The sequence below is a fragment of the Muntiacus reevesi genome, chromosome 9, assembly GCF_963930625.1.
Source record: "Muntiacus reevesi chromosome 9, mMunRee1.1, whole genome shotgun sequence".
NCBI lineage: Eukaryota > Metazoa > Chordata > Mammalia > Artiodactyla > Cervidae > Muntiacus > Muntiacus reevesi.
Genome location: NC_089257.1, coordinates 46,287,009 through 46,359,097, shown reverse-complemented (window position 1 = coordinate 46,359,097; position 72,089 = coordinate 46,287,009). Strand labels below are relative to the sequence as shown.

At 38.4% G+C, this 72,089-nt stretch overlaps 3 protein-coding genes and 1 pseudogene across 3 annotated transcripts; 1 reads left to right on the top strand and 3 right to left on the bottom strand.

Moving 5' to 3' along the window:
* Positions 1-29,033: 29,033 nt before the first annotated feature.
* On the bottom strand, positions 29,034-30,018 carry LOC136174795 (olfactory receptor 2D3-like; annotated as a pseudogene).
* A 15,932-nt stretch (positions 30,019-45,950) lies between these two features.
* Positions 45,951-46,898, top strand: LOC136175923 (olfactory receptor 2D2-like). The gene has a single exon (XM_065946110.1). The coding sequence runs from the start codon at positions 45,951-45,953 to the stop codon at positions 46,896-46,898; it is 948 nt and encodes a 315-aa protein (XP_065802182.1).
* A 1,365-nt stretch (positions 46,899-48,263) lies between these two features.
* On the bottom strand, positions 48,264-49,211 carry LOC136174740 (olfactory receptor 10A4). The gene has a single exon (XM_065944925.1). The coding sequence runs from the start codon at positions 49,209-49,211 to the stop codon at positions 48,264-48,266; it is 948 nt and encodes a 315-aa protein (XP_065800997.1).
* A 13,245-nt stretch (positions 49,212-62,456) lies between these two features.
* Positions 62,457-63,419, bottom strand: LOC136174745 (olfactory receptor 10A2-like). Its single transcript, XM_065944930.1, has one exon. It carries the CDS (start codon positions 63,408-63,410, stop codon positions 62,457-62,459), a length of 954 nt encoding a protein of 317 aa, XP_065801002.1. The 5' UTR covers positions 63,411-63,419.
* Positions 63,420-72,089: the final 8,670 nt, after the last annotated feature.

Genomic DNA, 72,089 nt, shown 5'->3' with positions numbered 1-72,089 from the left:
GGAAGTGCTGGATCCTGGACTCCAACTAATGGCTGACATTGAAACTCTGGCCTACTAGAAAACACTTTCATTCCTATTCTAAGAGTAGGAAAAGGGAAGTCTTATTGGAAAGGTACCATTCCAGCCCTTCTTATCCCTTCCTTGTGTCTTATGTCACTCACTGAAATAGCTGCTAATATTCTCACACATAACTGAAGACCCAGGCTCAAACAGACCAATCATTTTCTTATTCAATCATGACATTTTGTTCATCTATATGGTTCATGCACTACGTGTGGGATACAAAGACAAATAAGCCAGATCCCCCACAAATGAGAGGAAGAGAGGGAGTGGGGAGGTCTGAGGTTGGGGGAGAAATGAGTGGACAAGCACAGTTAGAGAGCAGTGCACTGTGGCAGGAGCATCGGCAGTGGAGTCAGTGCTCTGGGAGCACTCCCAGCCAGCTCAGTAAGGTCCCTGCAGGGGAGACGCACAGGTGCACTGGGGGTGGAAGGGGAAATATGAGATGGCGTGGGGAGACTTTCTAGAGGTCCTGAGAAAAATGAGTATGAGGTTCTCCTCCAGGAAGACATGTGCAGACATATACAGCTTGAAACAGAGAACAACGCAGCAGGCAGTACTGTTTACAAGCAAAATCATGATGAATTAAATCATGGGGTAAGATAATAATCAATGAAACAAAATGCTTTACATGAGATATGTAAGGGAAAACAGATTTTTAACATTACTCAAAATCTCTGCTTCCCTTGTAGCTCAGTCAACGAATCTGTCTGAAATGCAGAAGATCTGGGTTCAATTCCTTGCTTTGGAAGATCCTCTGGAGAAGGAAATGGCAAACCACTCCAGGATTCTTGCCTGGAGAACCCCATGGACAGAGGAGCCTGGCAGGCTACACTCCATGGGGTTGCAAATGTGAGACACGACTTAGCAACTAAACTACTACAAAAGCTCTAATATAAAATTAGAGAACAGTAAAATTTTCTTTCTCACTATAAACACACAGTATGCTTTTAAGAATTTAGCTCATGGTAGTGTTGAATCATCCACATCAGCTAATACAATTTTGAAACTTTGTTAATGTTCAAATAAATCACACAGCTAGAACAGTAAAGCAGTTAAAGCAAGTTCCTCGAGGAAGACATTCTAATGTGCCCTTGTCTCTTTTCTGAAATTCTTTCCCTATCCTGTTTCTCCCATGTTCTTTATCTGGTGCTCACCCCAGGCCACCATAAATAAACATGCACACACCACTCCCCCCGAACATTAGTCTTCCATTTGCAATAACCTTATCATCCAGGAATCACAATGTAAACACAATTGCAATTCACAATTATCTAATCATAATTATATAAATAAATATAAATCACAATTATAAATGAATGAACAAATAAATAAATAAATGCGGATTCTTTAAAATCAGCTGATCTTATAAAGAGGGGAAAAAAAAAACTAAAGTGAAACCAGTATTTCACTTCCTGCTTGCTCTTTTACCACAGAAGGAGCTGAAGTCCAGGCTGGAGATTTCAATAAACAAACTGCCAGACTCGGGGAAGGAACCTGCCCTGCTTTCTCGCTCATCTCTCTGGAGCAAACTGAAGACAGGAGCTTGGCCTCAAGACAGGTAAGTGGAGGAAAAGGAGAGAAATGGGTAGACAGAGAGATACAACCACATACTCAGAGACTAAAATACAAACAGAAATTGATGGAAATGGGAATAGAGACAGTCAGAGATCAAGGCAGATTAAGGCATGATGGGAACACAAATATGAGTCTAACATTCTCATTGTTCCAGTAAACAGCTCCAAATCTAAGGGGAAGGGAGTACATTATCAAATGAGACAAATAATTTGGTAACTTCTATAATCAAATAAAAATAAATCATCATCTACAGGACAGTGATTGTAGCACAGATCAGCTCAGGAGACCCACTGTCATTCAGAATCCCGATCAATATGAAGCCACTTCCCAGGGAGGAATTCAAGTACTCCATTCTGTGTTGTTTCTTTAGTTGCCTGGAACCAAGTAGATTCTAGGTGAAGTTTTGTTAAGATGGTTGCAATATTTTGTAACATTAAAGGCCCCATAGAATGACCAATATGAGTCCAGTATGGTGATTCCTTTCCCACCGGTAGCTAATTTTATTTCTTGATCTCTGTTTCTGAATCTTTTAAGTATCTTGAAAAGAACCATCTGAATGGAGAACAAGCATCACATTAACAGCTAAATATTCAAAGATCACTAGATGAGAATATTATTCAGGACATCAAACCTGAACATGTATCTCCCCAGAAATTCAAATCATCTTTCGCATTACAATGTATCAATATTCAGGTATCCATGCTCTTAATGATTCTTATACCTATGCTTTAGGTATAATATTTGACTGATGATTTAAGTACCCCGTCACTGTTCTGTGTACCTATTTCGAATATGAAATATTAAAACAAGAGCATCAGGGTGATATCGATAATGTGCCTCATTATTTTTTTCCATATACCGTATGTCCACATTGATTTGCAGCCCTCAAAGCTGTAGAAACAGCCTTAATAGAAGAGCTAAAGTGTTCACCTTAGTTCACTAGACCAGCCCTACAATCTCCATGTAACAAAGAGGGAAGAGAATTTAGATTGTCTGAGACTATGGAGTAGTGTCCTTGAGGTGATGTCACTTTCAGAACTTAACCTTTAAAATCAAGGCAAACATAGCTGTTTCTTTTATAACATATTATTATAAATGTGACCCTGGGATTATTCAGAAATATGAAAAACATAAGGAATTGATAAGGAAGCTCAGATTGTTTGGGAGAGAAATAGGGAAAGTTGTAGGAGAAAAAAGAGCATGTGTTGTATTTGTAATCAAGCTCATTAACCTTAGCTCCCCTCTCTTTCACCATCTTAGGTCCCCAAACTGCAGAGCCAGGGTATCCACACCGAACTGAGAAGCCACAGGGGGAGGAAAAAGAGCTTCTGTTCTGAAAGCTGCCATGGGAGTCTGGGACCCACTCCCAGAGAGAAGCTTTCTAGAACAGGGACACGAGATGGATGGAAATCAGTCTCACGCACCATGGAAACTGGGCAGATAAATCCAACTTTGAACATATCTTAAGAAGTCTGTCAGTGAAGCATATTTCTAAAACTCACTTTCCTCTATTATGGCATATATTTCGACATTTCACTTGTTTCCATTGACTTCTATAAGGTCCACAGAATTTTAATAGTAAAGAGGTACTAAAGCATGTCACAAAACTACCATCTGATCTTAAATGGTCCTTCAGAGGCATATATTATAACATAGCTACAAATATTTTTATCAGACGCCAGTAAAGCCTAAAGGTCTAAAGACAGATCCTGATGCTACCACCAGGAAGCAGATACCCTGGTCTGGGATGTAGCATAGAATCTTCCCTCAGGCCTCACTGACTCCTCCTCATATTTAGAAAACAAAGAATAGAGGAGTTTGTGATGAGGTATAGAACCCAAGCACCAGAGAACCTGGAAGACAGAGTAGCTGAAGATCTTGGGATCTGCACTGGGCTCCATTTCTCAAGTCAAGATTCCTCAAGACTGCACCCTTCCCTGAAAGTGAGACAATACTCTTACCTGAGGTGGTTAAATGCCAGCTGCCTGACCACATGGACAACCCTGGGGATTGTTTGAGGGTCAAGGAAGAGGCAGTCGAAAACGAGAAGGAAGATGGGACTTTTTAAGCTGTATCCAATAGGTTTGATTTTGCTAAGTGATGTTACAAGTCTGAGGGTTTGAACAAGGTCAGTTAGGACGACTTTCATTCCTTCAGTTCCTCTACAGGTCTGCTCTGGAAATGCAATACTTGCTGACAGAGCCAACTGAATCCTTCTGACTTGGAGAGCTTCTACGGAACAAGAGTATAGCTTTCCTGTTTTTACACCTGTGGAAAATTAAAAGAAACTGCTTCTGTCACATAGCTCCTCAAGTAAAAGTTTCATCTATCTATTGTGCATTAGTCAGACAGAGTTCATGGGTACTGATGCTCAGAATTTTATTTACTCTTGCTGGGATCTGAGAGAAAAAATGAAAGCAGTGGGAATCGGAAGAAAGTAGATATTAGAAGGGCTGCTCCAAGGAGACCCTGCAATGACTGACCTCACTGTCCCTGGGGCCATCATGGAGCCAGGGCCTGTCCTGGGGGAGGCTGCTCAGTTTCCTCATCCCACGATCCCACTCCCTGTGTTCTACCCCTGTATTTAGAGGGACTTAGCCTAGCCTCTCAGCTGAAATAGCCTTCCCTGGAAAGGCTGGTCCAGGAAACGGGATGGTAATGAATCCCTTTGGGCCTGTTTCCTGTCCTGTATGCCTGCACTCTTCTCTCACTAAATGAGCTTGGAGGCCCTGGGTTTCTATGTCACCTAAGGGAGGCACTGATGGCCCATTTCCAAATTACTGACGGAAATGAATAGGAAGAAAAGACCCTTTTGTGGTCAATCAGTCCTCTGCCCCAGTTTTAAGGTGGGTTTTGAGGCATCTGTGGGACGTTGTTTCCCACCTCCATCCCCCTGGCCTCACTTATCATCTTCTTAGCCTGGACTATTTAATTCAACACGACTGTGCTCTGTGGAGTCTCTGATTACCAAGTCGTCCCTCCATGACCTTTGGCATCTGTTTTGTCCTGTCCATACGTACGTGTATTTGGTGTTATATTGTGTGCCCCAAGTGACATTTGAAGAGAAAGTGTGCAACTTCATAAGCATTGAGCAGGGGCAATAAAAAAAATTTATCCAGACAGTACTGAATATGGAGAATATCAGTGTTAATGAAAATCTTTTAAATTCTCTCAAAGAAACAAGACAGATTTCCCACTGACAAAGACAGAAGATAGTGGAGTTTTCATTGAAGTTATAGGACAAGAGAGAAATACCTTCAAAAGTGCTGAGGGAACATAACTGTCCCCACCAAGAGTGTTTTGCATAGATAAAGCATCAGTAGAGAGTGACAGAAAATTACAAACAAAACTATAAGGCTTTACCACCAAAGATGCCTGAATGTAATAATTTCATTAAGACAGAAGGTGATGCCTAGGGATGAATATGTATTATACATATAATGTATATGATGAACACAGTAATTGGCTCAAGAAATGATCTAGCAAGTTTAATTGACAGAATAAATACAACTGTATTTCAAAACTATAACACTAAACCCTTGACAAAAAACAATATGGCAGGGGACTTTTTCTATTGGTACTTAAAGAAGGTTGTAGAAGCAGGATATTAAAAGCTTCATATCCTTTTATTTACAATTATCTTTTCTTACTTTTTTTCAGTTTTACTAAGGTACAGTTTTCATATGGTTAAATTCACCTTTTGTAGTATATAGTGCTGCAAGTTTTCATAAATGTATACTTGTTGTTCAGTCACTAAGTTCTGTCTGACTCTTTTGGGACCCAATGGACAGGACTTTCCAGGTTTCTCTGTTCAGGGGACTTCCCAAGCAAGAATACTGGACTGGGTTGCCATTTCCTTCTCCAGGGGCTTTTCCTGACCCAGGGATCAACCCACATCTCCTGCAATGGCAGATTCTTTGCCACTGAGCTACCAAGGAAGCCCATATATAGTATACAGCCACCATCAAAATCAAGATATAGAAGTTGTATCGACCTCCCAAATTCTCTGGTGTTCTTTGGTAATTATATCCTGCCTTCCACCAGTCCCCCGCCAACTCTCTGATCTCTTTACCATTGCTACTATTTTTCTTTTTTGCCTTTTCAGCATGTCACATGAATGGTATCAGACACGTTGAGTATAACTCCTTTCACTTAGCATAATATATTTGAGATTTATCCAAATTCTGGTGATTATTAGAAGCCTGTTCCCACTTATTGCTAAGTAGAGTCCATTTATATGGACGTATCATAACTTGCTTATCTATTCATCAAAGACATTTGTGTGTTCTTTCTGACTTTTGTTATTTGTGTAAAAAGCCATTGCAAACATTCAGGTGCAGATTTTCAAGTGAACATAAACTGTTAATCACTTGGGTAAGTATCTTTCAGTGAATTAGTTCAATTTTTTGGTAAATGTACTTTTAAGGAATTATCTTCCATAGTGACTGAACCATTTTCATTTCCAATTTTATTTTCATTTTGCATTCTATTAATTGCAAAATATAGGCTCTTTAAGTTGTTATTCAAAATGAGGGAATTATTGCCTCAACCCTTAAACCTCACATCTTTCCAATAAGCATTTTAGAAAATAAAAAAGGAGTTTTGGGAAATGAGCAGAATTTTTTATGCCTGTAAGAAAGAGTGCAATTCCAGACAGAGAATCATGTAGGAACGCACACATTGAGTATAAGACTAAAAGCATTAATGACAATGGAATTCTGTACAGTTAGTGGTGCTGGAAGTGCCTACAAATTGTTCTAAATTTTTCTGAGACATGTAGATTATAAATATTTGTTGTATCTTCTATGGAATTTAGTTTTTAATCTCTAAAGTCTTTTGATGGTCATTGGTTATCATGGGTAATTAAAGTTCACTTTTACCATTTTATAAAATACACAAACTATATTTTCTTTGTCGGACGATGAATCCCAAATCTGTTTAATTGACAAGCACAGCTGCAGTGCTCTGGGTGTGGAGTGGAAGGGAACCTGACTATAGTGCGTGTGTCCTGAATAGTAGAAAAGGACCTGAAGCTATACATACAGTTAGTCCTAAACCCATAGTTTCTGGTAAGATGATTTGCTCTGAGAAAAGGAGTAGTAACTGGAGGGAAGAGTATGACTTAAAGAAGAGTTCTTTAAGATGGGGGTTACTGGAGCAAGTGTGTGAACTGTAGCAATATTTCTGTAAAGAAATGCTGTGGACCAGAAGCAGGTTATTCCAATACCTGTTTCTTTGAGTAGTAAGAGAACTTGGTTCAAGAGTACTTAGTGTAGTGTTTGGTCTCTCAAGGGCACTGTTTACATTTTAACAATGAAAAATAACTCGGCCATTTAAAAAAGATTGAAATTCTGCCATTTGTATCAATATGGATTGTCGTGGAGAATATGATGGGCTCTTCCAAAGATAAAAACACTACGTGCAGCTGTGCTAGTCAAGCTGGTACTGGAAGATGACGAAGTTCTATGTAACTACTCTCCCTTTCCCTGCGATGTATGATGCAAGTCATAAGCAGAGAGTCAAGGTGTGAAATGGTATTTTTAGGGAATCACAAACAAATTCTATTGGGTGAGGCAATGGGATAATACATTCCTGGGAGTTAAGACTAAATACTGCAAAAACATAGCGTTTCCAAATCAATGCATGAGCTAAATACAATCACAACAATATACCAGTGGGGTTTTTTGGACAGTTAGCAGATGATTCAAAAATTCATCAGGAAGAATAAACCGATGATAAAACCTAAGAAAACTTTGGTGAGGAAAAATGGAAACAGAGACTCTTTATTGACCAATGAAACTAGAGAACGGGAGCAGAAACATTCTCTACTGCTAGACTTACAAGACAGCATATAGTCAAGCAATTATAAATACAGTAACAGTAATAATAAACACATACTATGGAAAGATGATTAAGAATACTAGTAAGAAAATCAGCTATTTGGGGAGAGGAGCTAGGATGGGGAGACCACTTTCTCCCCTACAAATTCATCAAAAGAACATTTGAACGCTGAGCAAACTTCACAAAACAACTTCTGATCGCTAGCAGAAGACATCAGGCGCCCAGAAAAGCAGCCCATCATCTTCAAAAGGAGGTAGGACAAAATATAAAAGATAAAAAGAGGGACAAAAGAGCTAGGGATGGAAACCCATCCTGGGAAGGGAGTCGTAATAGAGAGAGTTTCCAAACACCAGGAAACCGTCTCACTGGCGGGTCTGGGGGAAGTTTTCGAATCTCGTAGGGCAAACTAACTGGAAGGAAAAATAAATAAAAGCCACCGATTACATGCCTAAAAGAACTCCCATTAGAAAAGTACCCCAGATGCCCACATCCGCCACCAGCAAGTGGAACGGAGAGGAGCAGGCAGCATTGCTTAGAGCGGGCCTGAAGGCCCTGAGGGCAATTGGAGGGAGCTAAAGTGAGATAGCAACTTAAACTGTGGGATAGCAAGAGAGAGAGAGAAAATTAACCGGTCTGAACACACTGCGACCCCTTCACAGAACAAAGAAGAACTGAGTGATCCCAGAGAAGAGCTAACTGGCAGCGGCCCGTCCCATCCCCCGCCAGGGGGAGGGGAAAGGGGCAAACTCGGCCCCAGAAAAGGCGTCCCCTACCAAACTGCAAACAGGCTCCCAGTTTCTAACCAAAGACTTCCTGAGATTCTGGATGGTTGACATCTTCCAGGAGGGTGGCGGCTAGAGACCAGCTCCCGAGAACAGACACAAGGTGCACCCAACCAGCACGCGCGGAAACTGAGGCAGGGACCGCAGAGTGGATAAGGCGCACCGCACCCGGGGAGGGTGTGCCTGTTAAGGTCCTGGCTGCCTGAGCTGCTCGGTTGGGGAAGGCACAAAACGCAGGCGTTTTTGTGGAGTACCCAAAAACTGGAGCCGCACGCAAAAGCAGGGCCCACTCCCTACAGAGCAGCCTGAGCCTGAGCAGTGTAGACGGGGGAAGCACACATGCCCGCCGCGAGTGGGGGCAAAGCCAGTGTGGCCAGAACACTGCGAGTGCTCCCCACACATGCCAGTGACATTTGTCTGGAGTGCCCCTCCCTCCCCGCAGCTGAAGGGAACAAGTGAACCTAAACAAGAGACCACCTCTGCCCACGTGTGTCAGGGCAGAAATTAGACACTGAAGAGACCAGCAAACAGAAAACAAATAATCAAAGGGAACACTTCAGAAGTGACCCATGCAACAGATTAAAAGCCCTGTAGGTAACACTGACTATACTGGAAGGGGCCTATAGATTTTGAGAAGTGTAAGCTGGAACAAGGGGCTATCTGAAACTGAACTGAACCCACACTGACCACAACTGCGCCAGAGAAATTCCTAGATATATTTTTACTTTTTTTTTAATTAAAAAAATTTTTTTTCCTTTTCATTTTTTCTCTTTTGTTTGCTTATAAAATTCCCTGTTACTCCTCTATTACTCCTTAACTTTCATTTTCATTTTCATATATTTTTACTATTTTTTTAATTAAATTTTTTTTTCTTTTTTTCTCTTATTTTCTTTTAAAGTCCTCTATTACTCCTTAATTTTCCTTTTCACTTCACTATAACCTTCCAAAAAAAAAAAAAAAAAAAACAGGCCCTATTTTTAAACCGAACTTCATATATATTTCTTAATTTTTTGTGTTTTTGTTTTTAATATTGTATTTTTAACAGTCTAACCTCTACTATAGATTTTTAATCTTTGTTTTTCAGTATTTGATATCAATTTTGGACATTTAAGAATCCAATATTCAGTACCCATTTTTACTCAGGAGTGTGTTGATTACTCTCTCCCACTTTTGACTCTCTGTTTTCTCCCCCAGATCACCTCTATTTCCTCCCTCCCCCTTCTCTTCCCAATCCAATTCTGTGAATCTCTGTGGGTGTCTGGGCTATGGAGAACACTTAGGGAACAGAGAACTGCGTAGATCTGTCTCTCTCCTCTTGAGTCCTCCGTTTTTCTCCTCCTGCTCATCTCTATGTCCCTCCTTGCTCTCCTCTTCTTCAAGTAACTCTGTGGACCTCTCTGGGTGTCCTTCACGGTGGAGAATCTTTTCACCATTAACCTAGAAGTTTTATTATCAGTGCTGTATAGTTGGAGAAGTCTTGAGGCTACTGGAAGAATAAGACTGAAATCCAGAGGCAGGAGACTTAAGCCGAAAACCTGAGAACACCAGAAAATTCCTGACTACAGGGAATACTAAGTAATAAGAGATCATCCAAAAGCCTTCATACCTACACTGAAACCAACCACCACCCAAGAGCCAATAAGTTCCAGAGCAAGACATACCATGCAAATTCTCCAGCAACACAGGAACACAGCCCTGAGCATCACCATGCAGGCTACCCAAAGTCACACCTAACACATAGACCCATCTCAAAACTCACTACTGAACACTCCATTGCACTCCAGAGGGAAGAAATCCAGTTCCATGCACCAGAACACTGATGCCAGCTTCCCTAACCAGGAAACCTTTACAAGCCAATCGTCCAACGCCACCCACTGGGTGAAACCTCCACAATAAAAAGGAACCACAGACCACCAGAATATAGAAACCCCACTCCAGACACAGCAATCTAAACAAGATGAAAAGGCAGAGAAATACCCAGCAGGTAAAGGAACATGAAAAATGCCCACCAAGTCTCACAAAAAAGGAGGAGATAGGGAATCTACCTGAAAAAGAATTTAGAATAGAGATAATAAAAATGATCCAAAATCTTGAAAACAAAATGGAGTTACAGATAAACAGCCTGGAGACAAAGATTGAGAAGATGCAAGAAATGTTTAATAAGGACCTAGAAGAAATAATAAAGTCAAATAAAAGTGAATAATGCAACAAATGAGATCAAAAACACTCTGGAGGGACCCAAGAGTAGAATAACGGAGACAGAAGATAGGATAAGTGAGGTAGAAAATAAAATGGTGTAAATAAATGAAGCAGAGAGGAAAAAAGGATCAAAAGAAATGAGGACAACCTCAGGGAACTCTGGGACAATGTGAAATGCCCAAACATTCGAATCATAGGAGTCCCAGAAGAAGAAGACAAATAGAAAGGCCATGAGAAAACACTCGAGGAGATAATAGCTGAAAACTTCCCCCAAATGGGGAAGGAAATAGTTACACAGGTCCAAGAAACACAGAGAGTCCCAAACAGGATAAACCCAAGGCGAAACACACCAAGACACATATTAATCAAATTAACAAAGATCAAACACAAAGAACAAATACTAAAAGCAGCAAGAGAGAAACAACAAATAACACACAAAGGGATTCCCAAAAGGATAACAGTTAATATATCAATAGAAACTCTTCAGGCCAGAAGGGAATGGCAGGACATACTTCAAGTAATGAAAGAGAATAACCTATAACCTAGATTACTGTACCCAGCAAGGATCTCATTCAGATGTGAAGGAGAATTCAAAGGCTTTACAGACAAGCAAAAGCTGAGAGAATTCAGCACCAGCAAACCAGCTCTTCAACAAATGCTAAAGGATCTTCTCTAGACAGGAAACACAGAAAGGTTGTATAAACACGAACCCAAAACAACAAAGTAAATGGCAACGGGACCATACCTATCAATAATCACCTTAAGTGTAAATGGGTTGAATGCCCCAACCAAAAGACAAAGACTGGCTGAATGGATACAAAAACAAGGCCCCTAAATATGTTGTCAACAAGAGACCCACCTTAAAACAAGGGACACATACAGACTGAAAGTGAAGGGCTGGAAAAATTATTTCACACAAACGGAGACCAAAAGAAAGCAGGAGTCGCAATACTCATAGCAGATAAAATATACTTTCAAATAAATCCTGTGAAAAGAGACAAAGAAGGACACTGCATAATGATCAAAGAATCAATCCAAGAAGAAGATATAACAATTATAAATATATATGCACCCAACATAGGAGCACTGCAATATGTAAGGCAAATGCTAACAAGTATGAAAGGGGAAATTAATAGTAACACAACAATAGTGGGAGACTTTAATACTCCACTCACAACTATGGATAGATCAACTAAACAGAAAATTAACAAGGAAACACAAACTTTAAATGACACAATGGACCAGCTAGACCTAATTGATATCTATAGGACATTTCAACCCCAAACAATCAACTTCACCTTTCTCTCAAGTGCACACGGAGAATAGATCTCCAGAATAGATCACATCCTGGACCATAAATCTAGCCTTGGGAAATTCAAAAAAATTGAAATCATTCCAGTCATCTCCTCTGACCACAGTGCAATAAGATTAGATCTCAATTACAGGAAAAAAATTACTAAAAGTTCATACATATGCAGGCTAAACAACACGCTTCTGAATAACCAACAAATCATAGAAGAAATCAAAAAAGAAATCAAAATATGCATAGAAACGAATGAAAATGAAAACACAACAACCCGAAACCTATGGAACACTGTAAAAGCAGTGCTAAGGGGAAGGTTCATAGCATTATAGGCTTACCTCAAGAAATAAGAAAAAAGTCAAATAAATAACCTAACTCTACACCTAAAGCAACTAGAGAAGGAAGAAATGAAGAACCCCAGGGTTAGTAGAAGGAAAGAAATCTTAAAAATTAGGGCAGAAATAAATGCAAAAGAAACTAAAGTGACCATAGCAAAAGTCAACAAAGCTAAAAGCTCGTGTTTGAAAAAATAAACAAAACTGACAAACCGTTAGCAAGACTCATTAAGAAACAAAAGAGAAGAACCAAAATAACAAAATTAGAAATGAAAATGGAGAGATCACAACAGACAACACTGAAATACAAAGGATCATAAAAGACTACTACCAGCAGCTCTATGCCCATACAATGGACAACTTGGAAGAAATGGACAAATTCTTAGAGAAGTATAACTTCCAAAACTGAACTGGAAAGAAATAGAAGATTTTAACAGAACCATCACAAGCAAGGAAATCGAAACTATAATCAGAAATCTTCCAGCAAACAAAATCCCAGGACCAGATTCCTTCACAGCTGAATTCTACCAAAAATTTAGAGAAGAGCTAACACCTATCTTACTCAAACTCTTCCAGAAAGTTGCAGAAGAAGGTAAAGTTCCAAACTCATTCTATGAGGCCACCATCACCATAATTCCAAAACCAGACAAAGATGCCACAAAAAAATAAAACTACAGGTCAATATCACTGATGAACACAGATGTAAAAATCCTTAACAAAATTCTAGCAAACAGAATCCAACAACATATTAAAAAAAATCATATGTCATGACCATGTGGGCTTTATCCCAGGAATGCAAGGATTCTTTAATATCCAGAAATCAATCAATGTAATAAACCACATTAACAAATTGAAAGATAAAAACCATATGATTATATCAATAGATGCAGAAAAACCCTTTGATAAAATTCAACATCCATTTATGATTAAAACTCTCCAGAAAGCAGGAATAGAAGGAACATACCTCAACATAATAAAAGCTATATAGGACAAACCTACAGCAAGCATCACCCTCCATGGTGAAAAATTGAAAGCATTTCCCCTAAAATCAGAAACAAGACAAGGGTGCCCACCCTCACCACTATTACTCAACATAGTGTTGGAAGTTTTGGCCACAGCAATCAGAGCAGAAAAAGAAGTAAAAGGAATCCAGATAGCAAAAGAAGAAGTGAAACTCTCACTGTTTGCAGATGACATGATCCTCTACATAAAAACCTTAAAGACTCTACCAGAAAATTAATAGAGCTAATCAGTGAATATAGTAAAGTTGCAGGGTATAAAATTAACACACAGAAATCCCTTGCATTCCTATACACTAACAATGAGAAAACAGAAAGTGAAGTTAAGGAAATAATATCATTCACGACTGCAACAAAAAGAATAAAATACTTAGGAGTATATCTACCTAAAGAAAAAAGAGACCTATACATAGAAAACCATAAAACACTGATGAAAGAAATCAAAGAGGACACAAACAGATGGAGAAATATACCATGTTCATGGATTGAAAGAATCAATATTGTCAAGATGACTATACTACACAAAGCAATCTATAGATTCAATGCAATCCCTATCAAGCTACCAATGGTATTTTTCACAGAACTAGAACAAACAATTTCACAATTTGCATGGAAATACAAAAAACCTCGAATAGCCAAAGTAATCTTGAGAAAGAAGAATGGAACTGGAGGAATCAACCTGCCTGACTTCAGACTCTACTACAAAGCCACAGTCATCAAGATAGTATGGTATTGGCACAAAGACAGAAACATAGATCAATGGAACAGAATAGAAAGCCCAGAGATAAACCCACGAACCTGTGGACACCTTATCTCAGACAAAGGAGGCAAGGATATACAGTGGGAAAAAGACAACTCTTTAACAAGTGGTGCTGAGCAAACTGGTCAACCACTTGTAAAAGAATGAAACTAGAACACTATCTAACACCATACACAAAAATAAACTTAAAATGGATTAAAGATCTAAATGTAAGACCAGAATATATAAAACTCCTAGAGGAGAACATAGGCAAAATACTCTCCAACATAAATCACAACAGGATCCTCTATGACCCACCTCCCAGAATATTGGAAATAAAAGCAAAAATAAACAAATGGGATCTAATGAAACTGAAAAGCTTTTGCACAACAAAGGAAACTATAAGTAAGGTGAAAAGACAGCTCTCAGAATGGAAGAAAATAATAGCAAATGAAGAAACAGACAAAGGATTAATCTCAAAAATATACAAGCAACTCCTGAAGTTCAATTCCAGAAAAATAAATGACCCAATCAAAAAATGGGCCAAAGAACTAAACAGACATTTCTCCAAAGAAGACATACAGATGGCTAACAAAGATATGAAAAGATGCTCAATATCACTCATTATCAGAGAAATGCAAATCAAAACCATAATGAGGTACCATTACACGTCAGTCAGGATGGCTGCTATCCAAAAGTCAATAAGCAATAAATGCTGGAGAGGGTGTGGAGAAAAGGGAATCCTCTTATACTGTTGGTGGGAATGCAAACTAGTACAGCCACTATGGAGAACAGTGTGGAGATGTCTTAAAAAACTGGAAATAGAACTGCCATATGACCCAGCAATCCCACTTCTGGACATACACACCAAGGAAACCAGATCTGAAAGAGACACGTGCACCCCAATGTTCATCGCAGCACTGTTTATAATAGCCAGGAAATGGAAGCAACCTAGATGTCCATCAGCAGATGAATGGATAAGGAAGCTGTGGTACATATACACCATGGAATATTACTCAGCCATTAACAAGAATTCATTTGAATCAGTTCTAATGAGATGGATGAAACTGTAGCCCATTATACAGAGTGAAGTAAGCCAGAAAGATAAAGACCACTACAGTATACTAATGCATATATATGGAATTTAGAAAGATGGTAACAATAACCCTATATGCAAAACAGAAAAAGAGACACAGATGTACAGAACAGACTTTTGGACTCTATGGGAGAAGGCAAGGGTGGGATGTTTTGAAAGAACAGCATCGAAACATGTATATTATCAATGGTGAAACAGATCACCAGCCCAGGTTGGATGCATGAGACAAGTGCACGGGGCTGGTGCACTGGGAAGACCCAGAGGGATGGAGTGGGGAGGGAGGTGTGGGGGGATCGGGATGGGGAATACATGTAAATCCATGGCTGATTCATGGCAATGTATGGCAAAAACCACTACAATACTGTAAACTTATTAGCCTCCAACTAATAAAAATAAATGGAAAAAAAAATACAAGAAACTACTGAATATAACAAAACAGAAACAGACTCACAAACTAGTGGTTACCAGTGGGAAGAGGGAATAGGGGAGGGGCAAGAAAGGGGTAGAGAATTCATAGGTAAAAACTATTGTATATAAAATAAGCTACAATGATATATTATACAATAGAAGGAATATAGCCAATATTTTATAATGACTATAAATGGAGTATAATCTTATCAAATTGTGAATCACTATATTGGAAGGACTGACTCTGAAGTTGAAGCTCCAATACTTTGGCCACCTGATGTAAAAAGTGGACTCACTGGAAAAGACCCTGATGCTGGGTAAGATTGAGGGCAGGAAGAGAAGTGAGTGAGAGAGAACGAGATGGTTGGATGGTATCATCAACTCAGTGGACATAGTTTGAGCAAACTCAGGGAGACAGTAACGGTCAGGGGAGCCTGGCATGCTGCAGTCCACAGGGTTGCAAACAGTCAGACACAACTTAGGGACTAAACAATAACATATCATAAACCTCCAACTTATATAATATTGCACATAAACTATACACAAATAAAAAATTTAAAGATAATTTTTCCTTATATGGGAGAGGGTCAGCTATTCTACCTCCAATTTTTTATATTCTCACCTTCATCTTCAAGCATATCAGTCACATCCTGTACGAGGCTCACCACTTCTTTGCTATTCTTCGAATGTTGTAAATTCACCCAAGTCCTGACTTCTTCAGGGGAATTGTCAGGAACTGCTCCAGCACCAATAACTCTAGAATCTGTTTCTTTGTATGAATTTCTGGTCTCAGCCACTGAAGAGTGAGCTCCCAGAGTTGGCTCAGGGCTTCATGAGGCCCAGACACTTCCAAATACTGGAAATGCCTGAATTTCTGACGAGAGGCCTCACAGTCATCTGTCTCCATGACTGGGATGGTTTCCTGCTGCCAAGACATATTTGCTCTCAGGACCTCACTTTGTTCATGAGCCAGGTTATGAGGTTTTGATATAGTCATCAGCTTGCTCAAAGGATGCATCTTCCTCCACAGAACTCTCCCTGCAGTTCAAATTTGTCTTACCAGAAGATTCCAATAATTCTCAGGCTGGGGCTAAGCACTTGTGTACAATGTATATATGCAGTGAGAAAAGTTCCAGGAGCTTCAGACACACAGCCAATATTCAGGTAACTGAGAAACTGAAAAAAAAAAAAGACACAAATGAGATCTAGGTCAAAAAGTATATCCCCAGACTATAATAATTAAAAGCTTTCATTTGTTAGGATTTGCTATGAACCAGTCTGCAATGTGCAAAAGGGCAATATTCAAGACTTACAAGTCTACCACAAGTCATATTTGGCACAAGCAATTAAGAAGGCTACTAGACAGAAAACAAAGCTTGCTAGCAGAGGACTGAGGAACTAGAAGAATTCTTCACTGGGAGTTCTCACAGAGTATAGCTCAAGTGCAAGGCAATGTGGCCCATGTAGGTTGGGCAGAAAGCATCTTGACTGAAAGGTTCCATCCACAGGACCAATATCTAAGGACTCCACAAGTGAAGCTGTCAGAGATCTCCAAAAGAGCATGCCTGATTATAAGAGTCACTGCAGTCAGAGAAGTTCAGATCCAACTTTCCATCTGGTTTACAGTTCTCCCAGTCCAGATGCAATTTACCATTCAGGAGTCATGTTTATTTTAAGCCGCTAGGCCAGTGGTTCTCAGGTGCAATTCTGCCAACACAGAAAATCTGGCAATGCCTGGAGACAGTTCTGGTTGTCACAAGTGGGGCTGTTACAGGCATCTAGTGGCTACAGCAGGGAAGCTGATAAACACCCTGCAGTGCACATTAATCTCCTTATAAAAAATAACTATCCAGCCCCAAATGTCAATAATTCTGAGGCTAAGAAACCCTGATATAGTCAATATATAGTGGCTAAGAGTACACACTTTGGAGTCGTAGACATGAAGTTAAATCCAGACTGTACTAGTTACTACATGTATGAACTTGTGCAAATTATTTAGCCAAAGTCTGAGTTTTTGCAACTGTAAATGCTTGTAACAAAATCTGTCTGATTGAATTATAGGGATTAAAAGAACACTCACCTCACTTCTCAGCAGATAGTAAGCTCTCAATATATTATCATATATCATCATACACAACACAGATGTGTCTGCCTATAAGTATACCTTACAATCTGGCCAAAATTTTACGCATAAAAGTATTTCCTGACCTCATTTACTGGCAATGCCCACCTGAATAGATCAATCAACATTCAAGTAAGGATTAATAAATAAAGTAGGGGAAGGATATATGAAGGCCTTTGAAATGAGAGTGTGATAGAAGGAAAAATACACAATGCTAGAGAGGAGAAGAAAACATTTTAGAATACGACATTCCAGGGAAAAAAAAAGGAGTTTGGAAATAAGCAGAATCCATAAGACTAAAGGCAAAAGAGAACATGTTCCCGTTGATAGTTATTTTCCATGAAGGCAGAAATGAACAATTCTGATACTGATATACACTTGTGCTGAAACTGAATAAAAGTAAATCGCCTGCAGTTTCTGAGAGCCAGGTTTCTCAATGTTTGAGTGGGAGTTTACAGATAACCAAGGGAAGGAGGCCAAATGATCCACGTGGTAACGAATTAGAGCTGGAGATATCAGTATGAACTTATGTTTCGCTTAATACAGGTAAAGAAGGTTACATACAGAAATATTTACAGATATATGAATATATAGGGGTTAGTACACACACATATATTTCCTTGCTCTGTCAGCAGAGTAGGCATAGAAGGAACACCTAGCTCCCAGATCTTGGTTTCTAAAACCATTCTTCAATAAAAGGAACCAGTATTCCATTGACAAATGGATGATCTGAGGACTGGGGTAGGAAATATATAAGATGAGCCTGGCACATCTTAAAGTGCCAGAAAGTAGAGACATGCTCAGAAACAAAACAAAACACATTTACTGGGGTATGTCAAAGGCACACAGAAGCTAAATGAAAGAGCTCCCAATGGTCAAAGCTGGAGCAGCATGAACAACTGAATGAAGTAATACGGGATTATAACCCAAACTATAAAATAAATATCTTTAAGCCACACTGATATACATGAATGAATCAATCAATAAATGCAGAAGAATACACAAATCCCCAATGAGAAGAATTCCAAATATTTATATACTCAGCCCTTCAGGAGGTAGGGCATAACTCTCCATTGAGTGTGGGCTCTTTGTAGTGATTTCCTTCCAAATGAGTAAACTATGGAGAGGAAGAAAAGTGCATTTATAGTGGAGAAAGGGCTTCCCTGGTGGCTCAGATGGTAAAGAATCTGCCTGCAATGCAGGCAACATGTGTTTGATCCCTGGGTCAGAAAAATCCCCTGGAGAAGGGAATCGCTACCCACTTTATTCTCCATTCTTGCCTGGAGAATTCCATGGAAAGAGGAGCCTGGTGGGCTATCGTCTCTGGGGTTTTTAATCATCATGGTTTTTAGACATCGAGTGTTCCCCAGTTTTCTGCTCATATTTAAGAATCAAGTGTTAGGTTGATTATTCTAGATTGTCACATGAATTTCTACTTCTTCTGTATCAGTAGACTAGTTTCCTAATGGGTAATGCCCTGAATGGGAGACTTACCAAGAGCTATGTGAATATCTTGTCACCCTGCTTATTTAACTTAAATGCAGAGTGTATCATGAGAAACACTGGGTTGGATGAAGCACAAGCTGGAATCAAGATTGCCACAAGAAATATCAATAACCTCAGACATGCAGATGATATCACCCTTATGGCAGAAAGTGAAGAAGAACTAAAGAGCCTCTTGATGAAAGTGAAAGAGGAGAGTGAAAAAGTTGGCTTAAAACTCAACATTCAGAAAACTAAGATTATGGCATCTGGTCCCATCACTTCATGGCAAATACATGGGGAAGCAATAGAAACAATGATAGACTTTATTTTGGGGGGCTCCAAAATCACTGCAGATGGTGACTGCAGCCTTGAAATTAAAAGACGCTTGCTCCTTGGAAGAAAAGTTATGACCAACCTAGACAGCATATTAAAAAGCAGAGACATTACTTTGCCAACAAAGGTCTGTCTAATTAAAGCTATTGTTTTTCTAAGATTCCTGTATGGATAAAAGGGTTGGACTCTAAAGAAAGCTGACTGCCGAAGAATTGATACTTTTGAACTGTGGTGTTGGAGGACTCTTCAGAGTCCGTGGGAGAGCAAGCGGATCCAACCAGTCAATCCTCAAGGAAATCAGTCCTGAATATTCGTTGGAAGGGCTGATGCTAAGCTGAATACTTTGGCCAATACTTTGGCCACCTGATGCAAAAAACTGACTCATTTGAAAAGACCCTGATGCTGGGAAAGATTGAAGGCAGGAGAAGGGGATGGCAGAGGATGAGATGGTTGGATGGCATCACCAACTCAATGGACATGAGTTTGAGTAAACTCTGGGAGTTGGTGATGGACAGGGAGGCCTGGCGTGCTGCAGTCCATCGGGTGGCAAAGAGTCGGACACAACTGGGCAACTGAACTAAACTGAACTGATGTGAATATCAGTGAGACATACACATTGGCAAGCTTAGATTTAGGGTGAGAGGAGGAGCTCGCTCTCAAGCTATGGGCTCCCTACACAACAGAGTGAAAAGGTTTTACTATAAAAAAATGTCAACACCAAAGCTAAAAGTCTTCATTCTCCTCATATGGTTTATTCGGTTTATTTAGGAAAGAACCTTTTGTGGGAGGAAGGTGCTGGAGCTAAACTGCTTCTCTATGCATGTGGAAAGAGGGCTGGGAGTTTGGGGAGATAACTGGAATAGATGTTTCACATGTAACCCTTCACTCAATCCCTATCTTCTATTTGACTCAGCCTGCCTGCTCTGTTGAAACAGCTTAAGATTCACAGAGGCAGATGGGTTTCCACCTTCACTGTGGTCACCTCCTAGCATATTCTAAGTGGTGGCCTTTGCTAAACTGTTTCTTTAAACAATATTTTCACTGTCTTGTAGAAATATTTGAAACCATTTATGTACTCACTAAGATCCCCATTAAATGGGGACACAAGGCAAAGTGGATCAACTGAGGAAAGATTCTGAGACCCAACACAAACCTTCTCCAAACTTTAGGAATGTATGGGTTTATTAAAAAAAGAAGTTCCAAGTGCTGAAGAGGTATCACTCACTGAGTTTCAGCAGAAGAATGAACTATGGGCCCAGATACTTTAAGAATGAATAATAAACAAGGAGAAAAAAGAAGAAACAGTTCACAGATCACATGTTAAAAATAAAAACCGAGGGAGCATTAAAAAGAAAAAAAGTAGGTTTAACAAAAAAGAATATCCATTGTAATGATAAATGCACTGAGTAAAAATTTAACTCAATTATGTAAAAACTCATGAGACATCCAAAAGAACTCCAAAGTTTAAAGGGATGATTAAAAAAATAACAAGCAAATGTAAACAATAAAATAAGCAGGGATAAACTGAATTAAGATATATATTGAATTGAAAGCACAAATGAATGACATTAGACAAGGAGGAAACCTTTAAATGATCGAAGGCACAACTCATGACATTATGACTACTACTCTCTGTATCAAATCACATAAGTGAAATATATTTATAGCAAAACTTTCAGAAACCAAGAGATGTGATCAATAATAGCACAATATAAATAGGAGACTAAGACAACTTTTTTCAGTCCTTACCAAATAAAGTAAACTAAAATTAATAGCACAGTGGACATGAATATGCTTACTTTGATATACAAAACCAGATAGAATGTAATTTCTATTCAAGAACTTGTGAGAATGCTTTAAAAAGCTGCTCCTTATTAAGGTACCAAAACTCTTCAATAAACAAAAGGTAAACAAAAGTTGTACAAACTACATTTATTATCAGAATGAAAAATAGCTCTTAACACCAAGTAGAAACAGAAAAAAAAATCACTACTTTGAAATTTAACTTTTGCTTCTAAAACACAACTCAAATTAAAAACACTTCAATCACTGCACTTCAAACTCTACATAGCACAGCTCAAGTTCTACTGTTAGGCAATGGCGAAGCCTTACATATATAAACAAACAGGAATGAGATGAAATACACATTCAACTCAAAGTGAAAAAAATCAACAAAAAATAGGGATTTATAGATTAGAAATTAATAAATTACTCCTTATATTTACTACTAAATATAAAATTACTAAGTTACTTTTAGCGCGTAGCCAGAAATGGCTGAGAAAGCAAGGCAAGTTGCAATGAACTTTTCTCCATTTTCTTTTCCAGTTAATCGATCCAATCACACTTGATCTGGAATCCACGAGTCATTCCAAATCAAGCTGAGCAAGATATATTTACCAGGGCAAGCGCCTGGAGACCGCCCGCATCGCAGAATTGAAGGGGAGACAGGGGACCTGGACGTGGAACCTAGCCTTGCTGTTTCCCACCCATATCCTGCTTACTTCCCCTCTCCCATGCGCTGACTTCCTTCCACAGCCCAGGCCTCCACGCCTGTCAGGTCGCGCCCTCCTCCAGCGCCTCCAGCAGAAATTGCAGAGCGCAGAGCTGGAATCCGGGCAACTGCAAACAAGCCGAGGAGGATGCCTCCGCGTGGATGCCCTCTAGCCGGATTCCCAACTCCACTCTCCGCCTCCTCACTGCCCGCTGAGCCGCGTGATGCCTGCAAGTACTGCTCCCAGTCAGGGCTGAGTTCAGTCACACCCAGGAGCCAGTTCAGAGGAGCCGCACAAGTCGCCCGCCGGTCGGGGACGGGAGCTTGCGTCGGTAATCACTCCAGAACTGAAGTGCAGTGGGTCACACTTGACCCGTACTCGCCGGCGCCGGTTCCGTACCTCTTAAATTCCAGGAGCAGGCCAACACACCTGCGCACGCTCACCAGGCTTGGCGGGAGCCCCCAGCAGCACCCGCGGCCGAGGTTTGTACAGTTGACCAGGGGGTGGGGCCTCTCCAGACCCGCCCCTTTCCCAGGCCCCTCCCACTTTGTAGACTTGACCCCAACTCTACTGCCTAGAACCGAGGCCCACCCATAGGGTAGGTGGGAAAACGGCTTGTCAAACTTCTGTGGCTTCCTCCATCTACATCTAAAACTGGCCGAAATCTTTCTTACACGTTTTCACTGCCCCACCTACCCATCTCCCCTTTCTCCTGGAATCAAAAAGCAGACAGGAATTTGTAGATAGTCAAGATATGAGAAAGGGTAGGATTTAGTTTCATGGGCTATGTGTCATGGATATTTGTTAATTTTAGGCTTCTGATCATTTGAATAACCTTTCTATAATTATAGTTTGGCCTTCCCTGGTAGCTCAGACGGTAAAGCGTCTGCCTACAATACGGGAGACCTGGGTTCGATCCCTGGGTCGGGAAGATACCCTGGAGAAGGATATGGCAACCCACTCCAGTATTCTTGCCTGGAAAATCCCATGGACTGAGGATCCTGGTAGGTTACAGTCCATGGGGCCGCAAAGAGTCAGATATGACTGAGCGAATTTCACTTTCACTTCTGTAATTACAGTCTTCTGTTGAGTGTTGTGGAGAGTTAGAGCCTATCTCTGTCCATAGAAATTGAATACATCTAATATTAACTGCATTTGTCTGCATTGATGTTAGGACTTAACCAATTAGATACACCCAATCTAGACTTTGCCCTGCCTGTTGAGAAACCTATATGCAAGTCAGGAAGCAACAGTTAGAACTGGACATGGAAAAACAGACTGGTTCCAAATAGAAAAGGAGTACCTCAAGGCTGTATATTGTCACTCTGCTTATTTCACTTATATGCAGAGTACATCATGCGAAATGCTGGGCTGGAAGAAGCACAAGCTGGAACCAAGATTGCCAGGAGAAATATCAATAACCTCAGATATGCAGATGAAACCACCCTCATGGCAGAAAGTGAAGAGGAACTAAAAAGCCTCTTGATGAAAGTGAAAGAGGAGAATGAAAAAGTTGGCTTAAAGCTCAGCATTTAGAAAACTAAGATCATGGCATCTGGTCCCATCACTTCATGGGAAATAGATGGGGAAACAGTGGAAACAGTGTCAGACTTTATTTTTTGGGGCTCCAATATCACTGCAGATGGTGTCTGCAGCCATGAGATTAAAAGACACATATTCCTTGGAAGGAAAGTTATGACCAACCTAGATAGCATATTAAAAAGCAGAGACATTACTTTGCCAACAAAGGTTCATCTAGTCAAAGCTATGGTTTTTCCAGTGGTCATGTATGGATGTGAGAGTTGTGCTTTGAAGAAAGTTGAGTGCCGAAAAATTGATACTTTTGAACTGTGATGGTGGAGAAGACTCTTGAGAGTCCCTTGGACTGCAAGGAGATCCAACCAGTCCATCCTAAAGGAGATCAGTCCTGGGTGTTCATTGGAAGAACTGATGCTGAAGCTGAAACTCTAGTACTTGGCCACCTCATGTGAAGAGTTGACTCATTGGAAAAGACCCTGATGCTGGCAGGGATTGGGGGCAGGAGGAGAAGGGACGACAGAGGATGAGATGGCTGCATGGCATCACTGACTTGATGGACATGAGTTTGAGTAAAATCTTGGAGATGGTGATGGAAAGGGAGGCGTGGTGTGCTGCGATTCATGGGGTCACCAAGAGTCAGACAGGACTCAGTGACTGAACTGAACTGAACTGAACTGACTTGAAAAAGCAAGAACATTAGTTCCTTTGTTTTTTCAAAAACAGACTTTATTTTTCAGATCAGTTTTAGAGTTAATGAAAAAATGAGAAGCTATAGTACAATGTACGTGAACCTGAACTTCCAGATTTGCAAGTTGGATTTAGAAAAGGCAGAGGAACCAGAGATCAAATTGCCAACATCAGCTGGATCATTGAAAAAGCCAGAAAGTTCCAGAAAAACATCTATTTCTGCTGTATTGACTATGCCAAAGCCTTTGACTGTGTGGATGACAATAAACTGTGGAAAATTCTGAAAGAGATGGGAATAACAGACCACCTGACCTGCCTCCTGAGAAATGTGCGCAGGTCAAGAAGCAACACTTAGAACTGGACATGGAACAACAGACTGGTTCCAAATAAGAAAAGGAGTATGTCAAGGCTGTATGTTGTCACCCTGCTTATTTAACTTATGTGCAGAGTACATCATGAGAAATGCTGGACTAGATGAAGCACACGCTGGAATCAAGTTTGCTGGGAGAAATATCAATAACCTCAGATATGCAGATGACACCACCCTTAAGGCAGAAAGTGAAGAACTAAAGAACCTCTTGATGAAAGTGAAAGAGGAGAGTGAAAAAGTTGGCTTAAAACTCAACATTCAGAAAACAAAGATCATTCGATCACTTCATGGCAAATAGATGGGGAATCAATGGAAACAGTGTCAGACTTTATATTTTTGGGCTCCAAAATCAATGCAGATAGTGACTGCAGCCATGAAATTAAAAAATGCTTACTCCTTGGAAGGAAAGTTATGACCAGTCTAGACAGCATATTAAAAAGTAGAGACATTACTTTGCCAACAAAGGTCCATCTAGGCAAGGCTATGTTTTTTCCAGTAGTCATGTATGGATATCAGAGTTGGACTATAAAGAAAGCTGAGTGTTGAAGAATTGATGCTTTTGAACTGTGGTGTTGGAGAAGACTCTTAAGAGTCCCTTGAACTGCAAGGAGATCCAGCCAGTCCATCCTAGAGGAAATCAGTCCTGAATATTCATTGGAAGGACTGATGCTAAAGCTGAAACTCCAATACTTTGGCCACTTGCTGGGAAGAACTGACTCATTTGAAAAGACCCTGGTGCTGGAAATGATTGAAGGTGGGAGGAGAAGGGGATGACAGAGGATTAAATGGTTGGATGGCATCACCAACTCGATGGACAGGAGTTTGCGTAGGCTCTGGGAGTTGGTGATGGACAGGGAAACCTGGCGTGCTGCAGTCCATGGGGTCGTAAAGTCAGACATGACAGTGAATGAACTGAACTGATAGTAAAACGATTTCCCAGATACTTCCCCATAAACTTTTCCCATTATTGACCTTGTTTTTGTTCAGTTGCGACCAACTCTTTGTGACCCATGGACTGCAGCAACATGCAGGGCTATCCTGTTTTTCACTATCTCCCAGCCTTTGCTCAAACTCATGTCCACTGAGTCAGTGATGCCATCCAACCATCTCATCCTCCTTCAGCCCAATCTCCTCCTACCCTCAATCTTTCCCAGCCGTTAGGGTCTTTTCCAATGAATTGGCCCTTCACATCAGGTGGCCAAAGTATTGGAGTTTAAACTTCAGCATCAATCCTTTCAGTGAATATTCAGGGTTGATTTCCTTTAGGATTGACTGGTTGGATCTCCTTGCTGTCCAAGGGACTCTCAAGAGTCTTCTCCAGTACCACAGTACGGAAGCATCAATTCTTTGGTGCTCAGCCTTCTTTATGGTCCAACTCTCATATCCGTAGATGACTACAGGAAAAAACATAGCTTTGACTATATGGATCTTTGTCGGCAAAGTGATGTCTCTGCTTTTTTATATGCTGTCTAGGTTTGTCATAGCTTTTCTTCCAAGGATCAAGAATTTTTTAATTTCATGACTTCAGTCACTGTCCACAGTCCATTGTTGTTATTTACATTATTATGGCACATCTGCTACAATTAAGAATATAAGAATGATACCTTATTATTAACTAAACTTTACACTTTGCTTGGACTTCCTTAAGTTTTCTTTTTTATCCTTTTTTTCTGATCCAGGAATCTACTCAGGGTACCATATTACATTAAGTTGTCATGTCTCCTTGGGCTCCTCCTGGCTGTTACAGTCTCTCAGATTTGTTTCTGAGGACCTTTAAAGTTTTGAGGAGTAAAGGTTATACGTTTTACAGGAAGCCCATGTATGAGAATTTGTCTGATAATTTTCTCCTGATTAGACTGAAGTTATGGGTTTGAAGATCTTCCGATCATAAAGTGATGTTTCCATCACATCATCTCAAGGGAACATACTGCCAACGGGATTTAACACTATTTATGTTCACCTTGAGCACTTGGTTGAGGTTGTTTGTCAGCAATTTCTTTTTTTCTATCAGCGGTAGAGGAAGCCGCGCTATTCCAATTTCCAGATTCAGCGAAGTGCTGCGCCAGCCTGAAGACGGTATTGACTGTGTAAGCTGCGCCCCCTAGTGCTGAATAGCAGTAATGTCCTCACTGACCTGTGCGCGCATGCGTGCGTGCAAAGTTACCGCAGTCAGTGTCTGACTCTGTGACCCTGTGGACTGTAGCCCACCAGGCTCCTCTGTGCATGGGATTCTGACCCATTCTGTGATAAGTGAATTAGACCTGTGGTTCTGGCTGAAGGTAGGAGTTAATATTATTCAGTATTTTTTCTTTTTAGCTTAAATCATACACAGTCAGTTTCTGTTACTTGCAACTAAAAACCCTGACTGATACATCATCTTTATTATAATTCTTTAGAAGCCTCTTGGTCCTTTATCCCCATCTCCCTCCATAGCAGGAGAGGTAGTGGTTTTCATTGGTAATGTGAAAGAGCCCCACAGACATCTATTTGAATGGGAGGGAGCATGATTCTCTCAGAGCTTTAGTGATTCATTGCTGCATAACAAACCATCTCAAAACTTAGTGCCTTAAAGCAGCAGTCATTTTATTTCCTCAGGATTCTGTGGTTTCACAATTTGGAAAGTGGGGATGACAACTATTGGCAACGACAATATTTAAGATATGACCACGGTTGAAATCATTGAAGGAATGAAGATCAAATAATTATGAGAATGCAAAGTATCTGAATATTTCATTCTGTGTGAAATGTAAAGTAGCCAAGAGCTTTAAAAAGAGCAGTGTGTTAGGGAAAGTGGCAGTGAGTATGGGGTTAAAGTCTGAAGGAAAAGGGAAGGGGCCTGTAAATCTAAAATAAATAAATTAATTAAATTAAATTAAAAGCCCACAATCCCACTTTCACAGTCATATCTTATTTCTTCCTTTGCCTTCATGGCAAAACTTCTCCAAATTAGTGTCTGCATTTTCTGTGTACATTTTCTGGTTTTTTTTTCCTCGAGTCACTGAATTAGATTTCATCTGGATCATCACTGGCAGCCAAGTCACAAACTTCAACTATTAATTTTTGTCCTTTTGTATGTCACCTCAATTATCACAAGCTTGAATAGGGGTTTTCTCTGATCCTTATTCTTCAATTAGAGTTTGTCTATTGTAGTGCCATTCTAGTAATTTTAAAAAGATAGTAACAAGTGCAAAATGTGTATGAAAACACTTTATGTGTCAGTCATTTCTTTGGGTGTATTGGATACACTTGGATAAGATAAAATGAAATAAGAGCTCAATAAATGGTTTTAAAATGATTGCATGGATACATGAATGAAAGAAATAAGAACTTTAGCTACTATATATCTCCTCACTGGGGAGATATTCTACTGTGAAATCAATCTGAGGCATGTTGTTCCTGACCCATGTTTATGGTAACTGTGGAATGGTTACCATGGAATCTCCTCTAAATGTGTACCTGATTAAAGTTTGAGTAAAAGAGCCAAGCAGTTGTCAGCCAGTTTATTTAGATTAAGATTTTATTTGGATTAAGAACCTGAAGTGGATTCCAAAATTGACCATTCTAGAGAAGGTGAACCACAGTGAGATGTAGTTAGAGGCAGCTAAGCTTATGGAGTTACCAGCCTAGAGTTGGATAAACTCCAATTTCTAAAATTCTAATTCTATTTTACTTTCAGAAGAGATATTCATTGGGTAAACTGGGATCATTCAAAGGAAGGTGATCCGAATGAATGTAGGGTACCAAAGGAATTTTAAAAGAACAAGTGGGTGACTGGCTGTGAGAAATGAATTTGGGTAGATATAGAAATTGACTTCAGTGAGTTTTAGTATAGAAGTATAATGAAAAATTATTCTAAGAGTAAAACTAGTGAAAGTTGGTTTGAGATATAGGAAAACTGAAAGAAGATCTTTCTAATAGTTAAAAACTGTCTGTATATGAATGGGAATGATCCTAGAGCATAGGGAGCTAGCTATATCACTCTTGTTTAGACAAATGGTGGACAATTAATAGAAATATTATAGAATAGTTTAAGCCTCAGACATATGTTTGGATTAGATGACTGAATTCCCTCTTTACTCTGATAATCTGTGATAGATGAACTTTGGGGTAATGAAATAAAAAATTTTCCGGAGCTTTCAGAAAAGAACATCATGAGCTAGGAAGTAGTGTTGCCTCTGGAACCTTTTTACAACTGGAATGCTTTGGGCCATGAATGATCCCAGTATTAAAGACTCTTCCAAACATGTTGATTGTTTTGATCAGACTATTCCCAGGTTTGTATGACTGGGACATTCAAACTTGAAATGTCTTTGAGGTTAAAATAATGTACTCAACTCATATTAGATATTATCTCAGGATAATCCAGTTTAAATCTCTTAGAGTCAACAGTGATCATGCTTAAAACATGTTCATGTTAACCAAAAATTCCCTCAAAATAGCACTTAATACTTTTCATAATCAAGAAGTAACCTAACTTTTCATCCTTTTATTTTTTTGCCTATGTTTAGCACGATATATTCAAAGTTTCTGGAATGCATCCCTTACTTTTATCCTTCTTCCTGGAATGACATAATTCACAACTGCTGACTGCAATTTTGCTCTTTTTTAAGGATGTTACCATGCCTACAAAAGTCAGACCTAAAGGTCACCGTCTCTGAGAAAATGACTTTCTTCTGGCCAGTTTTCTGAGAGCTCCTTTGACATCCTTGTTTCTCAGGCTATAAATTATGGGGTTCAATATTGGAGTTACCACGGTATAGAACACAGATATCATTTTATCCTGCTCTTTTATGGTCTTGGAATTTGGCCGCATGTAGGTGAATATTCCTGATCCATAGAAGAGGACAACAACAATGAGGTGGGAGCCACAGGTAGAAAAAGCCTTGAGCCGCCCCTCCCCAGCCTGCATCTGGATCACAGTGGAGATGATATTCCCGTAGGAGACCAGGATCAGGGAGACGGGAGCCAGGAGGATGGCCACACCCATTGCAAAGATGGCCATTTCTGTTCTGTAAGTACCTGCTGAAGCCAGCTTCAGGAGGGCAGGGGGTTCACAAAAGTAGTGATTGATAATGTTCTGTCCTTGATGAGGGAGTTGGAAAGTAAAGGTGGTATCTACCAGAGCCACTACTGCACCACTGGCCCAGGACCCTGTGGTCAGCTGGAGACACACTTGCTGGTCCTGATGGTGGGGTAGTGCAGGGGCTTGCAGACCGCCACAGACTGGCCATAGGACATCGCTGCCCGCAGAGCACCTTCTGTGCCCCCGACCGGAAGGAAGACAATGACCTGTGTCATGCAGCCCACGAAAGAAATAGTTTTCTTCTTCACCAGGAAGTGGACCAACACTTGAGGGACAATGCTGGTAGAGAAACAGAGATCTGCAAAAGAGAGGTTTCTGAGAAAAAAGTACATGGCGTGTGAAGTTGAGAATCCGTGAAGATGAGAATGAAGATAAGCAGGTTTCCAAGCACAGTTAACAGACAAATGAGGAGAAAAAGAATAAACAGCAGGGTCTGGGTCTGTGAGTCCTGTGAAAGGCCAAGGAAGATAAATTCTGCCACAGAAGTGTGGTTTTCTTCTCCCATTGAGGTTTATGCTTGTTTCCCTGTTTGGCACAAACAAAAGTAACAAACTTTGGGTTTATGCTATTGGGCTTCCCAGGTAGCTCAGTGGTGAAGAATCTACCTGCCATGCAGGAGACACAGTTTCAATCCCTGGGTGGGGACGATCCCCTGGAGAAGAAAATGGCAACCCAGCCCAGTATTCTTGCCTGGGAAATCCCATGGACAGAAGGAGCCTGACAGGCTATTATCCATGGGATTGCAAAGAGTTGGACTGACTTAAAAGAACAACCTGTAGAAGAGGCTCATTTAAAGCCCAATTTAAAAGCTAATTGGATATTTCTAGCTTTCTGCTCTCCAGCTTGTTCTAATTGATACTAAGTAGAATTTATTCTTATTAGTTGGCTACAATTTAAATCCACTCTATTTTCCCCCCAAATCTCACAGTGCCACTTATTTACAGATAAAATATGATGTTGTTAAAACCTTCTTGGGTTTTATATGTTCTGCTATGAAGATATTAACAATTTATGTGAACTTTACTGAATGGCTATACACAGATTATTAGGAAATGACTGTGTATACTGTTAGGATTATCACCGTGTGTAAAAACAGTACCACTAACTGTTCAAAACACTATATGTTAAATTATAACACATGCTTGAAAAACATGAAACAGGTTTCAGGCATCAAATTTAATTTGACCTCTTAAGAAACAGCAAACTTTTCTTGGGTTTAAAAATATAGCCTTAGCATATCAATACTAAGGACAATTCTGTTTGGATTAAAGAATATAATAGTAAAACTAAAACAACACAAAAAAGGAAAAATAGGTTTAAGTTGTGATATATGATTAGAATTAGACTTGAAAATCACAAAAGCCTTCTAAAACACCTTGAAGGAAAAGTGTCGAATTTACAACATAAATGGAAAGACTTCAGTGAGATAATAGCATCATGAATAAATTTAAAAGATAACCTACAAACTGAGAAAAATATTTGAGGGAGATATCAGACAAAACTTAAAATACTTTACTACATTATGATTCTATATAAAACACTATGAAAATTGTTGAGTCTAAGAAATAATGGGCCAAGGACATGAACAGACTATTTACAAAGAAAAAAAGGCAAATAGCTACTAACTACAAGAAAAAAAATTCAATATTATTATGACTAAGTACAATGACAACGATGAGAGATACAGCTTTTACCTGGGAAATTAGCTGAGGTTTTAATAGCAAAAGTGACAGCAAAAAATAATAACTAGTATTTTATTGAGCATTTAACACATATCAGGCATTACTTTAAGGGTTTTATATGATCCTATTGTCCTGATAACATCTTGAAGTAGACACTGCCTTATTTTTCAGATGAGAAAATTGAGGCACAAAGAGGTTAAGTCACCCAATTAATAAATGGCAGAATTCATTAGCTCTATAATGTATAATGAAAATGCAGAGAAAAGTCAATTTTGTACAATGTAAGTAGGAAAGTTAGTATAGTATCTCTGAGAAACAATTTTGTCATATACATTAAATGACTCAAATGCTCATATGCTTTGACTGGTTCTCAGTAGTATGGATAAGGAAGAAACTATTTTTTACCAGTCCTTTCTCCCCAGGAGGAGTAAAAATCTGATTTGTAATGTGAGGCTGTTGATTGGTCCATGTTTACTACTAGGTAGAGTTATTGTGCTTTAAAAGGCCATGCTCACTTCTCTTTCTTCTCTTCTTCCTGAGAATGGACTGTTAAGGTTCCTTACTGGACCTTGAACAAGGTCACGCTTTAGAACTTTACTTGCTCTATTCTTTCATTTTTAACTAGTTCCTTGGTGTACTCATCATCACTTTGTTCTTTTGTATCATGCCACCAGTCAGAGTAATACAATGATACAATATGGATTTAAGCCATAAGGGAACTTTAAAAGAACTTTAGACTAGACCAGGTAACCCAATCCATGCTCCTCAGAGCTCTGAACTTCAGTGGCTTTAGAGACTAGCCTGATTAATAAAAAGTGGCATCTTAGTTTTCATTATTTCATGTTTCTTTTGTAGAATTCTAAGGGGAGGAATGATTAGGAAGAGAGTAGTATTAAGACCTCCTAAGTCTAATATAAGACCTCCTAAGGTGGCTGAGAGGAGCAACCCCACATCCAAGGCAAGGAGCAGTGGCTGCGCTTTGCTGGAGCAGCTGTAAAGAGATACCCCAGGTCCAAGGTAAGAGAAACCTAAGTAAGATGGTAGGTGTTGTGAGAGGGCATCAGAGGGCAGACACACTGAAACCATAATCACAGAAAACTAGCCAATCTGATCACAGGACCACAGCCTTGTCTAACTCAATGAAACTAAGCCCTGCCGTGTGGGGCCACCCAAGACGGACAGGTCATGGTGGAGAGGTCTGACAGAATGTGGTCCACTGGAGAAGGGAATGGCAAACCACTTCAGTATACTTGCCTTGAGAACACCATGAACAGTATGAAAAGGCAAAATGATAGGATACTGAAAGAGGAAATCCCCAGGTCGGTAGGTGCCCAATATGCTACTGGAGATCAGTGGAGAAATAACTCCAGAAAGAATGAAGGGATGGAGCCAAAGCAAAACAATACCCAGTTGTGGAGGTGACTGGTGATGGAAGCAAGGTCCGATGCTGTAAAGAGCAATATTGCATAGGAACCTGGAATGTTAGGTCCATGAATCAAGGCAAATTGGAAGTGGTCAAACAGGAGATGGCAAGAGTGAATGTCAACATCCTAGGAATCAGTGAACTAAAATGGACTATGGGTGAATTTAACTCAGATGACCATTATATCTACTACTGTGGGCAGGAATAACTTAGAAGAAATGGAGTAGCCATCATGGTCAACAAAAGAGTCTGAAATGCAGTACTTGGATGCAGTCTCAAAAATGACAGAACGATCTCTGTTCAATGTTAAAAATTTTTTTAAAAATAAGTAAATAAAAGAAAAAAGGACGGGGTGACTGAACTGAACTGAACTGAAGCTTAATATCTTCTAACACCCCCCAAACATTATCCCAATTTCTAAATCCAACTCTAGGAGTCCATTCTAAATAAATACTCTAAATTTCAGAAAATATTCACAAGAAAATACATTCTCATATCATATAGTGAAATAATGCTTAAAAGCAAACATTCAGACATAATGAGAGCCGAAAATAAACCCCCACATATATGGTTAATAAGATGCCAAGAATATATAATGGGGAAAGGATAATCTCTTCAATAAATGGTGTTGGGAAAACTGGATATTCACACACCAAGGAATTAAATTGGACCCGTATCTCACACAATATAAAAATTAACTCAAAATAAAGACTTAACTCCTGGAGGAAAGTATGGGGGAAAACTTCTGGACATTAGTTATGGTGATGATTCCTGGATATGACAGTAAAAGCACAAGCAATGAAGGCAAAAGCAGACAGGTGAAAGAAACTACATCCAAAGGCCTCTACATTCCAAAGCAAACACTTAACAAAATGAAAAGGTAACCTATGGAATGGGAGAAAATATTTGCAATCCATCTACCATAAAAAGTTCATGTTTAAAGTATATAAGCAAATCATACACACAATGTCAAAAGAGCAAATAACACAATTAAAATATGGACTAAAGAACTGAAAAGACATTTTTCCAAGAAGACATACAAATGGCTAACAGTTACCTGAAAAATGCTCAACATCACTGATCTACATCGAAATGTAGGTCAAAACCACAATGATTACCTCATCCTTGTTAGGATGGCTATTATTAAAAAAACAGATATAATAAATGTTGGTAAAAATGTAGAGAAAAGGGAACACTTCAACACTGTTTGTGGGAATGTAAACTGTAGCAGGTATTATGGAAAACATCATGAAAGTTTCTCAAAAAACTGAAAATAGAACTATCCTATAATCCAGCAATTTTACTCCTGGGTATATATCCAAAGAAAACAAAAACACTAATTTGAAAAGATAAGTGCACCCTGATGTTCATAGCAGCATAATTTATCAATATATAGAACAAATCTTAACATCCAACACAAATGAATGGATAAAGAAGATGTAGTATATACACACAGAGGAAGATTACTCAGCCATAAAAATAATGAAATTCTGCCATTTGCAACAAGATGGATGGACCTAGAAGGTATCAAGTGAAATATGTCAGAGAAAGACAAATACTGTATGACTTCACTTATATGTGGAATCCAAGAAATAAAACAAATGAAGGAATATAACAAAACAGAAATAGACTCGCAGTTCTTGAGAACAAACTCGTGGTCACCGAAGGGGAGAAAGACAGAGGGAAGAAGTAGGAGATTAAGAGGAACCAAATACTGTGCATAAAGTAAGTAAGCTACATGGATATATTTTACAGTACAGAGAGTATAGTCAACATTTTATAGTAAATTTAGAGTATAATCTATATGTTAAAACACTAAATCATTGTGTTGTACACCTGAAGCTAATATAATATCATAAATCAAGTATATCTCATTAAAAAATGGTTAAAGAAAATGTTGGATATACACACAGTGGAACATTATTCACCCTTAAAAAGAAGGAAATCCTGCTATTTGTGTTGACATGGATAAACTGAGAAAACTTTATGCTAAGTGAAATAAACCAGACACAGAAGTCCAAATACATAATATCACTTATATGAGAAGTATAAAATAATCAAACTCATAGAAGCAGAGGGTTGCCAGGGGCTTTGGGGAGGAGGAAATGGGGAAATATTAGTCAAATGATACGAAATTTCAGTTACACAAGATGACTTCTAGAGATGTACTGTATAGCATAGTTCTTGTAGTTATTCAAAGAAATATTTCCTTTTCCAGTTATTTTTGAAATTCCACAGGGAATAACTTACCTGTTCTCAGCAGGCTCAGCTTCAAAGTCAAGTCTATCATTTTCTTTTTTCCATTTTCTTGTCTAGGTGTTATCTGAGCCCCATTTCTTCTATACCCTACAAATAATGATTATCAATAATGATAATGAGGACAATAATCTTCCATTGGTGTGAGAGAGAGAAAGAATATCTTCCAGGTGGTGCTAATGGGAACGAATCTGCCTGCCAATGCAGGAGATGCAATTTTGATCCTTGGGTGGGGAAGATCCCCTGGAGGAGGAAATGGCAACCCACTCCAGTGTTCTTGGCTGGAAAATTCCATGGGCAGAGGATCCTGGTGCATTACAGAACATAGGGTTGCAAAAGAGTCACACACACACACACACACACACACACACGCATATTCAAAATGTATAGAAAATACTGAACAAAATGTTCCAAAATTTTGAGAGCAGTTTACTCCAGGTACTGGAATTTTGGGTGGCTTATTTTTCTTCTTTTCTAATACTGTGATGCTTTAAAGTTGTTCTTTAAAAGGCCACATAGTTACAATATAGGAAAAAATATGAAAATAGGAAAATCTTAGTATTTAACTGAGGATGCTTTAAACTAAAGTCATTTTACTACTTCTACTTTCAGTCTTGATAAAATAAGTGGTATAGAACTAGCCATCTTGCTGGAAGCAAATATAAAACAAAATATATAACAATCATTTTTCAGATGTTGGACAATAGCCAACTCAGAATATAATCCTGTATAAGAAGATTAGCAAAGGTGAAAATAGATTGAAGTCACCCAATGTATATTGGAGAGTGGGGCAAACAGATTTGAAGTATGTAGCATGTACATTTACCAAAATCTCTCTGGAAGATAATCTCAAAATATTACAAAATTCTAAAATAAGCTTATCTTTTTTCTGAACAATGCTAATTTTAGGTCTTTATATTTTGGAAATCATTATAGATATTCAAAATCCTTGTCTCAAAGGATATTCACATATAGAATTGTTTCCAGAAAAAAAGAAAGCACTTAAAGCCTAACAATGGGTGATATGTTAAATAACTTCTAGATTTACTATTTAATGTAATCAATTAAGCACAGAGAAACAGGTAAGAGTAAAGATGTCTGAGTCACACAGATGTAAGTTGGATCCTTTTCCCCTCATTTCTTAACTCTGTATCCCTGGACAATTTAAGTATCTCTTGCTTGCATGTGACAGTTTCCTAATGTAGAATGGACATAGCACAAATTCACTGTATGATTATAAAGATTAAATGAAGAACTTAATGGAAAATAGTTTGCTCAATGTCTGGCAACTACATTAAAGAAATGCCTGCCTACCATTAGGGTGAGGATGATGATGCAATAAACCATTGAAAGGTAAGTAGATCTATATTTTCCATAGGAAGATGTCTGACACTGTTGCCTCAAAAAAGTAGGCTGCAAAATAACATGTGTGTGTGTGTATCTCAATGAACCCTTTAAATAATACCCTTATCACATTGATAAACAACACACAGCAAAACTAAGAATTCAGGTAGAAACTGTACAGTACATATGAAGAATGGTTATCTATCTAAGGTGGGATTTGTACATTTAACATACGTGTATGTATATGTGTGGGTTGGGAAGAAGTTGGTTTAATCTCCAAGCAGAAAGAGAGAGTAATAAATGAGTGAAAAAAAGGGTCAAATAAGATGAAATGTAGTATCATTTATATCCCAAAGAAGATCAGGGAAAATTATTCTTTTACACTCTAAATGTTCATGTAACTTTGTCAATTTGACTAAATAATTCTCTTAAATACAGATAGAAAATGAGGAAGCAGAAATGGATGGGGAAAAATATTAATGGGAATATAAATTAGAAGAAAGTAGGGAGGGGAGGCTGAGCATAGAGGACAGGAAGCCAGAGATGTGGAGAAAAGCAGAAGGAGGAAGGGGCCACAGGAGGAGATCTGTAAGTCTGGCTCTTTTCCCAAACAAAAAAGACAGGCAGTGAACCTTTTATACCTCGGAGGCCCTAATGACATCATAACCAGTATGGTCTTTCCAGATATCTTCTCTTAGTGAGTTAATCTTATGTACACACAACTGCGAATTTGGGAATGACTTCTTGTCATACACAGATAATGATGCTATGTGTACCTACTCAGTCAACTTCACAAGCAATATTTCACACAAACGCACAGACAGCTACACATCACAGATATAGTCACATAAGTATTTTGTATTCTTACATACTTACTCTCATAGCCCCCAAATCTCTACCATAACAAAAGGAGTCACAGAGTAAGTATTGGGCCAACTGGATACTGACTGAGGTCATATAGGAAGTCACCGTGCCTGACTCGTATGAGAAGATTATTGGAATATGAGGCATACGTGTGATGGCCCAGCAGTGGAGGCTAGAGTCCTCCTCCTACTGGAAGGACAGCGCTGACTGTAGCTTTCCTCCATCTGCTCTGACTCATCAAGGGGATTGGAGGCGGCAGTACTAGCATTCCTAGATCAGTGTATCATACAATCAGGCTCCTTCACATCTCCTACACCCAGAGCATGTTCACAGACAAGAAACTCTTGAAGGGGCTCCTCAAAGCAAGATTCCCAGTATTCTTCCCGCTCCCTGCCTACTCAAGAGGAGATGGTAGAAAAAAATGCAAGCTGGGGGAACAGTGAAGACCAAAGGGTTGATAGCAGAGGGCAGGGGTGAATAAAACATAGTTGTTTGTTAACAGCAAGAGAGAAGTCATGTGACCTTTCTGGAAACAACTTCATCCCAGAAGGAGAAATTTTGGAAGAGGATTTGGGGCTGGGATTCTTGAGGAGAAGACTGGAAATAGAATTGCCTTCGGGAGTCTAGCAAGAAAAACATTAATGGGTAAGAGTGACAAAGCTCATTTTCCCAACACCATGCCCACAACCCAGTCCCCAACCTATATTGCAGATCTGTAGACTGAGGTCAATCAGAGATTTTCCTACTCTTACCTGAGAGCAGAGAGAAAATAGAAAAAGGCTGAGGAGTCATTGGAAAAGGAAATGAGGATCAAGTGCCAGAGGGAGTGAGTCCTATAGCCTGCATAGCCATTCTTGAAGAACATCACCAGTTGTATGTAGGCGCTTAAACAATACCTCTCAAAGTCTGCACTTGAGTCATCCTGTGAGTTTTACTCCAACCCAAGCTTCCCTGCTTTACTTAATTCAAGGTACAAATTCCCATTCTCTTATGTCCCAGTTCTGAACAGATGATTTTCCTTCCAGGGAATATTTAAAGGTGAGGTCCTGAAAGTGATGTAAACAGGGCAATCCCTGGAGTTCAAGAACCCTCAACCTTTTTACCTTATTATCTTAATACTTTCCATCCTTTGAGACACCCTAGGGCATTTCATGTTATATTTGAAATCACAGACTAAAGCCTTCAAATCATAATCATCTCTCTTTTAAATCTTATAATGTTATTCAAATAATGTTAGCACATATAGGCTCAGAGGTTCATAAGTCATCAAAAATTGTATCTTGTATGATAATTAAATAGAAATGAAAATGAGCAGATACTGGATTATGCAGATGCCAGCTTTCTAATTGAGTTATGCAGCTTGGTTGAAGGGCTTGCATTTTCGTTTCAATTTATGGTTGTTTAGGTGCCATGTGATCACCTTAAGTGGTAGAGTTTAATTTGGTTAGTGCTGTCTGATACCACATGAGAACAGGGTGTGCTGTTATATTAAAATTGTATATTTTTACTGAACACAAAGTCAAGCTTTTCTTTTGTGGAGAAAATTTACAATCAAAAGACAGTTTTGTAGAGTGAAACTTTAGCTTTGTTTCTTAAACTATTAAGACTGGTTTGACTATGTGAAAATGGAACTCCTGCTACAATTCTCTCAAGCTAATGAAAAAAATGTAAATATTTCTAAATGAGGATTACATATCATCTAAAGGCCAAGCAATGCATGGTGAAATAATGGAAGAATCAAGCTATCAAAGGATAGTATAGGCATATAAGATTCAAGAAAATGTCCTGAAGCTGTTAGTTCTCCAATCATAGTTCAAGTGGCAATTTCGTTTCAGCAAGACATCATCTGTCACATTAAGGAAATGCTATTAATTTGAATTCTGTAGTTTTACTGGTTTGACTTAGACATTATTAGTGGTTTAGTTGAGGTTTCATAGAACATATAAAAGTAACTCATTAAAAATAAATGGATTTTGTTTTGTGACATAAATATGCCGTGATCTACTTAACTATATTCACGTTAATGGACTTCTGGGCTATTTCCAATCTTTAGATATTAACACAGTGCTATGATGAATAATTTTGAACACATATCATTGTGTGCTTTTCAAATATATTTGATGAGTAAGTTTCCTGAGGGTTAATTGCTGGGTCGAAAAGTATATTCCTTTAAAATATTAACAAATATTGTCAGTTGCATTAATTTATACTTTCATCAAAATTGCATTCAAGTTCCTATTTAATTATATCTTTCCTTACAGTTGGTATTGTCATGCTCTTCAATTTTGCTAATTCATTAGGGAAAAAACCCTCACTGTTATTTTATTATATAATCTTCAATTATATTTGAGGATGAGCATAATTTTATATGTTTATTCATCCCTTTCTGTAAAGGGACTATTTACTCATTTTCTCTTATTAGGTTGTCAACTTTCTTTCTGTTGTTAAATCAGTAACTACTGTCTGACTCTTTTGCAATCCCATGGACTGTAGCCTGCCAGGCTCCTCTGTCCATGGGATTTCTCAGGCAAGAATACTGGAGAGGATTGCCATTTCCTTCTCCAGGGGCTCTTCCTGACCCAGGGATTGAAACTGTATCTCCTGCGTAGGCAGGAGGATTCTTTACTGTTAAGCCACCAGGGAAACCCTGACTTTCTTTAACTGCTTTGTAAGAACCTCGAATATTTTGAAAAATTGACTCTTCAATTTCCTCTCAGAAATAAGTATTTTTCCATTTTGTTGGTTGACCTACTTTATGGATTTTTATATCACATGTGTTTTTATAATTTAGTCAATCAGTCTTTAATATTTAAAAGGCCTCTATTTATATTTTAAATCATATGCTTTATAAAAATATTAATTTCTTTCTTCTAAGATTTTCATATTTTTGCTTACATTTATATCTTGCTCCATCCAGAATTTATTTTGATATAAGGAGTGGGATAGGGGCTTCTTAGTTCTTTCCCCTAAATGACTCTGTCACAGAATGGGAAAGAATATTTGCAAACCATAGGCTGATAAGGGTATTTAGAGCCGTATGCGTGTTTTCAGAGTCCTTCCATGCGTGTTTTCAGAGTCCTTCCATGTTGTCGCAAATATCAGTACTTAATTCCCTTCTATGGATATAACACATTTTGCTTCTTCAGTCCTCAGTTGGTGGACATTTGGGTTGTCTCTAACTTTAGGGTATTTTGACCAGTGCTGCTATGAGTATTTATGCACAAGTATTTGTTTGAGTTCTTGTTTTTAGTTCTCTTTGGTGTTTACCAAGGAGTGAAATTGCTGAGGCGTATGGTAGTTCTATACTTAACTTACTGAGGACCTGCCAAACTTTTTCACAACAGCTGCACAAATTTACATTCCCAACAGCAATGCATGAGGGTTCCAATTTCTCCACATCTTCAACAATCCTTGTTCTTATCTTCCTTCCTTTGTGTCTTTATTATTATTATAGTTATCCTAGTGAGTGTCAAGTGATAGCTCATTGTGGTTTTAAATTCCATTTCCCAAATGCCTAATGGTGTTGAGCATTTTTCATATTCTTCTTAGCCATCTTCTTTGGAGACATGCCTTTTAAGTGCTTTGTGCATTTTTACTTTATTTATTTAGTCCACTTTAAAATTAGGTTGTTTGTTTTTGTCTTAAGTTGAATGAGTTCTTTATACATTCTGGATACTAAACTGTCATCAGCTATATGGTTTGCAAATATTTTCTCTTATTCTACAGGTTGTCCTTTTCAGTTTCTTGGTTAAAACAGCACAAAGCTCTCCTAATTGGATTCCAGTTGTCTTTTTCTTGATTAAACGTGCAACTGTTTATTGTAAGCTTTTGGTATTTTCCAGAGTCTAGATAAGGGTTTTCTTTCGGACAGTATTTGCCATTTTTTCTTTTATATTTCTTTGGCGGAATGGCCCTTTGGGATCCTCTATTTTACTGTTTCACTCTTAAAATTAATTTTGGACAGAACTTTGACTATCTTAGTCATCTTTACAAAGAACCAGTTTGGGATTTTGATAATCTTATCATGTTTATATTTTGTCTATTTCATAGATCTCCTCTTTTGGATTTGAATGTCCTCTGCTACTTCACACCTCTGCCCCCAGCAGCTTTAATTAAATGCATCACTTCATTTCTCCTCTCCTGTCTCTCTCCTCTCTCTCACCTCTCTTTCTTTTAATGAGGTGTTACTTACACACAGTGATGTGAACCAATCTTAAGTACAGTTCAAGAAGTTTTTACATATGTGTACAACTGCATAACAATTATGTAGGTCAGAATGCAGAACATTCACAGATATCAAAATGTGCCTAGTCAACGCTCCTTCAACAGTAACCATTATTTAAGATTCTAAAAGCAAAGGTTAGGTTTTCCTGTTCTTGTGCTTCAAATAAATGGAATCATGCAGTACATACTTCTTTGTATGTCTGGCTTCTTTTACTGCACATCATGCTGTGAGTTTCATCTGTGTGGTTGTATATAGCAGCAGTTCTTTCTTTTAAAAGTATTTAATAATATTCCAGTGCTTGATTGTACCACAGTATATCTTTTCTGTTGTCTGTAGAAATTTATATTGCTTCCATCTGTGGCTATTATGAATAGACTTATGACATCCTTGTGCATATCTTGCAATAAATATAAACATGCATCTCTACATGGTATATATTCAGGAAAAAATTTACTAGGTTGTTGGAGAGAAGACACATGCTTAGGCTAGTTTTCAAAGATACTTCCTGATGAACTTTTTAAATTCATTGTACCAATTTATGCTCCCATCAGCAATAAAAATTTTTCCACATCCTCAGTCATTTTATGGATTTTGATGAAGGGTTAGTGCTATTTCACTACGGTTTAAATTTATACACTCTGGTGGCCAATTATGCTGTTCCTGTGCTTATGAACTATTTTCTATATTGCAAACACATATTCAAGTCTTTTACCCTTTTTAAAAACTGGAATTCCCTGACTTTTCTAATCAATTTGTAGAAGTTCTTTACATATTCTGGGCATCACATCTATAGCTTACCATTAAATTATTAAAATACTTTGTGTGTAAATGAAGAAAGTGTTGTTAAATGTTAATAATTAGAGGATCTAATTATTTTCTGAGGCATACTACATTTGCATTCTGCAAATTATAAAATTCCTCAAAATCATACACAGACTATGTGATAGACCTGGGGTTGCAACCTGATAATTTTTTCTCCAGAAAACAATACTTAATTGCAAAATACAACACTTCTCCAAAGAGAAGACATGTTAGAAGAACTGGTACCACCCTAATGGTTCAAGTTCTCCTGAGCACTTCAGCGGCTCCAGAGGCTGCTCCTGGTATCCTGGTATTTAGCTCATTTAAAAGGAACTATTGTTGCACAATATGCCCCCTGATCAATAAGAATTTTGGATAGAGCAGGAGGACACAGGAGATGTGGGGATTCCCTTTCCTGCTTTGTCCTTGATCTTGACTTCAGAGATTTTACTGAGCAATTTAACTTGATAACACAATATCCCAGTCTCTGCTCTTCTAGTTCTGCAATCAATACACCTGTAGCAATTTCCCCCTCAACAGTGAGATGTTTTTACTGGCTTTAATATGCTAATATGATCTTTTTTTTCTCCACTGTATGAAAAAATGCTGATATAATTGTTAAAGGGAGGAAAAGAGAAGGTATGAGTTGAACAAAGGGGATAACTTGGCATATATTGGGAGTGAACTGGTTTAAATCTCTGCATAGATTTGATTTTTAAAATTCAACTATTAATAATTTTGTCCTAACAGTCTGATTCTTACTGCTAAATCTTCTGGCATAGATCTAGGCAAGGTTTTTTCCACAGTGAATTTACCTCATCAAACCACAATTACAATGTCAAATTCTTTGTGACGAGGAATTGTGTTCTCACCTGATGGAAACATAAGCAGAACTTCCATGGGGATTCTTACACTTCTCATGCTTCTGTTGAGCTGGGCTTGGAAGACAGTAAATAGGTATGGGAAGTAGGGACTAGGTGATTTTGAGCCCAAAAGATCTTAGGCTCAGAAAATTAGTATTTTGTTGTTGTTGTTGTTGGTTCCTATGGATTTCCTCAGTATCCTCTTCCTAAAAGAAATGTCAGATTAGACAATGGCTGGCTCTGTGACCCTATTGTCCTGTTCCACATCCAGTAACACATGTCATTTTTAGAGAATTGAACCTACCATCTTATGTTGAATCTGAGGAAAAGGCAAAATAACACAAGAGAACGATTGACAATAAACATCATTTTCTTACAAAGGCTTACTGACCCTAGGGGCAGATTTGCAGTCACCTGGGGGAACATTTTCTTCTCCATGCTTGCATGGGAGAATAATATGCTTTTAAAAACAAATCAAGAAAGGTCAGAGTGTAGCCCTCTAATGCTGCACTCCCAGGGTCCATGAGAGCTGCTACCATTTGACAGTTCACACTCATCTCTGACTCCTGCTACTTTGGCTCAGGTCAAATCAATTCCAAAAAGGTGCGGTAATTATTTTTATACCAGGATTTATCTTATTTACTCTAAATAAGGATGATTCAGTTGAGGTTCCTGCCCTTGAACATCATACAGTTTCAGAGAAAGAAAATAATTTCAATATAATTCATTAAGAGTTATGATGTTATAAGTACACTTATGTATCTAGGATAGACTAGTTTGAGAATGTGTGTGTATCTGTGTGTGTGTGTGTGTGTGTGTGTGTGTGTGTGTGTGTCTGTTTTGTTGGGAGTGGCTGGGAGTGGGGAGTGGGGAAAAGGTGTGGGTCAGAAAAGAAAATGATCCAAAATAATATTTTTTCCCAAATGGGATCTTGAAAAATCTATAGTAGGTGAAGAAGTCATAGAAATTACCAATATCCTGTGATTGCCCATTCAATAAGTTAACCACTGATTGTAGGCATCACTTTGAACTTTGCAACAAGTGTTTAGTTCTATGCTATCTACCTCTTTGAATCAAAACAGATAGATATTTGCTTACCATTTAATTTTCCCTGAGATCTAATCACATGATTGATACAGTTGCACTAGTTTCTATTCTGGAAATGATGTGTGGCAGAGAAATTAGTCTAAAGGACCCAAACTGAACTATATCCTGGAGACTAAGAACCTATGAAGTAATAACTTACACTAAATGGGTGACAATTCTAAAAGTATCTATCTTAACATAGCTTGTGTTCTCAAAATTTATTTTTATGTCAGCTATTTTGACAACAGACTCTATATCCCTTTAGAAGCAATTCTATATCAGTTTGATGTAAGTAATTGTTAGGTGATACAGAGTCACTTGACCGAGTACTTTCATTCATTAAACCACGATATGCTGTGAATCTATGATGTTCTAGGGATGACTATGGAAAACATCCTGATGTTGGGAGGGATTGGGGGCAGGAGCAGAAGGGGAGAACAGAGGATGAGATGGCTGGATGGCATCACCGACTCGATGGACATGAGTTTGAGTAAATTCCGGGAGTTGGTAATGGGTATCCATGACTTTATCACCAACAGAAATTAGAAGTATTTTAAAATAATATTGAAGTTGTTGAAGTTACCTCAAAATCATATTTAAGCTCATCATTTTGAAACTTAGGTGATTATTAGATCTGCCTAAGTTTTAATGTATTAAAGAGCCACACGTATTATTATGTCACATAGTTTTTTTCCCCAAAACTATTTTGGTAACTGTTTCATTGGTAATCTTATGTATTCTATTTGATGTATGTATTTTTCAATTTATTTTTAATGTGATATATTTTTTAAAATACTTTGAATCACCTTTACCAAACACAAAAATGACTGGTAGCCCAAAACTTGCATAGGGTTCTAAACTTTAGTCTTAAGTAAATTTCTTTCCTTTCTATTTTGCAACAGCTCCACAAAAAAAATTATTATTGTTCCCACATTATTGCAAGTCTCTCTAGGCTTTCTAAACAACTCGACTAAAAACTATGTGGTCAAATCATTTTTATTTACTTCATGAAACATAATTTATTGAATAGAGTTCTATGCTATGTCTTTTAAAGAACACAAAAATGAAAAAGACATAGACCAAGTTATCAAAGGAGATTTTAGTCTCTGAGAATGTAGAAATATAGTGCAAGATGTGATAATGCAATAATAGGCGAGAGATGATGGACTGGAAGTGGTGGATTAGTGCTGTTTAATCTGAACAAAACCAGACAGGGTGCTGGCTTAAAATGGATATTACATTATAATGGTGTTTTGGAAGTTCACTGATGACTAAGATTTTTATTCAGGAGCTCCAGTTGAAGTGGGGGACAGGATTGTCAGAAAGATTATAGCACACGCAGAGTTATCCCTTGGTTTCCTAGCTCTTTCAAAAGAGGTTATTTTGTCAGAGGGAAAAATATCAATTCTACAAGGTATTTTGGTTCTTTTTCTTATACCTTGGTGAGTGAGTTTTTTTTTTTTCAGGGAAGAAACAATAGGAAGATTTGTATGTTTGAAAAACTAAAAAAAAGTATCTACACCATCATGAGATGGGGGAGGTATCACAACAGCAAAATAAGACTCAAATGTTTTTGCTGATAATAAAGAGAAATTAAATTTCATGACTTTACAGGTGAATTCAATCTATTGTTTTTATCATTAGAAGTATGATGTTCAGATAGAAAAGATGATGAAGATGATTCTTTTGATCTACCATATGCTTGTCAGATGACACTAGAAATGAATGTACCATCTTATGAAGTATTAAGTTTTGCAACATTGAAAACATTCCAAAAAAGCAGTATAGTCATCTTCTAACAGCCTAATAAAGGGGATTCTTAAAATGGTTGGTATGATTGGGGGCAATTTCTAAGCCTTCCAGCTCTGAATTGTATAATCTTATAGGCTATACCCACCTACATATACTGTACAGTGACTTCACACTGATAAAACCATGAGACAGACAAATCAGACGCAGGTGACAGAATTCCTCCTTCTGGGACTCTCTGGTGACCAACGCACCCAAGAGCTGCTTTTCACCTTATTCCTGGGTGTCTACCTGGCCACCGTGCTTGGAAATCTGCTTCTCATGTTCCTTATTCAGGCTGACTCTCGGCTTCACTCACCCATGTATTTTTTTCTCTGCAATCTGTCTCTGGCTGACCTCTGTTTCTCTACCAACATCGTTCCTCAAGCTCTAGCCCATCTGCTCTCCAGAAGGAAAGTGATTTCATTCACACGCTGTGCAGCTCAGCTTCTACTATTCCTCATTTTCGGGGGTACACAGTGTGCCCTGTTGGCGGTGATGGCCTGTGATCGACAGGTGGCTATCTGCAACCCTCTGCGTTACCCTAGCACCATGACTTGTACGGTGTGCATCCAGCTGGCTGCAGGATCATGGGCCAGTGGCATTCTGGTGTCTGTGGTGGACACCACCTTCACACTAAGACTGCCCTATCAAGGCAGCAATAATATTGCTCATTTCTTTTGTGAGGCCCCTGCAATGTTGATCCTGGCATCCACAGACACCCACACTTCAGAGATGGTCATTTTCCTCATGGGGATTGTGATTCTCCTCATACCGGTTTCTCTAATCCTGGTATCCTATGGCCGCATCATAGTGACTGTGGTCAGGATGAGGTCAGCTGAGGGCAAGCTCAAGGCATTCTCAACCTGTGGCTCCCATCTCATGGTGGTCATCCTTTTTTATGGGTCAGCAATTGTCACCTACATGACACCAAAGTCTTACAAAGAACAGGAAAAGCTGGTATCTGTGTTCTATGCAATGGTGACCCCCATGCTTAATCCCCTCATCTACAGTCTGAGGAACAAGGATGTGAAGGGCGCTCTGAGGAAAGTAGCCACAAGGAATTTCCCATGCAGGTTTGGAGTTTTCCACTGACACCAAGAACCTCCTGGTTGTCTACTTCTAAGTCTGGCTGAATAGGTGCCTCTGCAAGATTGGAATATGGTAACTTTCATCCTTGGTACTTGTCTGTGGACCCATGTGCCATCCTTTACCCAGCACTTCCTCTGTAGAAGAAGAAGGACAATAATTCATGGAGTATTAGGAAGGATGCTCTGCTTCCTTCTGGTTGGTCTTTATTTAAAAAATCACCCAAGAAACACTTCCATTTTATATCAATAAATATATCAATGAATTATCAATAAATTCTTATCAATACTTTCCACAAAGCTACGGTGCCCATGTCCCAAGTCTCCTCTTTGCCAAGAGTCTAGAATTGAAATATGTCACTGACAAAGTCATAAAGGGGCAGCAAAATTTGTTGAGGGATCTGCAAGCTTATGAAGAACAGTTGATGCCATCCAATCATAATGATGTTACCCCCCCAAAAATCTAGAAACAAAAATTCTTTGGATTATTCAGAGTAGTTTCCCTAATCTGTCAACATCTACTTAACTTGGGATTCTTTTACACCCTTTCTGTCAAGTAACTCCCATATCCAAGGTGGATAGTTTGAGATTAAGGCAGTTTTCCATGTAGTGAATCAGTTTTCCCCAAATGAGGCACAGACCAATTATGGTAGCAGAGGAAGTCCTCAAATCATACCCTTCTAAACATGGGTACTTTACAAGCAAATGGAGGATTTAAAGCACCATTTTATTTTCTCTCTTTCTCACTAAAATAAAAATTCCATGAGGCAAGAAATTTGTTTTATTCACCCATGTGTCTTCAGGGTCTAAATAAGGTCTGACATATGCTGAATAAAAATTTGTTGACATTTTGAGTTCTTAAATTTTTGAAAGTTAGATTCTAAACCCAAAGGTTTTGAAAAAAAAGTGAATGAAAGAATTAAGCAAACTCTACTATTTATTATCACAATTATCATTAATTTATCTCCTAAACAGAAAGATCTTTGAAAGTTACTGGTGGAGTTTTTGGACATACAGAAGAAAACAAAGCATAAAATTATAAAATGACATGAAGAAGTTCAAGAAAATTAAAGCAAAAAAGAAATGACAAAAAGTAATGAAGTTGTCAACCATCAGACTGCTAATCTGTGTAAACTAATATAGCATCCTCAGAGACATCGGTACCCTAGACCCAGAGAATACTGGGCCTACTGAAGTTCTTTATTGCATCACTCATGTTCTTTCATTCATTAATGGATCCCAGTGAAAGTCCAAAGTCCCAGTGTGTATACTGTGGCTTTTGGAAAGAATAGAGACCAAAGATGTATTTGAGGAACTTGCTTTTCTTTCCTTTGTCTATGTGTTCCATCCCCTCAGTTTCCATCTAAGTCAGTCATAGTTTCTGAAAGCCCAAGGTCCTGCGGATGGCCCGCCTTAGTGCAGCCTTTACTTCACTATTCCTCAAGCTGTAGATGATGGGGTTCAACATGGGAGTCACCACGGTGTAGGAGAGTGACAACAGCTTCTTGCTCTCAGGAGAGTTGCTGGACCGGGGTCGAAAGTATGTGAGGATGGCAGTGCTGTAGAAGAGCGAGACAACCAGCAGGTGGGAGGAGCAGGTGGAGAAGGCCTTGCGCTTCCCCTCGGCTGAGGGCATCCTGAAGATAGTGGAGAGGATGCGGACATAGGATCCCAGGATCAACAAGAAAGGGAAGAGGATGAATAGGACAGTAGCTGTTAGAGCTTCCAGTTCAAACAGAGAGGTATCAGCACAGACCAGTGTGATGACAGGGGGGCTGTCACAGAAGAAGTGGTTCACCCTGTTGGGGCCACAAAAAGGGAAGCTGAAAATCCATGTGGTTTGCACAGTAGCCACTGGGAATCCTGAGAACCAGGAGGCAGCTGCCAGCTGGCCACAGGCCCTGCGACCCATGATGACTGGATAGCGCAAAGGGTCACAGATGGCCACGTAGCGGTCATACGCCATGGTGGCCAGGAGGCAGCACTCAGCAGCTCCGAAGAAGAAGAAGAAGTACATCTGGGTAGCACAGCCAAGGAAGGAGATGGTTGTGTTCTGGATGATCAGGGTCCCCAGCATCTTGGGCACAATAACCAAGTTGAAACCTATCTCCAGGAAAGACAAGTTCCTGAGGAATAAGTACATAGGACTTTGGAGGGCAGAGTCAGCTGTAGTAACCAGGATTATGAGGACATTTCCCATCAGGGTAACAAGGTAAATGGTCAAAAAAAGGAGAAACAACAGAGCTTGTAGCTGAGAGGACAGGGATGAGAAGCTCACAAGAACAAACTCACTGACAACTGTCCAGTTTCCCCACATCATTCCTCTGCTCAGGATTTCATTGGACAGTCACACTCCAGGAAGGTGGCAGTCTCCATATGCTATTTAGACTCTATTACACCCTTAGAAAGGGAAATTCTCATGGCCTCTTTCTTCATCCTCTTGTTATTATTGTTGAAGCCTAAACAGCTATACTTTCCAATGTTAAAAACAAGTCTGACTATGGGATTCACTTTTTTTTTTTCTAAGAATATCAACAATTTTTTTTTCAGACTGAACTGAGGCATACCATGTATATCTATACATGTCCTGACTTTTCTTTACTCAATAGAGGATGGCCAAAGTCACAGCTTCATTTTTGTGCTTCTATCCTATCTCTCTTCAACAGTCAGTAGGGCCAAAATAGAAGCCAGGCCAACCATTTCTGAAGAGAAGGGTCTTAATGTACAGAAAGGTGGTGAGGGCATGTTTTCTGCAAAATGAAAGAGGGAAGGAGAAAGTCAAGGAAAGTGAGTTACCATTACCAATGATCCCTCAGGAGGAAACCTGAATGTGTCCCAATTTGGAGCCGCTCATACTTGGGAAGAGTTCAGTATACTGGAGTAATCATTTCTAAACTCAGACAATTGTAGTTTAAACAAGATGAATAATATAGGACCTGTGGCTTATCTTAATCACAGGACTAAATACCCTGCATGTGGCTATATGTGATCAGACAAAGAGAACATAGACTCAAAATACTGTCAGACCATAGGCAGCATCCAGGTATGTTATGTATGAACCCTTTCATTAGCTTCTACTGGTCATCTTGTGTCTTGACTCTCAGGAAACATGAAACAAATTTTACACATTAATAAAGACAAAATCCAGTATGCAAGTGTGACTAATAATGTTAAATCCTGTGAAAAAGAATCAGACGGTTTCACCGTTGTATCAATAATTAAACTTCAAAATTGGAACTCTGAAAGTTTTTTTGATGGCTACAAAATTAAATGAAGGATTAAATCTAAAGCACGTAGCATGGTGACTGGCCTATAACACACACTCAGTGAATGCTATTCATTATAATTATAATGATTTCAAGCTAGATCTACCTTCTAAAATCTACTTCTTATATAATCTATTGCCCCAAATTACTAGCCTTTTATTTTCAATCGCTAAGAGAAAAAAATAATTTATTAAATAAATATTGATTATCTTTAGTGTGCCCAGAGAGTGCTCTAAATATTGAAAAATAATATACTAGTAAAAAAAGCAAACAAAAATCTCCACCCTCATATAACTCACTTTTTAACAGGAAATGTGTGTTATATTAAGTTATGTGAATAGAATGTTTATTATGTTAGATGATGAGAAGAATAAAGCAGTGGAGAAGACAGGATTTAGGCTGTGGGGTGTGTCACAGAAGGTCTCACTGAGAAGGTGATTTTTGCGTAGAGTACTGAGCAGGTGCAAGACATGAAGTCAAGGTGGTGAAACAAAGAGGGAGGTAAAGAGCAAAAATAGGGAGAAAGAGTCTTTTAAAAACTTTTTCCTGATTCCTATTCATTTAAAATCTCTCAAGCTGGGCATCACTTACTTTATAGAAACTTTTTTGAAATCTTATTTATTTTCATAGTAAAAGTGAACATTTATTGGGCACCAAGTCAATACTAGACAGTACTATGAGTGTTTTGCAAGTGTTATGGTTTTTTCACAACTACCAGAAGATGTAGGAACTATTACTAGTTTCACTTTACATCCAAGGAATCTGAGGACCAGAGAAGGGAGTAATTTTCCTAAAGTTAGGCAGCCAGCAAGTGTTGGCATCTGACTCCAAACCATGGGCTTGCCTGTTAGGTGGCACTTTCACCCCCTCTCTGAGAATGGAAATGAGTTTGAACTCACGGGTGAGACTAAGCTGGAGCTCTAGGCATAGGATGGTAGCAAAGGAGAAAAGAAGCAAGATTACTTCTAGGAGGGCAGAACATTTCATGGTGTTAGCACCACTGCAGACCTGAAATACCTCTTTCACTGTCCTTATCTTAGAATAATCCTGAATATATGTCTCCATCTCATAGTCTATGGGGTAGATTCCTTGAGAGCAGAAACTGTGTTATTCAAATTTTTATTCCAACACCATGCAAGGCAGATACCCAGTAATTTGTTATTAATTGAAGAATGAAGAAGATATGAAAATAATTAGGGAAATACCTATATGGCAGTGGGTAGGCACAGTGAGCCACATTCATAAGGAATTTAGACACAAAAGACAGCATACAGCAACAGTACAGCCTTAGATGTAAAGACTGGTGAGTCATATCTTCCTCCTGCCCAACCTCGCCACCCCCTCCTCCCCACTTTCATCTACCTCATTTCAGGAAATGATGCCACCTGGCTGTGTCCCCAGGAACTGGGTTAAAAATTCTTCATTCATCCCCCAAACTTGATTATTTTTCTTCCTAAACACTGATTCAACATCACCTTCTCCATCTCTATCACCATGGCTTTAGGTTCTGGCTCTTATTTCCCCTGGCCTAGAATCTTATAGGAACCCGACTCTATCTCATTCTCTTCGATCCATTCTTGACTTGTATGTGATCTGACAGCAGCTCGAACAAATTTATTTACCTGCTAACTCTCTTTCAGTCACTCCTTACTCTTCTTGGAATAAGTAAAATTCTTAAAAGGTCTTTTTCTCTGATTTCTGCTTATTTTTCCAGTTTGAAAACCCCTACAGAGCTGATGCTCTAATCACACCAAATTACTTTCTGTTCTGTGCACACATGGTTTTCTCTCACCTCTCCTTGCCTTTCTGCCTGTGGCTCTCTACTCTGGGAACCTCTTCCTGCAACTATGTATAACTTTCTGCTAATTCTTCAAGTCTCAGTGGAAACATCATTTTCTGTGTGAAGTTTCCCTGTCCTCCCTTGGACAGATCAAGGGATTATTCTTTTACTCTTTTAACACGATTTAAACTGCTATTAGAGCATCTTTATAATTGTGTATGTGTGCATCTATTTATGTTATATAATTATTAACATCATGAGGACAAATGTATTCATTCACCACTGTATCTTTTGCCACTAGCAGAGTTCTTAACTCTAAATGCTTAATAATTAATGTAGCCTAAGGTTTCACTTTTTTCAAAGCAGGTTGATGATACTATTGGATCTCTAGGTGAACCAATAGTTATATAAGGACTGTGTGTGTGTGTGTGTGTGTGTGTGTGTGTGTGTGTGTGTTTCCTAGCTGATAGATTAGATTTTATCTTCCAAGTTATATTTGTTTTGTTCATTTTTATTTTTGCTGTGTACTGACAAGACACTTGTAAAGTTTTACTCCATTATTACAGCATTGCATTACTTAGTGTGCCATAAGTGTCTGATTCACTCACATATTTAATCAAAATATTTCTTAGGACAGAGCCAAGACTCTAGGGCACATAACTTAAAGCTTATTCCCAAATGGTTGGAAACAAATTTTTAATCTCTACTCTTTAAACAAATAGCAAAGCTACTTTATATTTTTATCAGTGACTTTAAATCATTTTGGACATGGTTGGGTATAAATAAACATAGTTATATGTACTCTCATCTGGAATGCATCTCTTTAAAATAGTAACAAAGGTCTCATAAAAAGTTCATCAAATGCCTTAGGTGAAACACAGGTAAACCATACAAATACTTATTTTTTAACCCAAAGCTGAATGCCAAGTTCCTAATAAAACCTTTTCTGATCATTCCCACACCTAACTGGATGTAACTAATTACTCTTTCCCTGTGTTCCTCCAGGATTTTAAAATACTCTTATTATAATAATGGCTTTGACTGTTTATAATAGGCAGGACATGGAAGCAGCCTAGATGCCCATCATCAGATGAATGGATAAGGAAGCTGTGGTACATATACACCATGGAATATTTCTCAGCCATTAAAAAGAATTCATTTGAATCAGTTCTAATGAGATGGATGAAACTGGAGCCCATTATACAGAGTGAAGTAAGCCAGAAAGATAAAGAACATTAAAGCATACTAACACATATATATATGGAATTTAGAAAGATGGTAATGATAACCCTATATGCAAAACAGAAAAAGAGACACAGAAGTACAGAACAGACTTTTGAACTCTGTGGGAGAAGGTGAGGGTGGGATGTTTCAAAAGAACAGCATGTATATTATCTATGGTGAAACAGATCACTAGCCCAGGTGAGATGCATGAGACGAGTGCTTGGGCCTGGTGCACTGGGAGGACCCAGAGGAATCGGGTGGAGAGGGAGGTGGGAGGAGGGATCGGGATGGGGAATATGTGTAACTCTGTGGCTGATTCGTGTCAATGTATGACAAAACCCACTGAAATGTTGTGAAGTAATTGGCCTCCAACTAATAAAATAAAATTAAAAAAAAAAATAATGGCTTTGTGTCACAGTTATATGTGTCCTTGCCTGCAAATTGTACACTTCTTTAAGCCACAAACCAAAATGTATCCATTACTATATCCACATTACATTATCTAGTACCCACAAAGTAACAGTAAATGTTTGCTGAATGAGTAGTTAGCATTTATCTTAATGCCATCAATTAATTGGCTTAATATCTTGGGGTCACCTGGTGGCTAAGATGGTAAAGAATCTGCCTGCAATGGGGAGACCTGGGTTTAATCCCTAGGTTGGGAAGATCCCCTGGATAAGGGAATGGCAACCCACTCTAGTGTTCTTGCTTGGAGAATCCCATGAACAGAGGAGCCTGGCAGTCTACAGTCCATTAGTTTGCAAAGAGTCCAAAGACTGAGCAACTGAACATGTCCATGTGCACTCATAACTTAAAAAGTTAATGGAGCTCTCTGTCATGAAATTCTCAGGGATTCAATGATGGATTAAACTCATCACTATCTTTTTTGGTATTTGTAAAAATCCTTTTAACAATGTTTTAAATTATTAGCTGGTAAGAGATATGGTGTGGGGGTGTGATCACTCACCTAGAGCCAGACATCCTGGAATGTGAAATCAAATGGACCTTAGGAAGCATCACTACAAACAAAGCCACTGGAGGTGAAGGAATTCGAGTTGAACTAGTTCAAATCCTGAAAGATGATGCTGTTAAGGTGCTGCACTCAATATGCCAGCAAATTTGGAAAACTCAGCAGTGGCCACAAGACTGGAAAAGATCAGTTTTCATTCCAATCCCAAAGAAAGGCAATGCCAAAGAAAGTTCAAACCACTGAACAATTGCACTCATCTCACGCACTAGCAAAGTAATGCTCAAAATTCTCCAAGTCAGGCTTCAACAGTATGTGAACCAAGAATTTCCAGGTGTTCAAGCTGGATTAGAAAAGGCAGAGGAACCAGAGATCAAATTCCCAACATCCATTGGATAGAAAAAGCAAGGGAGTTCCAGAGAAATGTCTACTTCTGCTATACTGACTACACCAAAGTGTTTGACTGTGTGGATCACAGAAAACTGTGGAAAATTTTTTAAAGAGTCAGGAATACCAGGCCACCTTACCTACCTCCTGAGAAATCTATATACAGGTCAAGAAGCAACAGTTAGAACTAGACATGGAACAATGGACTGGTTCCAAATTGGGAAAGGAGTACGTAAAAGCTGTATATTATCACTCTGCTTATTTAACTTACATGAATAGTACATCATTCAAAATGCCAGGCTGGATGAAGCATACACTAGAATCGACACTGCCAGGAGAATTATCAATAGCCTCAGATATACAGATGACACCACCCTTATGACAGAAGGCAAAGAGAAACTAAAGAGCCTCTTGATGGAAATGAAAGAAGAGAGTGAAAAAAACCGGCTTAAAACTCAACATTCAAAAAATGAAGATCATGGCATCCAGCCCCATCACTTCCTGGCACATAGATGGGAAAACAATGGAAACAATGATAGACTTTATTTTCTTGGACTCCAAAATCACTTCAGATGGTGAGTGCAGCCATGAAATTATAAGAAGCTTGCTCCTTGGAAGAAAATCTATGACCAACCTAGACAGTACATTAAAAAGCAGAGACATTACTTTGCAAACAAAGGTCTGTCTAGTCAAAGCTGTGGTTTTTCCAGTAGTCATGTAAGGATGTGAGAGTTGGACCATAAAGAAAGCTGAGCATTGAAGAATTGATCCTTTTGAACTGTGGTGTTGGAGGAGACTCGAGAGTTTCTTGGACTGCAAGGAGATCAAACCAGTCAATTGTAAAGGAAATCAGTCCTGAATATTCATTGGAAGGGCTGATGCTGAAGCTGAAGCTCCATGCGTTAGTCACCTGATGAGAAGAACTGACTCATTGGAAAAGACCCTAATGCTGGGAAGGATTGAAGGCAGGAAGGGAAGGGAACGACAGTGGGTGAGATGGTTGGATGGTATCACCGACTCAATGGACATGAGTTTGAGCAAACTCTGGGAGTTGGTGATGGACAAGGAAACTTGGTGTGCTGCAGTCCATGGGGCCATGAAGAGTCTGACACAACTGAGCAACTGAACTGAACTGAAGAGATATGGAAATAAATGTAAAATTATAAAACATTTGAATTATTAGTCATTATTATTATTGATATTATATATAATATGTGTGTTAGTTGTGTCTGACTCTTTGTAACTCCATGGACTGTAGTCCTCCAGGCTCCTGTCTCCATGGAATTCTCCAGGCAAGAATATTGGAGTGGGTAACCATTCCCTTCTCCAGGGGATCTTTCCCACCCAGAGATTGAACCCAGGTCTTCCACTCTGCAGGCAGACTCTTTACCAGCTGAGCCACCAGAGAATCCCAAGAATAGTGGAGTGGGTAGCCTATCCCTTCTCCAGCGGATCTTCCTGTCCCAGGAATTGAACCAGGGCCTCCTGTATTGCAGGTGGATTCTTTACCAGCTGAGCTACCAGAGAAGCCCATTAAATAATTTATATATACATGTATAAAAATATATATAATTTATATATACATATATAAAAATATACTCTACAGTTTCTATAGTTACAAGAAGCCTCTAAATCCAAACTTTTGGTAAAGCAGTGTTAGGCAGATAGAAAGCAATCTAATGAGGTTTGGCCAAGTTGTATGACAGTTGAAACCAGAGGAATACTGCAGCAAACATAGTTTGAGAATATCCTGATGACACTACTTAGACACTAGATAGTATGTGACAAGAGTCCAGAAAAGAAAAGGTTCTTGGGCTCCAAATTCAGAAGCTATCGAAAAGAATTTCTGAACACTTAGTTAATGAAGCTGAGGGAACTTACATATGCATAACAGTAGTTTTTATGACTTTTAAAGCAGAGGAGCTCCTTCCCTTTTCTTTCAAACCAAGTCTTTCAGAACTCTCAAGACTTGAGTTGAATGAGGATGAACTACGGCAGGGACCAGGGCTAAAAGACCCCATTTACTTGGCTTTCACTTTTCTCCTGGCCCCTGAAATGGCGCCCTCATGCCTCTTCTTAGAACCCTGAGGCTGCATGAAACACAATATGAAAGCAGGAGTCCTGGCTTTGTGTCTGCCTCCCTCCCACAGTCTTCAGTCATGTATTCCATCATTTCCTTGATCTTTCTCTATCAGTTCAGTTCAGTTCAGTCACTCAGTCATGTCCAACTCGTTGCGACCCTATGAACCACAGCATGCCAGGCCTCCCTGTCCATCACCAACTCCCGGAGTCCACCCAAAATCATGTCCATTGAGTCGGTGATGCCATCCAGCCATCTTATCCTGGTCGTCCACTTCTCCTGTCCTCAATCTTTCCCAGCATCAGGGTCTTTTCAAGTGAGTTAGCACTTTGCATCAGGTAGCGAAAGTATTGGAGTTTCAGCTTCAAAATCAGTCCTACCAATGAACACCCAGGACTGATTTCCTTTAGGATCGACTGGTTGGATCTCCTTGCAGTCCAAGAAACTCTCAAGAGTCTTTCCCAACACCACAGTTCAAAAGCATCAATTCTTCAATGATCAGCTTTCTTTATGGTCCAACTCTCACATCCATACATGACCACTGGAAAAACCATAGCCTTGACTAGACGTACTTTTGTTGACAAAGTAAAGTCTCTGCTTTTCAATATGCTGTCTAGGTTGGTCATAACTTTCTTTCTTTTGACCTAGACTTCCTTCTCTTTTTCTTCATGTCTTTCACCTTTCTTTTCTGTTTTTAATATTGTTTTCTCCCTGTAAGTAAGAAAGGGGTGATAGAGGGGAAGAGAGACCCTTTCCTAGGGGAAGGGGACATTATGTAGAAACTTGAAATCCTTTTCCTCAGTTGAGGTTATATGACCAGCTATATCTGTATCCAGATTGTCTCCTCTCAGGGATGACATCTTGGAGATTCTATGTTTTGTTTCAACAAGGAAGAACTAGTTAACACAGCTAAGAGAACTTTGTGAAACTACCACATATGTGGTAGTTTGAGACCACATAGTTATCATGGCAAGGATCTAGGGGGAGCTAAGTTCCAGTTATTATTTGTTTTAGATGTGAGACACAAAGCTACTGACCTGACCTTTTTTGAGTTATGTTTCTTTCCAATCATAAAATGTAAGTTATTATAAATGCCCTACCCACCTGACAGGGTGGTTGTGGGTATGAAATGAGATAATTCATGTGCAAACACTTTGAACCGTCTAAAGCACAATACACATTTTATCACTGTTACCTATTCTTTAGCAGATTCCCTTTGTCCTACTTCTTTTGTCAAATTCTATAAAACCCCATGTGTTTTACTTGAGATTTCTGATCACCTTTCTTATCTCTCAGAAATGTGTCAAAAAGGACACCTTTCTTGATGGTGAGCCATCATCCTCTTTACAGGAGATTTCAAGTTTGTGCCCTGCCTTCTCATCCTTCACTTACCTCCTGTGAGTGAGGTTTGTCTGTTGCACATTGAAGAGAAGCCCTGGTTTGTGTCAGTCACTCTAGAACAGCTTTGGATTATGTCTGAATGGGTGACATCAGGGGAGTTCTAAATTGTGGTGATGTCTGTGCAAGCTACTTCAGAAAAGTCCTGTACTGAGTCTGTACCAGTCATTCCAAAGACACTCTGCTTGCGCTTGTCCTGGTCCACACTGCTGGTGAAGTCGGGTTTTCCTTGTCACATTCTCAAAGAAGCTTTGTCCCAGTGTCTCGGACACTGCGGGTAGCTACGACAGGCCAGCAGCTGTAAATCAGTCTGAGCTGGGCAGCGTTAGTCACTCCAGGGAAGCTCTGGGCTGGGCCTGCGCCATTCACTCTAGAGGATTCCAGACTGGGTCTCAGGGCTCCCTGGTCCCTGCTGTTTACCATAAGGAAGTGACTTCCCCCAATACTTCCTCTTCTTCAGGAGAAATCATGGGTTCACTCTCTGACAGGTATGAGACTTGAGGGGTTCCCAAGAGTAGAAAATCTCATGAAGATTCTGCATGAAACCTTCCTTGGAGGAAGGTTTTTACTGCAGCCTCAACTTCTCCTGCACTTGTGAGGCTACAAGAGAAAAGGAACAAAACTCAGTGGTCTGTCTGTTCTCCAAGGTTTCCACCAGACAGAGACTAGAGGAGCATACCAGTATTCTTTATTTTTTTTCCCAGATTCATTGAGATATAATTGACATAGGACATTGTGTAAGTTTAAGGTGTATAATGTGATGATTTGATACATGTGTATATTGTGAAATGAGTATAATAGAGTTAGTTAACAGGCCCATTACTTCACAAAATTAGCTGTATGTTTATGTGTGTATGGTGAAAACGTTTAAGATCTTCTCTCTTAGCAACTTTCAAGTATATAACACAGTATTGTTAACTAGAGTAACTATGCAGTACATTTGACCCCCAGAACTTAATTATTTAAAACTGAGTTTGTACAGCTTGACCAACCTCAACATACCCAGGTCCTGGCAACCATCATTCTTATCTCTGTTTCTTTGAGTTCGGTATTTTCAGATTCCACATATAAGTGAAATCATACAATATTTGTCTTTTTCAGTCTGAATTATCTCACTTAGCATAATGCTGTCAAGTTCCATTCATGATGTCACAAGTAACAAGATTTCCTTTTTTTTTCAACAGCTGATTAATATTGCATTGCATATATGTATACATTACCAATTTTCTTTATCCATTCATGTGTTGATGGACACTTAGCTGGTTTCCATGTATTGGCTATTGTGAAAAGTGTTGCAATGAACAGGGGAGTGCAGGTATCTTCAAAGTCGTGATTTAATTTCTTCCATACTAGTATTCTTTTACATTTCCGTTCACTTTGATTCTTATTGGGCTTGGTTCTTAGGACTTGTTTCTGACCTGGACTCAGGAGAGTTCAGAAGAGGCATGAAGAGGATAATTCCATAGTCATTGTCTAAGCAAACTGGAGAATATTAATGAAAACCATAAGCAGTTTGTTTAGGATGCTCTCAGTAGGGGAGGCTATTAACTACTGGTTAAGATGAAAAGACTACCATCTCAAAATCTTTAACCCTTCTGGAATAGGAATTGAAATTGAAGGGGTAAGATGATGTCCATGTTTGAGATAAAAGTTCCTCCAACTGATTATGGCTTAACCCAAACAGACTAATGCATATCTAGGCATTCCTTACAGTGCTTCTGGAATAGACTTTTGACTTCATGTTTCTTAATGAAAGAGGTAGCCACATCTGGCTTGTTTATTATTGTTTGCTTCGCATGTGGCACAATGCGTGCATGTACATGTTTGACTTTTTCCACAAGGCATATTTAAAATACCAATCTTCTCCCTCATTTTCCACCTCTAGCTTCAAAGTTGCATACATTTGGAGAAGCCTCAGTTCAGTTGAGTCGCTCAGTCATGTCTGACTCTTTGTGACACCATGGACTGCAGTATGCCAGGCTTTCCTGTCTGTCACAAGCTCCCGGAGCTTATTCAAACTCATGTCCATTGAGTTGAGAAGCCTGCCTTAACCCTATTTATCCATGGTATTTAAATGTGAGTTTTGCAGAACAAAAAGTTTTCAGGAATGCCTTTGTTTTACTAAAACAGAAACAGTTGTGCAGAATTCATTTTCAAAGAATTATAGGAACATTGGGGGAAGGCAAACATAAAAATAAGTATAGTATAGTATACACAGAATTTAATTTGTCCATTGACAAACTTAAAATAGATGCAAGCACAAGCTGGAATCAAGACTGCTGGGAGAAATATCAATAACCTCAGATATGCAGATGACACCACCCTTATGGCAGAAAGCAAAGAGGAACTAAAGAGCCTCTTGATGAAAGTGAAAGAGAAGAGTGAAAAAGCTGGCTTAACACTCAACATTCAAAAAATGAAGATCATGGTTTCATGAACTGGTCCCATCCCTTCATGGCATATAGATGGGAAAACAATGGAAACAGTGACAAACTTTATTTTCTTGGGCTTCAAAATCACTGCAGATGGTGACTATAGCCATGAAATTATAAGACACTTGCTCCTTGGGAAAAAAGTTATGACCAACCTAGACAGCATATTAAAAAGCAGAGACATTACTTTGTCAACACAGTCTGTCTAGTCAAAGCTATGGATTTTACAGTAGTCATGTAGGGCTGTGAGAGTTGGACCATAAAGAAAGCTGAGCATTGAAAAATTGATGATTTTGAACTGTGGTGTTGGAGAAGACTCTTTAGCATCCTTTGGACTGCAAGGAGATCAAGCTAGTCAATCGTAAAGGAAATCTGTACTGAATATTCATTGGAAGGACTGATGTTGAAGCTGAAGCTCTAATACTTTGGTCACTTAATGCAAAGAACTGACTCATTGGAAAAGACCCTGATGATGGGAAAGATTGAAGGCAGGAGGGGAAGCGGATGACAGAGGATGAGATGGTTGGATGGCATCACCAACTCGATGGGCATGAGTTTGAGCAAGCTCCAAGAGTTAGAGATGGACAGGGAGGGCTGATGTGCTGCAGCCCATGGGGTCGCAAGGAGTTGGATATGACTGAGCAACTGAACTGACTGAGGAAAGAGTAATTTAGCTGTTTGAGGAGTTGTAGTAGACTTTGAAATATAAAATGGATTTGGTTAAAATGAATGTCAAAAGAAGCTTTCAAGTGGAGAAAATAGAGTACCAAGACATCACCAACTGCAAATCATCTAAACTATGAATTCTGAAGTCTAAATGAAATGCATATCTTTCCTCTGACTTACTCACCTATTCCCTCTGTATTCTTCAAATTTTATTCACTCAAATTAATATTTAATTGTTTTTTTCACTTATTACATAAGCTAAATTCTAAATGATTGGTGACAAATATTATTGGTGTGGCTCTGGGGAGAAAAGAACTTTCATAAATTTCTGTTGGGAGTGTAAAATGGTACAGTAAGTTTGGAGAGAAATTTGCTAAGATAGAAACACTGTATACTTGCACTTTGGCCAATAAATCCAACTTCCAGATTTCCAAATGTCAGGTACACTGGCAAAAATATAAAAAGGTTTACGCATAAAACTATTCTTTGTAATTGTAGAAAACTCATCAAGTAAACTATGGCATATCTACAAAATAGAGTACTATGAAGTTATAAAAATAATGAGGACCCTTCTATGTTACAGAAGAGCTATACTGGAGTTAGCTGGATCTATTTTAACCTTTGATGAAACCAGCATCATGATCGAAATTTATAATCTTACTTCAACAAGGTTAAGAACTTAAATAAAATTAATGATTAAAAACAACCTTTAAAAAATAACCACTGACACCCCAAATCTAGAGAGCCAATGGAAGCTCAGGTCATTCTTCCTAAGATAAATAGAATGAGGAATAAAGAGGTTGCTAGCATTATAAAGGTGTAGGTATGGGAATTATTGATCCACTTTCCCATGTCCAGACTTCAACCAGTGAGCCTAAAAGAACTAACACTCCCTCAGGGACATGAAAACTAATTTAAGTCAGTAATGAGAGTTATGCACCAGGGGAGGACTAGTAGATTTTCCTGTCTGATGAGCGGAGTCATATTCACCCAAAGGAAGACAAACTGACATGGTGATTTTCGATGAGTCTTCCACTTTTTTATTATGTGTGTTCCCATGCTAGGTTTATAAGCAGTTTCATACTGTTAACAGTATGGAAAGAGGAGTGTGAATATCTGCGATTATTTGGCCACAGAAGTGTTAAATTGACAATAAGAAAAGAATGTAGTCTATACTGGACAAGCAGAGGAATTTTCCAGGTGGTGGTGATAGGTCTAAACCACCTCTGTGATGGTTTCTTTTCACCGAGTTTTCCAACATTCATTTCAGCAGTGGGTTTCATCACAGTGGAGATAAGAAGAGGGATTCTAAATATCAAACTGATTGTTCCTTATTTGATAAACTTTAGCATTATTTGTTGATGCTTATGGGATGCAGTTTCTAAGGCCTAGGGCCTTGTGGAAGGTCCGACCAAGGGCATTCTTCACCTCATTATTTCTCAGGCTGTAGATGATGGGGTTCAGCATGGGAGTCACAACAGTGTAGGACAGTGATAGCACTTTCTTGCTCTCAGGAGAATTATTGGACTTAGGGCGGAAGTAGATGAGGCTTAAAGATACATAGAAAAGTGAGACGACGAGCAGGTGAGAGGAGCAGGTAGAGAAGGCTTTACGCTTCCCCTTAGTTGATGGAATCTTCAGGATGGCAGCAGCAATGCGAGTGTAGGAACATAGGATCAGCAAACAGGGTATCACGACAAATAGAATGGTTCCAATGATGGCATAGATCTCAAACAGTGCTGTGTCTGCACAGACCAGCCTCAGCACAGGCGGGCTGTCACAGAAGAAGTGGTTCACCTTATTGATGCCACAGAATGGAAAGCTGAAGAGCCACGTGGTCTGCACAGTAGCTACAGGAATGCCTGGAAACCAGGAGACAGCTGCCAGTTTGGCACGTGTCCTTGGATTCATGATGATTGGGTAGTGCAAGGGACTGCAGATGGCTACATAGCGGTCATAGGCCATGGTGGCCAAGAGGGAGCATTCAGAAACCCCAAAGAAGAAGAAGAAATACATCTGAGTGGCACAGCCAAGAAAAGAGATGGTTGTGTCCTGAGCAATCAGGGTCCCCAGCATCTTGGGCACAATGGCTAAATTGAAACCTATCTCTAAGAAGGACAAGTTCCTGAGGAAGAAGTACATGGGGCTGTGCAGCATGGGGTCAGCCAAGGTAACCAGAATGATGAGGCTGTTTCCCAGCAGAGTGACCAGGTAGATGAACAGAAATGTCAGGAAGAGTAATGACTGTATTTCAGTAGGTAAGGAAGAGAAACTCATGAGGATAAACTCATTAACTCTTGTCCAGTTTCCTTCAGCCATAAATATAGGAATGAAACCCCAACTGTGGTCATAGAGATTCTCGATTGGAAGAGTCAGATTCTGGATTTGTTTTTCAGAATCCTTCTTAGTGTCAGGGAAAGAAGCAAGATCAGGATCTCAGTTGCAAGTAAATTATCTTGTGTTATCTGAGAATAAAAGCACAGGGCAGAAGGGCCACAGCATGAGCTCTGAAATGGCCCTGGGTCAGGTTTCAGCAGAGTTGATATCTTTCTATCTGCACGTTGACAAATAGGGAAAGTTTATGCCTAATCAGAAACATGCAACCCTGAAGGAACCACCAAAGGGTCCATTTTGGGAGGCAGTGGTATTTCTAAAAACACATAAACTTTTGAGAAACAAGCACAATGCTCACAATTTCATTAAAGAACACATAATATGAATTTATCATAACTTTAGAAATATCTTTGTGATTATGAAGCAGATCCATGCATCTAATTAATTTTCTCCTCTTCATAATACTTTTTCTGCCTGGTCAGAATTTGGGAGGTGAATGAGGAGCTAGTATGTATTATCATATGCATGTGCTTTATCCTTACACATGTGCATTTTACAGGTGAGGAAACTGACCCCAGAGAAGTTAATAAATAGCAATTAAAGTGGCAAATCTGGGGTCTAAACCACATCTGTTGGATTCTGAAATACTCTGATTTCTATTAAACCATGCTTCATTGAACAGTTTTGACTTGATCTGGGGATTATTTCATTAATGGTTACAAGAATTACAATTGGAACTTTTGCCAAATCACATTGAAGATAGAAGAGAATCAATACCACTAACATCAAGGTGTCCAGATTCAATTGGATCCTCATTTTACATTAATTGCTTCTAATTTGCAACTGGTTATCAAGAGGTTCTTCTTCTCTTGTTATCTTGGTAATCTAAAGTACTGAATTCTAATGGAGACATTATGAGATAAAGTTGGAAAATGATGTGGGCCAAGAGACTGGGATAAATGAAAGGGAATTAGATGTGGATGGAGAACTATAGTTAGAACAACACACATTTACTAACAGAAATAAAACATTATTAGGAGCAGTAAAAGCCAAAGTTACACAAAGTAAAACAGAAACAAGGATATAGTTAGAAAAGACTACCTGGGGGAAATCATGATACTAAAATTAAAAGATTATAGAGTCCAGGGTTAGAAACTTAAGAAAACTGAATTAATGAATTAGAACACAAGAGAATTTATATCTAAATTACTGAGAAAATATCATAAAGAGACAAAAATAATAAGAATAATGAAGTAAAATACAGTAAGTAAAATCAATTTAATAGGCATTCCAGAATATGTAGCAAAGGAGAAAAAAAAAGAATATTCGAAGAAGTACCAGAGGAAAAATAAACATCTCTGAGCTAAAAGGAGACATGATTTTTAAACTGGAAGCATCCCTAAATGCAAACAAGTTTTAAAAGTTTCACACAGCCATATGTCTTTATATAATTTTTAAAAATTTCTGAGGGTGGGAAATCATTTTATTCGCTAACCAACCTAGCAAATGATCAAAACAAAACAACAAATTAAAACAAGTTCTGTAAACTGCAACCAACCAAAAACTCTGGCCCAACTGCAAAGGAAAAAGATAAATCAGGAAGTTCTGTGTCTATAAAATGGAGTAGGCAGGCTTTTCCTTTTCCTTCCCACTAATTATAACTAAAAACCCTAGATAGTACACATCAAAGAAACAAATATTCTTAAAGGTGAGGATCATATACATCGACAGGTATTTAAACATGTTATAATATTACCAAGTGATATTATATTTCCTCATGGTATTACAATATTTTATTATGGTTATTTGTGCATGCTCTGAAGACTATCATTCTAGGCACATAACTGAAATAGAATGAATCCCTGGACCAATGCATATATAAACATCTCTGGGGCAACTTGAGGGGAAAATAAATGTTACATTCTTACATTAAATAACACAATAAAATATACCCAACATGGAAAATTATTTAAATGTAAATATGAAGCTTTAGCTGAATTGAATATAGGTAACTATATTTACTTTAGCTTTCTGAAGTTCTTTCTCAGCATGTTGTCTAAAGCAGAATCCAAAAAAGAAAATATTCATTGATTTTAACATATAAAAATAAAATAATTTTAAACACTAATAGTTTAACACAGAAATTAAAAGATAAATTTTAAGGATACAATGTGTACAAGATAAATGTCAACATATTGCTACAAATTACCCAAGGGAAAACTAGGGAAGTCAATAATCTTTCAGTTCGCATCATCAGAAATAAAATGCCAGAAGAGAAAAACAGTTCAAAGTCAACAAAAATTAAGCACAATTTTTTAAAGGAGATAATTTTTTCTTAAAAAATTTTAAACATGGTATTTATTTTGGGTAAATGTGAAATATAAACATTCAAATACTGTAGGTCCAAACAATAAGTTGATTTTACACTACGTATCAGAGATTCTTTGAACTAGCAACTTCATATCTACAATTTTAGATTATCTGCAAATTTTATATACCAGGATGCTCCTCTCAGCTTTATTTATAATAGTGTAATTAGAACAAATAAATGATAAAGAACAATCTAACTATATAAAAATAGATTGGGAAATAAATTGTTACATCTACACATCTATATTATGAATACTATGATGTAATTAAAATGTATGTTATAAGGATAACAAATGACATGAGAAAATATTCAATAAGTTTTTGCTAAGTTGATAAAGTGTGCTACAAGATAGTATATTTAATATAAATCATTTATTTTAAATAGAAAATTTATATATGTATCATATAATACATATAGAAAGCCTTCAGTTCTATTTCTTCATTAATATTTTAGTGGTACAATTCCAAGAGTTTTAAATTTCTTCTTCACATTTTATATTTTTTACATTATCCACAGTGAAAATGTATTTTTTTAATTTGAAGAACAAATACTTGAATATTATTAAGAACGAGACACTTATAACACAAAACAACCCATAAACAAAAGGGAAAACTTAATGACAAGCTGGGAAAATATTTGTAATAATGGCAACAAATAATAAAAAGTGTTTGGCTACCTAATATATAATAAGCTATAGAAATCCCTTTTAAAATGACCCAATCTCCTCAAAAGAAAAATACAAGACACAAAGATTTATTTCACCAAAAAGTTCCAATGGCCAGTAAGCATATGAAAATTACTCTATTTTGCTAATAATAAAGTTAAAAATTAAGATAGAAACTTAATTTCTTCATCAGTTTGAAATACTGAAAAGTATAATACTCAGGGCTAGTAAGGGCTGGTTAGTAAGCGATATCTTATTCTGCTTGAGGCTATGCAAATTAGCCTCAGTTTGTCACAAACTGTGTGAGGATCCTATAATGTTCATACATTTTGATTCAAGAACTCCTCTGGTAGAAGAATTGGAGGCAATGATTTTATGTGTCTGTTCAGTGCTGACCAGTATAGTGATACTTTGAAAATGATCATTAATAAATAGGTGAATGAAAGGTTCACTTATAAAGCATGAATTTCAAGAAAATCAGGCAATCATTTAAATAATTTTGAAGAATGTTTAATAGTGTAATGCAATAATCACAGTATAATATTAATGAAAAAATAAGATGCCAAAACTGCCCATATATGCTAAATTTCTAATTTTGTAAATACATTTTTTGTATAAAAAGGCTGAAAGGTTATAATCAGAATTTTAAAGTGATCTATTTCCAAGTGCTGTAAAAAGGTGATTTCTTGTTTCTATTTTTATGGATTACTAAATTTTCTACAATGAGCTACATTTATTATATGATAGTAATAACATTAAAAATGAAAATAATGATGATCATAATGATGATGAAGCTGCAATATTTACTAAAAATGTAATAATTTATACTTTATGCTTTACATTCATTCTCTCATTTTCTTCTCATAACTGTGATTTAAATGCCATCATTATCCTCCCCATATTAGAGATGAATGCAGATTTTTAATGCAGATACATAATTTTGAGGTTGAGAAATTTTTAATTACATAGAAATTACATGGAAATGACTGAATCTGTACTTAAAACCATAATCAGAAAAATGTATAATAAAAACAACACATGGGTTTTCGACAAAGTGTGTAAAATGAACCCAACCTAAACATTTAAGTGTCAACCTTTGTAAAGGTTGTAAAGGTTGCACCAGAACTGTAAACTAGTGGGAAGAAGAGATACAGCCTGACTTGAGGTGGGGGGCACAGCAGAACTTGGCTCATGGCCGGGCTGCAGTCTCCTTGCCAGTCACTCCAGAACTTCTGCAACAATAGAGGACAGTTAAGGCTTGGAGGAGGTATATATTTTGTCAAAACCTGCAGAGAGGGAGATTTTTCTGACCCAGAAAGCTTTAGGGGACAGAATTGGAAGCCAAAACACACACACACACACACACAAATCTCTGGGTAATCTCAATCTTCTTGCATTCTCAGATCTCACTCATGCCATAGAAAGGAGAAACTAAGGCCCAGAGAGAAGATTGATGATGTCTTCTCAGTGTGGAAAAGGAATCGAATTAGATGCTCCACCAAACCCTGCCAAACCTTGTCTAGTTGAGCACCTGAACCTCGAGAGGGGCCTGGGTTGACTCGACACCGGACAGGAACCTTACCTGTGCCCAATAGGAAGGTCTGCCTTGTTCAGCTCTACCTGATACCTGTGCTTCATGCAGGCTCCTGAGAGTTTGGCGACCTCTGGCTCTGCTGTCAGAAGAACCAGAAAAAGAATTAGGGAGGTCCTACTCCCTTTCCTGGATGAGCCATTAATGACTGGACCTGAAGGCAGGTCACCGCAGCCTTCTGTGTTAGGTGTGAGTGAGCAGACTAGATGGACTGGCCCTGCTCCCAGCCCTGATTTAGGCGATCTGTTCCCAGCGGTGCCTCTTTGGTCCTCAGGGCCACATGAAGGGCTGGCACATGTATTTTCCCCCAGGTGTTTCTGGGCTCAACTTAGCTTCTCTTCCTGCCCTTCCTCAAGGGAACCTGACCTTTTTGATTCCACTGCCCTTTGGGACCCTACGGAATGTCAGATGCCAATAGGATGAAATTCAAGAAAGGAAAACCATACTCTAGGAATGTGTATTCTGTATTCTGTAGAGGCAATGTATTCTGTAGAGAAAAGCACAAAAATTGTGGATTCTGAGTGACCTAAGTTTAATCCCAGCACTAGACCTTTCTGTTTTGTGATGCTTAGCAATTTAAAAAGTTTACTTAAAAAATCAAGGTATACAAGATCAATAATATCCATTACAAAATCTTCAGGACTTTGCTTGTCAATTTCTTGAAGTGACCACTTAAAATAACATATTCTGTTTTTTCAACAATGTTTGGAGTTGGTTCTAATATCCTAACTTCTTCATATGTGTAAGACCAATTGACAAAGTAGAAGCTATGCTTTTGAATTTAAAAAACCAAGGTAGAGAACATGATACATTATACCATGTAAACTGCATGTATTTCATATAAAGAAAATTTCAATATATAAAATGAAATTATATATAATGAAATATGTAAAATATATAAATGAAATTACTTATTAGAAAATTTCTGTAAGGATATAAAAAATTGATAATAGTTGCCTCTAGGCAATGAATTTGGGTAACAGAGGGAATTCTACTTTTGGTTGTATATAATTTCATGTTGATTGAAATTTTATGTAAAACACTTTAAGTTTTAAAATAATTTTAGACTTAGGATCAGAAATCATAATTATTTCTATACTCCATCCATTTTTTTCCCATCCAATTGTAAAACATCTTATATGAACATGGTTCATTTGTCAGAACTAAAAAATTAACATTGGTACAATACTATTAACTAAACTGCAGGCCTTAGCTGAATTCACTTTACTCACAGGCTTCTGTACCAAGATTCATTCCAAAATACTATATTGTATTTAGTCATAATATATTCTCATTTTTTCCAACCTGTGATGTTTTCTCAGTTTTCCCTCATTTTTCATTTTTGAATAGCAACTGGTAAGGTATTTTGCAGAATCACTCAAGCATGGTTTGTCTAAAGCATTCTTCTCATCACATCACACCAGGGTGTGTATGATATATAAACATGACTTATTACTATTTCCTTTTCATGGTCTGTTGCACAGAAGTAAGTCACTAAGTCTAACCCACATGCAAGGAAGGGGAATTAATTTCCACCTCCAGAAGGAAGAAGTCTGGTGAATTTTTGTCATAAGCAGATTTTGTGGTTTTAGTGAAATGGGAAGATATCTAAAACAAAAGAAAGCTACCATTCTGAAAGGAACCCGCCTGCACTGTTGGGGATGTAAGCTAGTGCAGTCACTAGGGAGAACTGTATTGAGGTTCCTTAAAGAACTAAATATAGAGCTACCATATGGTCCAGCAATCTCACTCTTGGGCATATATCTGAAAAACACAAAAATTGTTTAAAAAAATACATGCATCCAAATATTTGTAGCAGCACTAGTTATAATAGCCAAGAAATAGAAGTTATCTAAGTGTCCACTGATAGATGAATGGGTAAAGAAGATGTGGTATATATATATATATATATATATATAAAATGGAATATTACTCAGCCATAAAAAAGAATGAAATACTGCCACTTGCAGCAACATGAATGTATCTAGAGATTATCATGCTAAGTGAAGTTAAGTCAGACAGAGAAAGACAAATATCATATGACATCACCTATATGTGGAATCTAAAAAAGTGATCCAAATGAACTCATTTACAAAACAGGAACAGACTCACTGATCTAGAAAATCAGATCATGGTTACCAAAAGTAATATGGGGGAAGGGATAAATTAGGAGTATGAGATTAACAAATACATGCTACTGTATATAAAATAAACAAGAACCTACTGTATAGCACAGGGAGCTATATTCAATATCTTATAATAACCTATGTAATGAAAAAGAATATATATATGTATGTTGTTGTTTAGTCACTAAGTCATGTCCAACACTTTTGTGACCCCGTGGACTGTAGCTTGCCAGGCTCCCCTGTCCATGGGATTTCCCAGGCAAGAATACCGGAGTGAGATGCCATTTCCTCCTCCAGTGGATCTTCCCGACCCAGGGATCAAACGTGCATCTTGTGCATTGGCAGGCAGATTCTTTACCACTGAGTCACCAGGAAAGCCCATAAATATATACACATATATGTATCCATATACACACATTATCTATCTATCTTGTCAATATCTGATTCCCTTTGCAGTACATCTGAAATTAACACAACATTGTAAATCAATTATACTTCAATTTTAAAAAAGGAAACTACCATTTTAGTTTATTCCATTGATTCCTAATATCAAGACCTGGAGAAAATTATTCCATGTCTTAGTTTCTCTTCTATAAAATGCCCAGTATCTGTCATGAGAAGGAAATGAAACAAAGTACAGGAAATACAATTGCGGCCATGAAATTAAAAGATGGTTACTGGGTAGGAAAGTTACAACCAACCTAGATAGCATATTTAAAAGCAGAGACATCACTCTGCCAACAAAGGTCCATCTAGTCAAGGCTATGGTTTTTCCGGTGGTCATGTATGGATGGGAGAGTTGGACAGTGAAGAAAGTTGAGTGCTGAAAATTTGATGCTTTTGAACTGTGGTGTTGGACAAGACTCTTGAGAGTCCTTTGGACTGCAAGGAAATTCCACCAGTCCATCCTAAGGAGATCAGTTTGGGTGTTCATTGGAAGGACTGATGTTGAAGCTGAAACTCCAATACTTTGGCCACCTCATGTGAAGAGCTGACTCATTGGAAAAGACCCTAATGCTGGGAAGGATTGGGGGCAGGAGGAGAAGGGGACAACAGAGGATGAGATTGCTGGATGGCATCACCAACTTGATAGACATGGGTTTGGATAGACTCCGGGAGTTGGTGATGAACAGGGAGGCCTGGCGTGTGGCAATTCAAGGGGTCACAAAGAGTGGGACATGACTGAGCAACTGAACTGAACTGAACTGAACAGGAAATATGCCATGTGCTGGCAATAGGCATAAATGATAAGGTTCCATTAACATACTGTTTGACCTGGGACTTGAAGGTTGGCAGTTGACTATATGATGACCAACTTCAACTACTACTATTTCTACCAACACTATTTCTGTAATTACTGACTTAGAATCTTTGTATATACTAATTCTTTCGCTTTGTATAGTTTTCCTTTTTGTTTTTAGCTGGTTAATTGCTATACATTCTTTTTATAGCACTTTAAATATCACTTCCTCAGTGAGGTCTTCTCTGATCCCAAAAGCAAATTAGGACTCCCTCCTTTTATTCTTTCTTCAGAGCAGTATGTTCTTTTCCATCATAGTCATGATATCAAACTGTAATTATACATTTATTAGTGTAGTTCTTTCCTCACTATCTCTCCTCTCCTTCAGACTGTAATGTCCCTGAGGCAGGGGCTCTGTTCTGCACATCCTGTAAATTGAGTACTTATCAATGAACATACAAATTTGCAGAACCGGAAGCAATGAGAACACTGAGGAGACTCTCACAATATTACTTTAGACCTGAAAGCCCGCCAAGTGTTATATAATGGTGTGTAAAGACAATGGCAATGAAAATGAGAGCTAAGCCATGGTTTGAACAAGAATTCTGCCAAGGAAGAATGAGCAGCATTAGGAGACTGGGTGAACACCTCTCTGAGAGCCTTCATTGAAAT

Excerpts from the sequence above, each read along its gene's own strand:
- LOC136175923 (XM_065946110.1), top strand. The coding sequence starts at position 45,951 with ATGAGACAGACAAATCAGACGCAGGTGACAGAATTCCTCCTTCTGGGA.
- LOC136174740 (XM_065944925.1), bottom strand. The coding sequence starts at position 49,211 with ATGATGTGGGGAAACTGGACAGTTGTCAGTGAGTTTGTTCTTGTGAGC.
- LOC136174745 (XM_065944930.1), bottom strand. The coding sequence starts at position 63,410 with ATGGCTGAAGGAAACTGGACAAGAGTTAATGAGTTTATCCTCATGAGT.